The sequence below is a fragment of the Gavia stellata genome, chromosome 21, assembly GCF_030936135.1.
Source record: "Gavia stellata isolate bGavSte3 chromosome 21, bGavSte3.hap2, whole genome shotgun sequence".
Lineage (NCBI taxonomy): Eukaryota > Metazoa > Chordata > Aves > Gaviiformes > Gaviidae > Gavia > Gavia stellata.
The window spans coordinates 1,654,612-1,715,559 of NC_082614.1; the positions used below are offsets into that span (position 1 = coordinate 1,654,612).

The following is a 60,948-nucleotide window of genomic DNA, read 5'->3' on the forward strand; positions in this document are numbered from 1 at the left end:
GCACTAGACCTAACCGCTTTAATGATGTTTTTGTATTTGTACAGCATATGCTGAGTATTTATGTACCCCTTCGCCTAGAGCACAGAATAGCATCCATTGAGGACTCTGTTTTTCTTGTATTAATAGTCAGAAAACGCAGGGCAATGGTTAGGCAGAAGGTGTCGCGCACAGACGTACCGCAGAAAACAAAACTGGGTTCAGCTTGTGCAGTCCGGAGTCCTACTGTGCAAACAAGCTGTATTTTCACGTACTAGCAAGAGGAACTGCACGATCGCTTAAGCACCGAAAGCCTCAAAAACATAAAAAATTAGTTCTGCGCAGCAGATACTTACAGGCTTTAGCTTCATAAATAACCTGCAAAGGAGACTAATTAACAAAAAGCACCTCCTACCACCTGCTACGCTACTTAAATATGTAATGGTTCCTTTTTGCGATTCTGTCCAAGGTAATCCCTGCGTTCTGCTGAGGGTTTGAATATTGCAAAGATGTTCCCGCAGCACGCGAGGCTCCTGGGCTGAGCCCACCGACGGAGGCAGGGCCATCCCGGAACGCAGGCAGCGCGGGCAAGTGTCTGGGGCGGCCGCACGGTCGTGGCTGCAAGTGCTGCCGGGGTGGGGGGATGCAGGGTCTGGAGGTCGGTGACGGTTGCGTGGGTGAGAGCTGGCTGCTTCTCCACGCGTGTGACTTCAGGGGGACCGAGCTGTCACCCCAGCCCGGCAGCTCCGTGCAGAAGGCACGCTCTTCTCCTTGGATCCCTCGTAAGAGGGAGTAACACAGGAAACCCCGATTAAAGGCTGGCCTCTGCCGGTTGCATCCAGGCAGCCATGGGCATGCTGTGTCAAAAGAGCAACTAGTTTAGACTCCCCCCGGCAGAGTATCGCTTGTGCTTTCACGAGATATTTGGGATGCTGGAGAAACAGCAGCTTAGCTCAACCAGGGGCAGCTTTTAGGTGGTGCTTTTAGGCACAGTTAAATGCCTGACATCCATCAGAAGAGAGCCGCTCTGGTCCTGGGGCCTTTCCCGCTGACACAACTTGCAGAGAAAAGCTCCTTTAAGTCTGAATTTCCTGCCTGGACACCGCTCTAGCATCTTTGTGGAAGTGAAAATACAGAAACGAGAGAATTAGAACCTGATACAGGTGTGCAGTTACAGTTGGGGATGGGATCTGGTCCCCCCGTGCAGCTGGAAAGCCAGCACGGAAACAGCAGCGCGCTGGGTCTGGCTCACAGGAATTCTCCGTCCTCAAGGCAAGGCCGTGAGTTTCCTTTTGGCACCGTCCCCTTTCCTGCTGCCCCGCAGTGCTCTGGCCGCTCCACCTACAGCAGTGCGAGTTACAGTCACCTTGATTTAAGCTTTTTGTTAGTAGCTGCTGGGTTTGCTCGGGATTCCACCAGCCCCGTTTCCTTGCAGAAGGTAAATAGGCCGTCATTTTTCCTGTTATTGTTTTCCTTGCAGAAAAAACTGGAGCTGGCTTCGAGCACTGCGAAACTGGAACCCGCCGTGAAGCAAACGCGGGATGCCATCAGCAGTCTCGCGCAGTTCATGCAAGCAGCTGGTTCGAAGGGGGCGGAGACCATGGAGCTAGCAGCAAGAGACTTCTCCTACACCCTGGCAAGGATCTATGCAGGTAGCGGGAAAGACAGAACCGATGGATTTCAGACCAGGAAAGGGCTAGGAATCGGTCCTAGACTGGCCTGGGTTCACACCTTCCGGGTAAAGGGTGGAGTTTTAAAGAAAGCCCGGTCCCCACCGTCTCTCGCACTGAGGCAGCGCAGCCTGGCGAGTGCTGTTGAGAAGTAACCACCACCCGCTTTTCAGGAGCCCTTGCTGGTTTGGCTGGAGCCCGGGAATACTGATGTCTCCCACTCTTCCACAGGAGCTCTTCTAATTGAACATGCAGCTCGGCCTGATGCTTCCTCCACAGACATCTCCGCTGCTCGAAGGTAAGCAACAACCTCCTCCAGCCTTAACCATTTTAGGTGATTTCATGTGCAGTGCAGCAGGCTTTGCTCTGCCTCTCCGAGCGATCTGACCCCCTGCCGCGGCGAGACCCTGACTTTATACCATCATAGATGGAGACAGACAGCATTCTGGGTTGGTTGCTGTCAACCTCATGGCTTTTCCCTGTCACGGGGAATCTCCTGATCTAGCAGTGATGAGAGGGGTCCAAACTGGCCAGACCTCAAGTTGCAACCAGCACTGTCTGCGTAACGGGGCTCGGACAAACCGTTTGCCTCCTCTGTTCAGGTGGTGCAGCCAGGAGCTGTGCCCTGTGGCCACGGCGTTAGAGAACAGCAGATACGAGGCTGAGGAAGCGCTCGCCGACAGCGCGCTGGTGTACGAGGGCAGCCCTGCCTGCGGCAGCAGGCTGTGACTCACCGGAGGCAACGGGGAAGCCCAACCCCCCCGGGGAAAGAGAAGGTGGGTCACAGTCCAAAATAAATCCAAAAATCCTCAGACAGCCATGAGTTACAGGCGTGGTGGGGACATTCCCCCAGGGCCCAGACCAAACCCTTCTGGAGTCACCCCCAACCACAGCACCTGCTCCAGCCTGAAATCCACCGCGTTTGCGCTCAGTTATTTGCTAACGCGGACGCCGCTGCTCAGATTCAGTCGGAGATGCTGAACGTTCTTGCCATGTTTTAGGCAAAGACTAAGTGATTGAATCCAGGTAATCACAGAATCACAGAATCACTACGGTTGGAAAAGACCTGTAAGATCATCAAGTCCAACCTGGGGAAAAAAAAAAAAAAAAAAACAAACCACCAAAACCCACCACACAACAACAACAAGCCACAACCCACCCAACACCACACAGCACCATGTCCATCAAGCTACATGCCACAATGCCACATCCACACGCTCCTTGAATATCTCCAGGGAGGGTGACTCCACCACCTCCCTGGGCAGCCTATTCCAATGTTTCACTACTCTCTCAGTAAAGAACTTTTTCCTAATATCCAGCCTGAACCTCCCCTGGCGCAACTTGAGGCCATTTCCTCTTGTCCTGTCACTTGGGAGAAGAGACCAACACCCACCTCTCTGCAACCCCCTTTCAGGCAGTTGTAGAGAGCGATGAGGTCTCCCCTCAGCCTCCTCTTCTCCAGACTGAACACCCCCAGCTCCCTCAGCCGCTCCTCATCAGACTTGTGCTCCAGACCCCTCACCAGCTCCGTCGCCCTTCTCTGGACACGCTCCAGCACCTCAATGTCTTTCTTGGAGTGAGGGGCCCAAAACTGAACACAGTATTCGAGGTGCGGCCTCACCAGTGCCGAGTACAGAGGCACGATCACCTCCCTACTCCTGCTGCCCACACCATTTCTGATACAGGCCAGGATGCCGTTGGCCTTCTTGGCCACCTGGGCACACTGCTGGCTCATCTTCAGCCGGCTGTCGATCAACACCCCCAGGTCCTTTTCTGCAGGGGAGCTTTCCAGCCACTCATCCCCAAGCCTGTAGCGTTGCATGGGGTTGTTGTGACCCAAGTGCAGGACCCGGCACTCGGCCTTGTTGAACTTCATCCGGTTGGCCTCAGCCCATCGATCCAGCCTGTCCAGATCCCTCTGCAGAGCCTTCCTACCCTCGAGCAGATCAACACTCCCGCCCAGCTTGGTGTCATCTGCAAACTTACTGAGGGAGCACTCTATCCCCTCATCCAGATCATCAATAAAGACATTAAACAAGACCGGTCCCAAAACTGAGCCCTGGGGGACTCCGCTTGTGACCGGCCGCCAGCTGGATTTCACCCCATTCACCACAACTCTCTGGGCTCGGCCATCCAGCCAGTTTTTTACCCAGCGAAGGGTACACCTGTCTAAACCACGAGTCGCCAGCTTCTCCAGGAGAATACTGTGGGGAACAGTGTCAAAGGCTTTGCTGAAGTCCAGGTAGACAACATCCACAGCCTTCCCCTCATCCACTAGGCGGGTCACCTGGTCATAGAAGGAGATCAATGACTTGCAGCAGCAGCTCTTCAGGTACCAGCTGCTGTTGTGTTTAAAGAAAAGCAACCAAAATCAAACTGAAAACTATTTGAAGCTGATTAAATACACAAAACCCACCGGTTTTCCCTGTTCACCTTCTTGCTTTCCAATGCTACCCACGCTCTCCCGCCCCAGCACCTGCCAGGGATGGGTCTTCCTCCAGGGCAGCCTCTCGGGCCCACCGGGCTGCGAGGATGGCACGTCCCTTCACACAAACAGCCTCCACAGGAACGATTGTGCTGGGCTGGGGACCCCCCAGCCCAGCGGCTGATCTTGGCAACTCACTGGGTAAAACAACAGCTTTATAAGCCAAACTAGCCATTTTCCTAGCCAAGGCTGTTGTCAAGCAAGGGCGTCATGGGGCACTGCTTAGTCTGGCTCGTGCTTTTGATTTTTCCTTTTACATTCAGGGCAAGGGAGGTTATCCTCCCCCTCTACTCTGCCCTGTGTGGCTGCAGCTGGAGTACTGTGCCCAGTTCTGGGCTCCCGGGTTCAGGGAGCTGCTGGAGAGGGTGCAGCAAAGGGCTACAAAGATGATTGGGGACTGGAACATCTTTCTCATGAGGAAAGGCTGAGGGACTTGAGTCTTTTTAGTCTGGAGAAGAGAAGACTGAGGGAGGATCTTATCAATGCTTATAAATACTTGAGGGGTGGGTGCCAGGAGGATGGGGCCAGGCTTTTTTCAGTGGTGCCCAGGGACAGGACGAGAGGTAACGGGCACAAACTTGGTCATAGGAAGTTCCACCTAAACAGGAGGAGGAACGTCTTTCCTTTGAGGGTGGCAGAGCATGGAACAGGCTGCCCAGAGAGGTGGTGGAGTCTCCTTCTCTGGAGGTACTCAAAACTCACCCGGACGCATCCCTGTGCAACCCGCTCTGGTGGGGGGTTGGACTAGATCATCTCCAGAGGTCCCTTCCAACCCCTGTCATTCTGTGAGTCTGTGATTCCACCTTGTCTCAAACAAGCTTTGCTTTTCCTTTAAATTAACCTGGAGTAGAGGCTTTACCTTCACGCGTATCGTTGGGCCCCCGTCCCTGCCAAAGCTGCTGACTCGGCTCCACTGTCAGCCGCGACGGGCAAGAAAACCGTTGCGCACCCACTGCATTTCAAACGCAGGAGACAGTAAACTGCTATTTGCACTCCATAAATGGTCAGTGTCAACATCAACACTGCTGTGCAAAGCTCAGGGGAGGGGGCAATTTCAATCACATCGCTCAAATTCCATCAAAACTGTACAAGCTGCTACCAAAATTAAAGAAAAAAATTCATTTTCTTAATTTTTAAGAAAGCTTTTTTTATTCTCAATGGCCTCCAGAAAGTTTATCTGTTCCCTGTGCGTGTGTCCTAATGATGCTGCAATTAATTCTGACGTAAATTCTGACGTAAATTTTAGATTGAAATTCAGTAATAATCCACCAAAGCAAACACCTAAATATTGATTGCGGGCTTCTCTTCACCCTCAGCCCATCAGTCTACCTCTGTTCTATTACCCTGATGGCCAAAATTTTTTTATTAAAAAGTTGCTAATAACAGGAGAAAACCAGTAACAGAACAAAGACAGTTGGAATATATAGCTGCGAAGCACTACAGCAGCTGGGATACCGTGTGGGAAGAGAGGAAGGGAGCCGTTTGCCGAGCACAAGTTGTCCAATGTTTCCCTGAGGCCAAAGCCCGCAGACCCCGGAGGATCCAAGCGAGCCCACGCTGCCGCCAGGGAGGAGCCGGGGAGCAGTCCCGTCCCGGGGGGACGTGGCGAGGAAGGCTCTGTGGGCTCGCTCCGTCCCAGCGCGGGGACCCCGGGGCTGAGCCAAGCGGAGCTTCCCTCAAATCACACAAATAGCGTTTGGCCAGACCCAGCGCCGGAGGGCTTTCCCCTGCAGCGCTTCTCTGGGTCCGTTATGTGTGCATTGGAGTGAATAAATAGTATTTGGGTGTGAAAAAAATCTCCCGCGTCTCTGCAGTTGTTTGGTGTCAAAGGTCTTGCAGGTGTCAAAGCACAGAAACCTGCCGTGGGCGAGAATCGGGAGAACGGGAAAGTGAGAGAACGACACGCGGCTCTGACCTAAACGATGACAAAGTCCATCACCAGATTTGCAGGTGGGAAGGGGGAAGGTTCTGACAGCGCGCGATGAACGCCACAGAAAGCGAAAGTCAGCGTGTTGGAATTGTCTGCAGAGCTGCTGATAAACCATGGGGATCCCCCGTGCTCACTAAGTGCTCGTCTCCAAAGCGCGGGGCTTGGGCAAGCAGCGGTGCCTTCCGCTGCCCGGCTGCGATTTCAATCGCCTCTTTCCTGTGTATTTCACATGGATTTTTGAACAGCAGCATTACTTTTTCCTAATACATGAGTTATAATTTGCCTAAAAATAAACCCCGCAAACTGGGAGCCCTGCAGATGCACCGATACAGAAAACACAAGGGACTGTAACATTGTCACTGTGTAGGAAAATGACAAATTTATTAAGATCTAAATATTCACTCTGAGGCTACAGCAGAATAAATGCTGTTACAAACAAATAAGCGCTAGGGTCTAACACTTTGTACTGCTGCTAAACAGCTCTCTGCTCGCACAGGTTTGTATGTTTTAAAACACTTAATGTTCTTGAAGTAATTAATCAAGACTTCAGATGTCATTTTAATACAAATTCCACCAAAAAAAAAAGTACAATCAAATGCACCACCTGTTGCCACTGCAAGGTAAAAATCATTTAATAACATAACTACGGGAAATCGGTTTAAAAAACGTATTTGTTAAATAGTAAGATAAAACTTTAGCAGCATTTAAAAATTTTGAAAGTCCGAAGAATATGGTAATCTTAAATCCCAAAATGCAACAATCCGAGCTCCAATGCCTGTATTACCTGTGTCAAATGAAGGGATGGGAACTTGTTATTCCTCTGCCCAGGAAATGGCACGTCCACGTGGCGTAGGGACAGCAAGACAGGCAAACGCGTGCACAGACGTGGCGGGATTAAAAGGTTACGTTTCTCTTTCTGCATCCTTGCCCTAGTGCTGGTGGATTCCCTCTTCAACAAACCACGGAGCTGAACTGTTCAAAGAGACACTTCTCGCTGCCTGGGCTGGGTTGGGGCTGCCGCCTCAGCCCTGTCCCGCTCTCCGGCAGCGCGTCCGCCTGCGAAGGCGCTGAGCCGCCCCAGGAGAATCGCCGGCCCGTCCTGTAGAGGAAAAACCCCCGGGAGCAAGCGCAGCGCCTGGCAGCGCAGACTGCATCACTGGGCGGGCGCTGCATGGGCAGAGGCTGCGTCACTCGCCTTCCTCGCAACTCAAAAAAGAGCCTCAATCGCTGCTTTTGCTGTTTAACCAAGAAAGGGAACTGCACGGAACTCGCGAGGCGGTTCGGAGCGATGGAGTCTAGCAGCTCTAAGGACTACGTGAAACCTGATCGGGATCCCGCACCTGAGCAAACGGCAGAGAGCTGGCCTTCCCTCAGCACGGCCTGAGCATCTCCCTCCAGCACAGCCCAGCAAAACGCCGTCTCCTGACTGACTCTCAAAACCTCACGCTGAGTAACTCAGGATGTTAGTGGGACAATGAGAGGCTGCCCATAAAATGCCTGCACACCCCCGTCTGCTAAACGAGCTGTCTCCGCTCAGCTTGCCTGCACGTGCCTATTGCCCTTTGCAGCCTCCTAACAGCTCAAAACCTCTCCCCGTGCGGGCTCCGTCCCACACCGACAGCCCTTCCCGGGTAGTGGAGCAGTTCCCGACACCTCCTTCCCCCTCACCACCAAAGAGCCTTTGGTTTTCCACCCCACATGCTGTTGCCACCACACCTCACCCCTACGGTTAAGCTGTGATCAACTAACTGCTGCCCAGCCTGCGAGATCACTGCTGCTGAACGCCGCCGGTGCCACCACACCGCACTTGTGCCGCCTCCACCGGCGAGGAGAGGCTGGGCTGGCTGCCGTCCTACCGGGGGACGAGAGGGGCCTTCAGTTCTCAAAGATCGTCTTGTTCCTCAGCCACTAATACTATTTGCGAGACTCCCGATAAGCCGTACGAATCGCCTTTGCATAAGGAGATTATTTTACAGCACGTAAGACAGCGCTAAAGCTGCATATTGAGATAGTAGCACCGCTCTCCTTTCAGGCTCTCGTGCTGTTTGAGAGCTGTAACAAAAGAAAAGAGGAAAGGACGTTCGTTAGGAAGAATCGATCACCGGGAAATGAGCTCCTACGCAGCGTCAGCTGTGTGCTCCTCCAGCAGAACTGCCAGGCTGCTGATGCCCCCGACGCGAAGCCCTTCTGCACAACCACGGCTTCACGCTACCTGGAAGGTAAGAAGTTCTCTAACTCCTTCCGACAGAGGCAGAGGAGACCCACGAGGTTTCGCTCAGCGCTTCCGAAGCAGAGAACATCCCACCAGTGCAGCGTCCAGGGCTGGGAGTGCCGGTGCGCACATAACATCTACAGCCACCGCGCGACAGAGTAATGAGTTACTGAAAAAGCACTTAGAAGTAACTCGAGTACGAAAGGAGCTATATAAAAATCAAATTCTGGTGTGTAATTGAAAACCTCCTGTTCCTTTGCATGTTCTTAATAGTGCAAAACATAAACGCTTTTCGTTTTTATTCTTGAAGCTGTAGATACACTACCACCAGCTGTGATCACGGCTCTGCCCCGAATCTGCAGTTTTATTTGATTAAATAAATACCACGAGATTGTAAAGCGATTGTGCACAACGCCTTGTGATTAGAACAGGCCTGTCCCAAAATAACTCACAGTTGCTCAAGGAGCTCTTCAGTCCCCCTGAGAATTCAGGGCAAATCCTCTCTCTCGACTTCAAATATGTAAGAAAAGAAATAACTGAGGGAGCGTGAGCGTACGTGACGGGAGTGCGTGCAGCCAAGCGGCTGAAATGAGCAAGCAGTCCTAGGAAAATGAGAATAATCAAACCCTTGTGCAGGAGACTTTTCCAGGACAAACAGCAGTTGAGTTTTCCACCTTCTGGGAAGAGATTAAAAGATATTAAACCTGAGTGAGTTTGGTTTGTTCCCAAAGAGCCACGGCTCCACCATCCAGCATTGAGAATAAGGCAGAAAGTGTGCAATGAGAACCGAGCTCTGACCTCCCCACCACGCTGCCGCTGCGGCGAGTGCCGGCGCTGGCTCGCTGCAGGGGAAGGGAGGCGTCGAGCTTCCTCTTCCAAACGTCACCGAAGGCAGGGTGAATTCCCTGGCGGCCTGGGCCGCTCCTACATTCGGGCTAACCTCATCGGATCAACGCTTTGAAATACGATGGTCGGTTAAGGGGGAAAAAGAAAACCGAGGTACCGAGGAAGAGGAGACCCTTACAGAGCTCTCCGGCCTCGGAAAACCGTGCCGATTGTACTGACAGTACCTGGCGCTGCACGGGGTTCGTGTCTTTTCCCCCTCCCTGGGACTCTTGCACCAGGAAAACCAAGCGTAACGGTTTTTCTTCTAAGTTTAGGAGCAACAGTTTGTTGTTCCTCGCAAAGACACACAGTGGAAAAGAAAGCGAGAGGAGGCCTGCGGCAGCCTCCTTTTTCAAAGGCCTTGGTGTTTCTGCTGAACCTCAAATATATCCCCTACGAAGGACAGGAAAGAAAAATAAAAAATTAGAAAGTGTGTTAGCAAATGCTCCCATGCAAAAGTCTAAACTTTATTCACTTTTATTTATATATTTAACAATTCTAAAGTATTTACTTCTCGCTTTGACAAAAATGAAAAATATAGGAGCACTTTACTCTCTTTAGGAGAGAAGGGTTATATATACAGCTATGGAGAGATACTGGTTCCTCCTTTACATACAAAGAAAAATAATACTAATAAAAAAGTGCTTCATCGATCAAAAAAAGACTAAGAGCTGCAAGCATTTATTCACACTGTACATCGCAGACCCCAAAAACCCGTATCGTAACCTCTTGGCACCTGTCATCAGGAACTGCAGAATCTTAGACCTATTTTTGACTCTCTCTTTGCACCACAAACCCACACAGCGTTAGTGTGCAGAACTACACCGCGGCCCCGACAGCCAAACCTCTAACCGCCCCCTCCGCGGAAGAGCCAGAGACGGGAGCCCTGTATGATCCTCCTCCTGCTCCCGCTGTCTCGGCTTTACACGGAACAGCAATGCCTACAGTTCTACTCCAGATATTCCTGCACTGGTTTAGGAACAAATACTTCTAGACACAACTCGACTGGAGAACCCATCTCTTCGCTCTTCCCTCCCAATGGTTTGGAAAACGTTTCGAAGCCCGTTCCAGGGGAGATCCCGAGATGCTTCGGTACCAGACCCCCTTCCCATAAGGACGCAGGCTGCCGTGTTAAACCAACCTCCTGGACATTCGTTTCTGTCTTGTGAACCTTCAGCTTACACCGCAGCGGTGTAACGATCCTTGCAAAGGGTGTGGGAAGTTCAAAGTCAAAATTAAGATACCTTGACATTCCCCCATCGGACCTAACAAATAGTCTGAGATGGTTTTCTCTGTGTGATACTCGCTTTGGATTATGCGATTCTGACATTCCAGGGAAGGGAAGCACCCCTTTCCCAAGGTCTCTTAGATTTTGGGCTTTTTGTATCTGAAACTCTCAAATACTCCAGCAGGATTTTTTGTTCTTGAGAACGTCACAAGAGAAGTTGTAACTTTGTCTAGGCGATGCATTGTGAAGCAGGATCTACATTTCCTCCTTGCCGAATTGCACTACGCAGGCTCTATCAAAAGGAAAAGGGGAGGAGTACCTAACACTCATTTAAAAACATATATTCGAGAGATTCACACTTTCATGAGGTGACTTTAAAAGCGACTCAGATTGGGACAGAAGGAAGAGGGGGAATCCAGGATGTACTTTAGGTTTTTTATGTAATCCTCAGGCAGGCTTTTCCTATCTGGAGTATACTGAATACAGACTGAAAAAGGAGGAGACATCCCAGGAGCATTACAAGCACCAGTGCACTCCTCATGGCCCGACCCAGCGAAAACACCAGCGCGTCACAGCCGCTCTTTCGTTGGTTCCGATAGTCTCATTAAAGTGCGAGTCCAAACAACAGCACGACGGCCCGTTTGGATGAACCATGACAAGTGCGCTGCTCCAAAAGTAGCTTCGCATCGAGTAAACCATCCTACGACGGGGCAAGAAGTCGAAGGTCGTCTACTTTCCCCACTCGGTTTTAAATAATGAATTGCATTTACAGAACTTCAGCGAGAGGCGCCAGTGTAAAACCCATCCATCCCAGCTCGGCAGCCTGTTCGATCCCCTTCTCACCTCTGGCAAACAAGCACGCGCTTCCCTTAGCCAGCGCTGTCCAGGTGTTTCCCCTCGGAGCCGCAGCGGCAGGGCTGATGGCAACGGAACACGTCGACCGTGTGTGCAAGCACGGAGCCGCCGAGTATGGAAATCCATGATTGATTCCCCCTTCACGCAGCGAGGATAACTAAGCCCGCTCTAAAAACAGAGAGGGAGAGTGCTCTCTTGGGAAAGAGATTCCTATTTCTTCTAGCAGCAACAGGTTCCCAAACAGCAGTTTCTTGTTTGGAAGTAACAGGAGTGATTGAAAGCACTAGCGCTGACGCTACAGGTATTCACACTTCGCACACTGGCTGGACTGATTCCCCTCTTCTCCTTCCCTCCACAAAATCGTCTGTCTGCAACAGTTCAGCAGTGGGGCAGTTAAATACAAAAGGGAAATCTGGTTCCCTTCCCGCTTCCACAATCTTCCAGCAAACAAACATATTTATATTATTATATATACACACACACACACGCGCGTAGACACATACACACAGATAGGACAGAAAGGAAAGGGGGAATAGCTGGAAAAGGAGAATCCCACAATCCAGCAGTACGTCCTCGAGGTCTGTCCCACCGAGCAGCGTTCCACGCCCCAACCTCCAAAGCGCACGGCTCCCGCATCCTCCCAGCCTCAGCCCACCGAGAATCTGCGTGGCTGTTGGGGAAGAGCGGGCACGGCTGCTCCCCCGCAGCTTCGAGGCCGGGGCTTTAATTCGACGTGGCAGTGATGGGTTTATCCAGTTCGAGATCAAGGCTGGAACTGCTGGGGTGCAAGCTGCTGTAGCACGATTTGCAGACTCTGCTGGGTTCAAAGAGCTGCTGACTGGGAACAGGCACCTTCTGGTTACAGCAACTGGAGCAGAACACGTTTCCACAATTCCTTGAGTCAGGAACAGAGGAGAAATGGAAAAGACAAGATTAGAAGCAGTTTGACAAAGTTACCCGAGTTCTAATATTACACTATTCACTGCGCTGTGACGGGGTCAGCCCTGGAGACTGCAGTTGCTCCTCCCTAAGTACCAGGACGCGTGCAAAGACAACCGTCCAACATCTGCACCTTGTGCTACTCGCTTCTAAAGCTGAAGCGGAGCTTTTAGGGAATGGGACACCAGACAGGAGCACAAAGCAAACCGCAGTACAGAATTACAGCTCATTACGCGTCTCTACAGCGACGGCTCTTCTGTACAACACTGTCTCGTGTCAAACTGGAGGGAACTCCCCCCTCCAGGAAACAGGGGTAAGCTCTCTCCCACGGCTTGCAGCGGAGCTCGGACATGGTGCTGCTCATCATTGTCACTGCTACCTTGGGGCACGCGGCTGAGAGAGGGGCTAAGGGAGAGCAAACAAGGGGCCTTCCTCCGCAAGGATGTGGGGAATGTGGTGTTCTGGCCCCTGCTCACTTCACTGAGCCAGCTCTGTGTTAGAGACAGACTGGATACTGCAGTCCTGGGAGGAGGTATGAGTCTCTGCTCCTTTATTCTTCTAAAAGCGTGTGCTGGTAAAGTACCAGCACAGAGACATTTTCTTCTGTTCCTTTCAAGTGCGCTGCTGGAAAGTTTAAGCACGGGACAGATGAAAAAAATTAAACCCAGTTTCAGTTGACGCAATCCTCCCATTGCCCCAACAGCGCAGTCCCTTGTGCGGCGTTGCCGGCAGTGCCACACTTCTGCGTAAAGTAAACCGAGTCAACAAGGATCATGCAAAGCCACGGGACGGGCAGCCAGGTATTTCATGCTCAGAAAGGGCAGCAACGCTGCGGCAGGGTGAGCAGTCTCATACGCATTCTTGTCAGATGTCAGCTGGCGGGGGCACGCTGGCGCATGCACCTCACAGGAGGCAGGGATAAAATTTAAATCTTGAAGAGAATTACCTTCTCTTCTCGCAGCCCCCCTCAAAACCTGCTGCTGCTCAAGCCAGCCTGGTGAGCACTGCAGTGCCCGGTCCTCCAAACTCATCAATTCTTATAAGGAGTTCAGAACAGCACTCCAGGGACATGAATTTTGCAAGTGTACCTCCACGCCTGACGCCCTTTTCATTAACTCTTTGGCATCAGGATTTTGTGCCGTTATTGTTTCGTGCTAGAAAAGATTTGCTGCTGCCAAGAGACTGACGTTCTGCCTACACCCAGCAGCTTTGATTAATCCTTCCTTGCCAAGAGACAAGATTTCCAGACGCTGGTCGCTGATGGGGAAAGAGTCAGCAGAGAAATCCTATTTCTCACTTCAGTGGGCTAATTTTCTCAGCTCCGCACAGCAGCTCCTGGTCTCAAAGCTGCAACCCCGGCACTAGGCGGCTGGCAACGGCTAGCCCTTCTGCAGTGGTTTTGAAGTCCTCTGAAGGACCCTGTCAGAAATTACTACCAGAAAACCGGGAGGAGTAAAACCAGTCCCGTGAGGTGTGAATACAGAAACATCCTGCAGAAAAGCAGTTCCGACAACCCACACCTCTGCTGCTGAAGGAACGATTATCCAGCAGCAGCTCGCTGTTGACGGATGGGGTCAAAAAAGAACCCGAGGTATTAAAACAAATACCTGTTTGTTGTAGCTCACCAGCTTCCTAACATATGCTTGTGGTTTTTTGTTGGTTTATCCTTCTGTGATAGATAATAGTGTTCTGCAACTGTTCTCCCCCAAGCTTCAGAAAGCTCTGAACAACTCATTCTTTCTATCCCGGTGGTCCTCTGCTTCGCTTGAGAGATTAAAAAGTGATGTTAAAAAACCTGCTGGAAAAGCGAACACGCTCCTTTGGGAATGGGGACTTAAAATCACGCTACCGACACCTCCTCCTCTTATTAAATCGTGGATGTTTGTCCATGTTTTTGGTGATGCTAACCCTCCACCAGCTTTGCATTACCTGTTACTGCCACAGTATTTTCAGTCCTTCTAAAGTAAGTGGCAGGTTTTTGTCAACACGCCACACAGAGATAATGGAATTGTTTGGGAACATGTGGACCTCTCCCAAAAACAAGGCAAAAAGAGAAAATAAAATTGCGTATGGCTAAACTTGGAGGACAGTCTCTTCTCAGTTAGAAGCGAAGCATTCTCTGTTACTCAAACACACGATTTACTGATGGTGAGTGTTAGTGTGATCCACATCCCAGTTTAAGCTACCAAAAGCCACGTCCTAAATGCCTTTCCGTGAAAAAAAGTGGCCTGTTTGTACGGATCTGAACAGCAAACATTGTGCTAGGCACCCACAACTTATTTCTAGTGATTTCTAAGGCAAGTGAAAAACAAAGAGGGGGAATAGGCCGAGTTAGTTTGGAGAAGTCACCAAGAAAAGGCAGACAGACACCAGACAGAGGCTGTTGTAAATGCTCACCAGATCTGATCAACACGTTCAATGTCCCTGCAAGGAGGGGAGAAAGAGCTCAGAGGGGAACGAGCAAAAGAAGCGAAGAGTGGCAGTGAAGGAAGCTGGTATTTTTATCCTGCTCAAGGCCTTACAGCGTATGGGTTCCAACTCATCTGCACTCTCAGGTAAGGTGCTGAGCAGACTGCCACCGATCACCAGCTTTTTGAAAACGTATACTGTGGAAATCCTCGGTTTTCTCGTTGGTTGCCGTTCCCGGTTGGTCTCCAGCATGAACAGCCAGAGCTCACGCGGACAGCCTGGTCAACCCAGGTGAGACATTTGAAAGCTGAAGAAACAAAGACACTAAAGGGAAATTTGCAACCAAACTCGAAACCCTGAGGCAATTTAACTCCTCACGGTGCTGGGGGTGTCCAGTGTGTATGCACGCGCTCGGAGTTCTCCAGAGCCCAGGCCTAGGACAGGGAAATGTAGATGCCAAACGTGAGTCAGCCCAGAACGGGTACGCTCACAACAGATACCGCTAGGAGAAGGACAAAGGAAAACACCATTTTAACTCTCATAAACCCCTTCAGATGTGTACAACTGTATGCTTAGTAATTGTATTTTTCATCTGAAGCCTTAAGACATACAAATTTGCACAAACACGGTGGACGTGAAAAAAAAAAATCAAAGCTGTTTAAAGTCTACTCATTCTTCCCTGGGTTTGTTTATCTTTACAAGACGACTAAATGGAGCAAAATACAAAACGGACACAAACCGAGAAAGATGGTTGTAATTCTCTACGACTTCAAAAAGCAATGAAGCATCAAAATGTGATTAACTGCCATTTGTTTAAATGATGGTTCTTGTAACCGTTTCCTCATGTCCAGAGATCAGGAATAGGGATTTATTTGAAATAGAACTTAGAAATCTGAGATTCTCTGTCTTTAACTAGAGTATGAGCTCATCAAAAGGTCTCTGCCACCTGGTCTTCATTAAGCCCCTGCTGCCTGCATCATCTGCTGTAGCCTCTGCTGGCAGTATGTCTGGCAAAGAATAATCCAGAAAACTTTTCTTTCACAGAGGTGTTCTTTTCAGATTCTCTTACAAGAGCGATTTTAAGAAGAGAGAAGAATGGTTAGAGAAGGAAAGGAGCAGGTTTACAACCAGTAATGGGAAGAAGATAGTTGCGGTATTGAATTACTGAATGCAAAGACAACAAACCGGGTTTTTTTATTATTTACACCCTCTTAAAGAGCTGATCAGCCAGCTGCCTCCAAATCCAGTTTGAGGAAAAAAGGCGGGATCTGTTTAGGCTGGGGTGGAGCAGACAGCATTTCTGATTTTTAAAATATATACTCTGCACAAACTGGAACTGAAGAGGAGAAACTGTTCTGTTCTTCCAAAGCGCTCCGTTCCTTCAGGAGCGTGCACAGCCCTACTCTAAAACTCTTAGTCTGACATTCGTCCTTGAGAAAGGAACCGCGTGTCAGAAGAAAGCCCTTTCCCGGTTTAACGGGAGAGGGAACAACTGAAGCCGTGACCGTGCCTCCCTCCCTTCTACCCGCTGTCGACGCACAGGTTACCTGCAGTGGTGCTTCCTACTGGCAAGCCAGAACGTACTGTCACAGCCGTAGCAGTGTGCAGCGAGGTGGTCTGGAAGCCATCGTGTCACCTGGGAGAAATCGAAAGACAAATTTATCAAGGAGAGGACAATTAATTAGAAACAAACCCATCTCATTTGCGCCCACAAATTCAAAGCAAAGCAACACGAGGGAAGTGCTTGTTCTAGTTCAAGAGCGCAAATTCAGTGTTTGCATCGATCGAAGACGGACGACAGAAACCTTCCGCTTGAGAACACATACACTAAACTCCCCTCAGACAAACAGAAATTAAGTGTTAAGTCCAATTCCTTGGGTTTTTTCTGTGCTTTAAAAGTATCCAGGCAAGAATATTCACCAAGGCTCCCTTCGCTAACCATCCCTTCGGAGAGCAGAGGGCTCATAGGCACAGGTACTGATATTTAAAGTATGAGAGACAAGCGAAATGCAAGGAAAATAGTTCACAAGAAGTGGCACATGACCAAAGGCTGTAGGATAATTTGAATTATGAATATCCCATCCTACCGGAAGAATGAGCGATTTTCAGGGATTTAGTCTGTACCTCTGTGTCCTGTTTATCCACCTGTTCCCAGCTGGCTTCAGAGAAAATCTCTGTGCTGCAGCGAGACAAGCAGTTCTGATCCAGATTGCTTTCCGAGTCGGGTATAGAAGTCTGTTGGCAAACAAACACAGCTGAACAGAACCTCCCCATATTCCTACTTCCATACAAATAAAAACCGGACAGTCGTGGGGAGGAGCGAAAAGGGTACCTCCTGTTAAGAAAGAGCAGGCTGTGTCTGCGCTGGAAGGGCGAATGTCACAACCGGTCACCTACCTACAGGGCACACGTGGCAGCGGAGGCAAGAGCACCTTTTTCAGTGGGACTATAAATGCCACACGGTGAAGCGGTTTGTGCAGGGGGGAATTGCAAGAGAAAAAAAAAAAAAAAAGACAAGCAAAAAAACCCCCAACAGGTCAGTTTTTGACCCTCTGATGACAGGATGATGTAAGGTAGACTGGATTTTAAATCTGTTTTCTGCTGTGTTGGCACAGAGTTCTGGCAAAACAGTTCTGGGTGATTAACCAAAAAAGCTGCTGTGGCTCCAATGTCATGGTCGCATTTCCTTTCCGAGGTTGCTTCACTTTCAAAGCTAATACTAGTAATATATATATCCTTTTGTTGGCAAAAATTCTGGAAAATACAAGCCAAATCACACAGAATTGGAGCCATATATAGTCCATATACAGGGTTTTTTGGGAATAATGCTTCCTTAATATAGTCTAGCCAGGTAGAGTTGTATTTTAACTGAATTAAGACTCAGCCAGCCCTTAAAATACATTAAAAATAGCAAGAAATCTTGAGTTAATGTCTTTCTGTGCCTGAAGAACGGGCACCTCTGGAGCTACAGAAGAAAACCTCTTACTCCCAAGCTAAGGCACAAACAGAAGGTAGAGACCAGATTCTTAAAAACGGTGAACTTTCTAGAGGACAGCACGCTCTCACATCCAGCCCTACAACTGCAGTTTGTGAAGGCCCTTAAAAAACGGGAGGATAATAAATTAAGCCAAATCACCAACTTTCTCCAAGGAATCCAAGCTTTTGTGACAGAAGCCACACCAACCGACAGGACGCTGGGCTGAAAGGAGTGCCCAAAAGGAGCCCTTAGCGCTCTATCTCCAATGCGAACGGCCAAGGCGGCTCCGAGTGTTTTTCACAAATGTACCTGGGACTATCCAGCACCTCTGCCACTTCTAAACATTAAATTAAACAAACAAAAGTTGGAAACCTCTTGCAAATGTGTTTGGTTTTTTTCCCCCCCAATTCTGCAGGCATATAGAACACGTTACGCAGCACACGTAGGAAACGGAAATTTTTGACGGGCGCTACGTCAACCTCAGGAACTGGAGGCCAATGCTCTGCCCGGTGTTCAAACCCACAGGAAGACACAAACTCTGTTTCAGGGATTCTACGTCTCCTCACCTTCCCCTTCATGCCCCTCTCCTCCTCCCACGCCTACCTGCTTCCCCACGTAGTAGCTCTCCCTTCTTCATTTCTTTGATTTAACTAAAAATCCCGGGCCTTTGAAAAGCGACGTTTCGCAGCAATCTGCAGAACTGCTCTGTGCCCAAAGGCCTCTGCAGATGAGGACTCCTGCTTCTTCTCTGAATCAGTGCTACATTCCAGCAACAGTATAAGGCCAGAGACTGTATTTCTTTTGACTTTCTATTATTATTTATTAGTCAAAAGAGGAGACGAAATTAGGTAAAAAACAGGTGGCGGGAAGCAACGTAAAACCCCGCCCAAGACATACAGAAAACTTGCTAGCTATTGAGATCTTGAACTTGGAATCACACTTACTTAATTACTGATTTTAACATTTCTTTTGCACCCACAACTACATAGATCATTTAATCGCTACAGAAATTAGCGTACTGTATTTGAATCACAGCTCAAACTTAAGTCTCTACTTTTACGACTTTAAACACTTCCAAGTAAAAGCACAAACGGTTTAAAAGCGCCCTTAAAATTCTTAATTTGCTGAGACAAAACCCTCATTGACATATGGCTGTCACAAAAGCTCTTAATTTATTCCAGCTCATGAGCCTCGAGCAGGCCGGCCTCCTGAAAAGGGGATGGCTCGAACTTCATGGGTTTGAGCTGACAGAGCAGGCGCTGCTGCATCCTCCTTACCCCAAGCGTGCAAAGCATCAAGAGCTCAGTCCTACGCTCCTGTCCCAATAAATGACACATTCACATACTAAGAAAAATATCTTTGCCCGTATATGAAAACAACAGTAAGCCAAATATGTTTGTTTTTTTTTTTTAATGGGCCAATGAAGGTGTTTAAGTACGTCCAGGCATGTGCGAGTACGCTGTGAAACACCCTTCTTGAAATAAACTTTGCCACGTTTATGGTTGAACTGAAACACAGCGAAAGTACTAGTCACTGTTAATTGCCATTTGCTGTGTACACAGTCAGTCGCTTGCCCTCTTCAGAACGACCTCGAGAGTTTTTATAAAAGCCTGTATGGCCAAAAAAATCACTGCCTGACGAATGAACCGAGAGCTGACAATATGGTGAGATCCAGGACGTGACTAACCAGCCCACTGTTTCCAGCAGTGGCCCAATTACCGTTTCACTTACCACTTCGTCTCCATAATCACCATTGAGACGTAAGGAGCTATTCAGGAACTGGCTCTCCAACCGGCTCTTCAACTCTTGCACTTGCTTCTTCAAGGTCTCCACTTCTTGCTGATGGCCAGTTTCTATCTGGCGCAGGCGCTGCTGGATAACATCAGTGTAGACAGGCATCCCGTCATCGTCCAGGTGACTTCTGGCAGGTTGGTCTGGGCTGCTGGCTGCCTGCTGCTTACCCAGATGACTAAACATCCATTTTTGGTGCAAGTTCTTCAAGTGAAACTGTGCAGAACTACAGCTAGCTGTGGAGACCTGCCGACTGAGAGAGGCTTTGATCCGACCGTCCTCTCCGTTCACACAGTGTCCGTTTGTCGCATGGTATTTCTGGGTGACGCTAAACCCCGCAGGCTTCTCCGTCATCTTGTTCTCGGGCGCCAGCTCTCCATTACACACAATCTCATCTTTACATTCAGCTAAAGGCAAGGCACAAGGGGAAGGCATCGGGATGTGTGTGTTGCTGCTACCAGAAGTCCTATGTACTTTTGTTCCCAGTTTTTGAAGCTCTAGCACGCTCTCCCCCTCTGGCCTATTTTCAATACTTCGAGAAAGTTCGTCAGCACTGTTGTCAATCAGGTGAGGTCTATGGCAAGGACCCGTAGGAACGAGCTCTTGCTTTGCTTCGTTCTCTGTTAGGGTTTCCGTAGAGCTTTCAATGTTGGATGTTCTCGCCTCGTGCGGGGTTGTCAGAGGTAACGGAAGGCTGGCCTGCGCTGTATTGTACAGGCTCTCTGCTTCTCCCTCGAGTTTGCTAATGCCGCCTTCCTCCGTATGCTTTTGAGTGTCTCTATTGACAGAGCCCTCCAAAGGAACAGTCTGTAGTCCTTTCACCTGAGGTAACTTCTGGATAGTGTTACTGAGATCAGCATGCTCATCCTCTTGTCCTTTAAGCTCAGAAGCACCCTGTGACACTGGATGCGGGTTGGATGCCGGATTGTTCGTTACGATACCTTTATCCACCTCAGCCTTTTCACAGAGGTCGCTGACATACCCATGTAGATTTTCAGTTCTCTTCTCCCTGTCCAGAGCAATCTCATCCCCTTTACCTACTGTCTCTAGGCTACCCCTTAAGTGCTCCTCCAGACCAACATCATCTTTAGTAGCCTCTTGCAAAATGTTCTCCATCTGTCCCTCTGCCACACCAGCTGCGACAGAGAGTTCTGCTCCAACCAGAGCCCTGCCTTGTTTACTCAGGCTGTCTCCATCGAACGGATCATCTCCAGGGTTACCGAGGCTGCTCAGCTCCAGAGACCGACGGTGCTCCTGCCACTTTTCGTTGAGGCTGGGGTCGCTGCTACGTCGATTGGTTGTAGGCACGCTGCTGTCACAGGCTGTCGTCAGATTGTCAAATGATCTCGTCTTTGGTAACCTACAAAGGTACAAATAATCAGAATCCAAAGTCAGGGGATTTTATTTTTTTTTTTTAATGCTTAGCCACTATGGTTTAACATCTCCCCCCACAATCAGGACAGTAACAATCTGCTAACTAATGAACTTCTGTGAAGTATTATCTAGGAGCACATTTTGACCATCTGTAGCACAGAGCTGCTTCAGTACTTTCTTTGTTTGCCATCAGGAAAATATGTTCAATCAGACTTCAAACATTTCCAGAATAATCCCTTTACCACAAAGCACAAATGCTTACAGTCTGGTCACACCTCCTAATTAATATGTGCTCAGAATCATTGTACAAAAAAAGCAAAGAAAGAGTTATGCAACACAGAAGAAGAACTCAAATTCAAGACAACCAAATGAAAGCTTATATCCCACAAGGATATAAGGAATCCTGCAAGGCTATGCAATACCCACAGAGCTTAATTCTGTTTGCTAATCCTCCCTCTGTTACGCTATCATCTCTGAAACATAACAGCTTTCAAAACTGAAACAAGGACAGACTGCTTTTGGGTAGGTCAGTCAAACAGTCCCACAAATAAGCCTGTGAAAAATACTTCCCTCCCACCACCAGTATTCTCCTCTTTATATCCCACAATATTCTCTGTTGATCTTACTTTACAGGATGGGATTTCTGGGCTCTAGGCTCACCTGCCCAGAGGCTGATCGTCAGGGCTAGAGCCTGGAACAGGGTACGGGGCACAGGTGTCATCGGCGGGCGTAGAGGGGGAAGAGCACGGCAGGTAAACAGCACTCCAGAGCATTAAATTACGCACATGGCACACTGGGTACAGCACCTGAAAGGGGAGAACACACAACGTTTCAGAAATGGTCAACTGCTCGCTCCCAGACCGCCAAGAGGTGTTCAAATCTGACTGCGGTAGTGTATCGTTCAGGTTTGCAGCTGGGAGGCTTTGCTACATCTCTGGGTAACGCTGAAGGCCAGTGAGCAGCTATGGCATTTGTAATCAGCTACACTTGGATATATAATTATCTTTTCTTTCAGAGAAGGAGGCTGAGGCATAACAATGCTGGCTTTCAGCTTCTCATGAATGAATTACTGCAATGTGCTCTGGGTGAATCTACACCTTAATAATGCTTCTGAGCGATTTCAACTGCTGAAGAATTCAGTGGCCTATTGTCAGCGCAGATTTCCTTGTACTGGGTATTATACCATGCCATACGAGAGCTGAACTAATAACCTCCTTCTACAGGCTCCCATTCAAAGCTCACCCTGCCTTTAATGGAAGCACTCGTATGTTAAAAATTAAGTACATGCAGAAGTACTTTGCTGAAGAGGCAGCCTGCTCTTAAAAGGGATTCCTTGACTGTGGAACACGCGTTCTGTTTCAGTTTAAAAACACCCCGGGTCACTCTATCAATTCCGCTGTTTCCCAGGCAACTTTCCTGTGGAAAAGCAGGCAACAGCAGAGAAACAGTCAGGTTTCGCTGCCACTGAGCAGAAGGAGGGCTGTGGGGTGGCTTGGTTTGGTGGATGCTGCTCTTCAACGACTATGGTTTTATAACAGATGTGGCTACACCACAGAGGCACCTTTTAAACACTGAAGTAAAACCACGAAAAGATGAATACAGGACAGGAAATGACCAAAACTCCCACATACAAACAAATTATCCCAATTAGCTCAGTACACCACAGCGTAGTATTTACTGACAACAGAGGCCAAGTCACCGAGACTGCATCTACACTGCAGGATGTAGCACGTAAGGGCAGCCCGAGGACAGAGCGGCTACCTGTCCACACTGCCTGCTTTAAGAGCGCTCTCTAAGCTCCTCCCGGGCAAACCTGCTGGCATTTTTCAGGGAACACTTAGATGCATCCATAGCTTTAAAAGTCCTCACAAGCCGTTTTTATCTGCAATGTCTCATGCTTTCAGCTATCACGTCCACTCTTATGATGACAACGTCAGGTTGAAAAGTCTTAAAGGGCTCTCTCTGATGTTGCCGGTCGCAATGACAAATGGGATCCGCAGGCAGTCTGAGTGCAGGCTGCACGTCTGGTGTCCAGGGGAGACAGACAGCCATAGAGGGCTGATGTGAATAGAAAATTAATCTTTTTATAACAAACGTAGGGATAAACTCTTTCCTACTAAGCCAGGTTTCAATTTTACTCTAAGGAACAATTAAAAGCCACATCTATCATATGCAGAAACACTGCATAGTCCTTACAGTTCGGTTTATGGTATCTGATACATTTATAAACAAAAAGGGTTTAAATATTTATAAAAGTCTTTGCTGTCCTAATCATGATGACATTGGATGATTGATTGTTTGTTCACATGTCCACCATACTGCATCCCTAAATGCCTTGCACGCCCTTTTATCAAATACACAGAAAGGTAACTGTAAGTCCCCTCCCAGAAGTTTCAGTGAGCTATTACTATGGAAGAGCCAAGCTGAAAATGTGAAAGTATCAGGAGAAACAAAGATATACTAAATAATCTGAGTTATTTTTTCTGTTTAGATTTAATATGAATAGAGACACACTGTCTCGGTTTGTATGCAATTTTACGACACTCCGCTGACACGGCTTAGTTCTCTAGAAAGGTCTATTTGTCAAACATTGAAATGTTTTCCGTTACAAAAAATAAAGCAAAATGTTTAGTTACAGAAAACGCCTTTCCAGCACAGAGAAATTTCTGAGGTTGCATTTGACATTCCTCAAATATCAGCAAACTTAACGCAAGACTTGAAACGTCAGACTGAACAGAGCGTTTGAAGGTAAACACCGATGAGGAGAGCTGAGCACACTTTTCTGGAAATGCCTATCTCTACCCTGTATTCATGGTGACAGTTAAGCCATTATAATGTCCCACTGCTACAGGCTTGGGTATTTTCTTAAGGTACACCCTTCTGAGAACAGTATAGCTGGGAGCCCCTAAAGGGACTCTCCCCGTGTGGCAGGGAATGAAGGATACATACGGATTCTGACTGGGAGGAGTAGAGCAGGTTTTTGAAGGCTTTGTTTGCTGCCCGCAGCAAAGACCAGACAGAACAGGTCCGTTCCTGAGTGTGTTTTTCTCCTCTCTCTTTCGCATTGTTGCACAGGAATGTACCAAAGAGGCAAGAGTAGGTGTGCTGCACCAATTTGACCTGCAGAGACCAAAATAAATGTTGTCATATGGCAGAAGACATCAGCTTAATATGAGAATCAACATTCAGGCTTAAGACGACACAAATCTTTCCTTCACAGGGCAATATACGCCCTTCCTAAAGACTGATATACAAATACACCGAGCATTTTTTGCATACCTCCTTATAAACTAATTGCAAAAGAACTCAAGCATAGCGGAATCTTTTAAAATCATAACTAAAAAAAAAAATAAAGACAAAATATTTGTTCATAATCAAGTATAAAAGTCTTGCTGATTCAAACTCACAGCCCTGTAGGATAGGCAAAGAAGAGAACCGTGATACCTGGTACAAAATATTAATGCAGCACAGAAAGACAAAGAATGGCGGGGAAAAGCGTGAATTTCTGTACGTCGGTATAAGTGCACACAGCACGCACATCCTGATCGTTAGTCATTCCACGCTGTGGTCCCAGACTGACAAAATAGCTTAATATGAACTTAACTTTAAGCATATAAATGGCTTCCATGGGATTATTCAGAGGTTTAAATGAAGGCAAGTGCTTCAATACTCTAATAAATTAAGGGGGTTACTCTAAAAAAGCCAGAATATTCAGGGTATGTTCACCCACAGCTCCTGTAGATCAGCAGTGTGCCGTGAAGCCAGCTAGAATCTTACGTATCTCATTTCACAACTGAGCTAAGCTGGGAGCGTACATATACTCGGTTACATGGCTGAGCTGGCAAGTGGTAATTCAAGTCAGCCACAATCACAGGAATGTGCTTTAAATCTCTTAGCGGATCAGACACTTCATAACAACTTCTGTTCTTCAGATTACTAGTCCTGCAGTCAGTGACTGCTTTCCGGCCTCGAGAACTGATTTTGACCATCCTAGGCAAATTTCTAATAGGAGAGCTGTCCACTTCGAAAGAATATAAACACACCTCGTGTATCCTATATGTTTTCAGCAGAAAAACTGAATGGAAAGGTAAGGGGGAGGTTGTTTTTAGAGGAGGAGCCTTCAGCTCAAAACAAGATCAAAGTAGGGAGAAGCTTTATGGCCAGTAACTACGACTTTTTTCATGCCGTTTGGATGTATTATACCAGAGTTATTGCCACACCTCTTAGGTGAGGCTATTAAATTTGTATCATTTACTTCTTTCGTCTGAACTTTAAAAGAAGTCCTCAGGGGTCCTGCTTCCGTTTTAAGAGTGAACAGACCTCGGGCCCCAGGAAGCATAAAAGTACTTTTGTCTACTGTATCTGGGCAGTTTTCCCCGCTTCCTTTATCAGGCTGCAGCGTATCACAGATAGATGGGAAAATCAGAAACCCCTCGGGGCTCTACAGTATGTTAGTACTGGGTACTGGTTTAGAAGCAGTCTGTAAAACAGCAATCTCTCAAGCCACAACTCACAAGGAATGCTTCGTTAAACTCGAAAGAGCAAGGGAACTGCCTCTGGAGCTGATGGACGCAGTCCAGCCACTGTAAAAACACTGGGCAGCGCTCATTTAGGTCATCCGAATTCTCACCATGGCCACAGCGATCTGCAAACTTGTGGCCAAAATCCAGCCACTCCGTCTCCACTAGCACCTGGAAACCCTGCAGAAATGAAAGTACAGATGAAAAGTTCCTGTTTTTCTCTGGTTCAATTTTCTAAGGCAGGCTGAGACTCACGGGAATCACCTTATTACTGTGTCCTCACTCACTCCCCATCTCCCTTCAGCACTGGTCTCATTACTTATCTTTACTGCTTTACCTAACGCCTCTGTGTTCCGAAATGCTGCGCAATGAAACTAGGACAGATATGAATTCCCAAGCCTACATGAACAGGAAAAGGAATAAGGCAGGTTAAGTCCTCAGTGACTGGCATGGAAGATCCTGATATGAGACCTGTCTTGGTCAGGCAGGGGCGAGTAGGAAATCCACCTTGATCAAAACCCTCTGGATCACAACAACCAACATTTGGACAGGAGAGGAAATCTTAAAGCTCTGCCTTGAAGATGATGGGCAGGTCTGTCTGTCGTAAAAGAAAACAATTCATCCAGGACAGGACATCCCTGCTCAGAGAGAGTGCTTGCCTGTGTGTATACCAAATGTGGCACAGTCACAAGGTTGATTAAAGGTCAAGTTGCATGATTTCTTATGCAAATGAAAAGGGCAAAGAACATTTCAAAACAGTGCTTAGCTGAGCACCTGAATGCGACACCTCATCTTACAGGACCTAAAACCCGTCACAGGTTAGGAAGGTTTTGATTCTTACTGGAAAGAAAAATTGTAGAGCGTGCTTATTAAGTCAATGGCTGCAATTAGAGCAAAAATAATAGCCGATAGCTGAAAAGCTTGACATGTCACAATGCCAAAGACTCATTTTCCTACACATTCTGATCCTTGTATAGACAGCTACAGTTCAGGGTTTCCTCTGATGCGGTGGTGACAAGAAGGAAGGCAAAGGGTGTGTACCGAAGAACTTTGAACAGGAATGACAGCACTCTCAGGAGGGCCCAGGAGGAGGTTCTGTGCCAAGGACAGGGCAGTATGCTTTGACCTGATGGATGCCCACTTCTAGAACCCACGTGAAAAAGGATCCGAGAAGTTTCCGCAATTTCAGCCAAAAGGCATTGCTACAGTTTAAACTTCTGGTCCTCATGTGTCCGAGGCTTTAAGCAGCAGTTTATAGCACAGTGTTCAGACATATGCTTCTGTTCTAGACAACAAAGGCATCTTGCATGTGGGCTGGCAGATGGAATCCAGCCATCACATATCACACAATGCTGAAAAGTGATGGGTGGAAAGAAAATTCAGGCTAAAAAACCCAAGAGAAATAGAACTAAATGACAGAGGACAACAAAAATGTGAAACTGGAAAAACACGCAGTTTGGGAAATCTAGAAAAGAGAAAGGCTTTGTATCAAGAGCTGGCTGAGAAACTGCAACGGTGTAACGGAAACCGCAATACGTAGCACTTTGCACTACATATTCCTAAACTAAATACGGGGAAGCACAGACCATGACGGGGCAGCTACGGCAAAGGGGAAAAATATAATCTGCTCTTGACTTACAGACGATATTTACACCTATATGTAACTGTATCTGCAGACTACTGTTGGTAAACTCCTGCTAGCTTTAGTGCTTTTTCTAGTGGGGAAAAAACTGCAATCATTTGTACACAGACTTCCTCAAAAAAGGACCCAAACGCGGTAACTACCTCATGCACTATCAGATGGCTTACAAACCTCTGTGGTCCTGTAATATGGATCTAGCAGCAGTTTGGCCAGCGCCACTATCTGGGGGGTTCGGTCCCAGCCGTCTGAGCAGTGCACCAAGACTGGTCGCTGGTCTCGGTCCACGGCATGAACGACGAGTAGCGCAGATTTCAGAAGCACAGATAAGTGCTGCAGCCATTTGGTGCTTTCCAGAGCTGATAACCAACTAGAGGAAAACAAGGGAAGACAGTTTTTGCTCTTTTAAAATGCTTTCGGTTTGGATCTTTGAATTTCGCAAGTCAAAGCTCCGACTTTAATCAGCTGTGAATGTCATTCTCGAGTGTTTTTCACGTACGTCTCGTTAACACTTTCCCAGATTTGTAAGAAACAAAGCCATGCAGTCCGCCTGAGGAACAGCCAGTCTCTGGTATGCGCTTTGCGCATAAGACTTGCAAGAAGCTTAAATAACATTTTCCCAGACAAGAGCATAACACATCACCAGCAACGGACAACCTAAGCGCCACTGGTAATCACTACTTCCAGCAGCCTCTGCTGTCTCCCTTCCTCTGAGCTGAGGATTCGGATTCCCCAGCAGTCCCAGTACCACTGGCGTATCTTGGGACTCTGCCATACGCCCCTGACACCGCCGTGCTTCAGTGAAAGGGTGGAACCTGAGGCGCCTTCGAAATCTCCCATATCTCCACTGTTCCCAGGCTTTACAAGGTGGGCTGTAGGTATCTTACGAATCTCTATCCTCTCCAGTTTAGGAAGGGTTGCCCTTCTGGATCTACTCTGAAACCATGAAAGAACTCTTAGCAGCAAATTCAAACCGGGAAAGCGGTAGGGAAAACGGGACTGGTGCAACTACAGCGTCCTACTGAAGACCCAACCTCAGAAGCTCCTGAGGTGATGGGCCATTAGAGGCTAGTTATCCCATAGCATCGGAGGGCTACGATATGTCTCCTGAAATGACACTATAAATGCGTGAAGTACATGGAACACCACTAGAATGTTCTGAAGGAGAGCCAAGCTATAAAGATTAAAGAACCAGGAGTAGCAGGTAAACCTAAGTGCTCGCACTTAGAAGCCCACCTGAAAGTAGTAACATTCTAGTAGCAATACTCAAGGCTACATTATAATCTCAGATCTCATTTTCTAGGTTCACTTCAATGGTAATAAACCAATGACTTCCTCTAGCTCAAATTCCATGGAAATGAAAAAAAAATAGCTTAGCATTATTACACAGGAAAGTCACCACACTGAATTTCAGTTTACAAATCAGCAGCAAAAGAATGCAGTTGCAGAAACACGTAAACAAAGGCAAAAACCACCAAACATCCACTTACTTTCCGGGATCTGGCATTTGCGTGCAGAGCAAACGCAGCGACTGAAAGCTCTTCCGGATAGAATGAATGTTTGCCATCCCCATGAACACTACTTCACAGTTTGGATAATATTCTGTAGAGAAATACCAAGAAAGAGGGAAGAAACTAAAAACTACACAAAGTTTAATTTCCAAAAGAAGCTTTTTCATAAAAACAAACCACTGCTGCTGTGGGCAGATGAAATAATCTGTTTACGAATATTCTGTAAGGAGTACTCGGAGTTCGGTAGGTATTCCAGACATTACAACACAGCATAGCAAAACAGGAAAGAGTTAGCAAAGTGTTTGTGTATTTATTTTCAATGTTTCACTTCACGTTACAAAAAGCAGAGTACAAACCTCTGGGAATAGCGATATTGCCGTGCTCGAGGTTATTAAAAAGACTGAGAAACGTCATAAGAGACTGCAAAGCATAAAGAATATTTAACTGATAATTTATGGATGGTTCCTAAATTTGGTAAACTGAAGTTATATATTCCTTTTCCTAACCACTCAAAAAGGCTGAAAGGTTACTTCATTCACTGCTTTGTTCTGAGTTTTGCTGTTATGAGGAACAAGCATCACACGTGTGAGAAATACTCAAAGCTCAGAAAAACAGAAGATAGTCAGAATGACTGAGCCGGCCTTCAGATGTTGCTATGGGATGTACTCGAGCAAGTCTGCTCTACCGGGAGGCGGTATCTGAACAGACAGGGTCCGCTAGTCGGAGGGAGCACCTAAGAAGATGCAGAAAAATACTAATTCAATAGTCTTTCCTAGATTTCCCTAGTCCTGACGCTTCTGTCTGCAGAAAAAATGACGACATGATAGCTAAAATGACCTTTTCTACACTAGAAAAGAGAAAAAAAATCAATCAGGATGCAGAATATGGGATACTGAGTGCTTGCACAAGAACGTTCAGCAGACTCTTAAAAGAGCAGGTTTTATATAATTTGGTTTCTTAACTGTTAACAGCCCAACAAAATTTTGCACCAACCAGAACATCCTGTTACTGATGGACTACGTAACTCCAGTCAAGAAGCGACTGACAATATCAGACAATTTAAGCATTTTTTTGTATTTTTACTGAATTATGTTATAAATAAAGCATAACCTAACTGAAATTTTAATACAGAGAGAGCGAAGCAAACCTGGAGAAAACTGATCAGAAAAAAAGGAAGCACTTAATGCAGGTCAAATTTATGGAAGGTGACAAGCTGATTGGAAAGTTTCTACAAAGAATTCAAGAGCCAATATATAGGAAGAAAATTAAACTTCTTGTATACTCTGTTTTGAAATTTTACTCTCTGATGATGAGTTATTCAGTAGTTCTGAGGTGTTAAATGGAAAATTCATCTTTTCTGGCTGCATATCAAAATGCAGCTATTGCAGCAAAGACCAGAACAAAAATCTATGGTCAAAATAGCTCTTGTTATCTTATCTGTAGTTTTTCTGCCTGGTATTTTTTTCTAGACTGTCCACCCTTGGAATTTTAACAGGCTCCAATCATATCCAATAGTGACCATAAAATAGTATCTTGTTTATAATACCAACAATTTACAAGTGCCAAAGAACACAGAAAGCGATAATTGCTAATGTATGACAAATGCAAGATGAATCAGGATTTCAGTTGCTTTGGGTTACGATACAAAAGCTGAGAAATGTTTCAGCTTTAGAAAAATTGCTGAAAAGTTGTCTTCTGCACAACCATTCTAGAATATTATTATCCTCTACAGTTAGTGGATTTCTACAGGTTTGTTCAGGGTTTTTTCTAGACATTAGCACACTGGACACCTTTGTCTCGCTCTGGTTTATGTATTTGACTCAGCAGGGGAAAGCTAATCAGCATATTCCACACAGTTCAGCATTTACTGAACACTGTTACCAGCTGGTTTTATGCTCGGAGAAACAGACTTAATTAACAGCTAAACCTGTCCTTTTGAAGGGCTGTGTGATAGCTGCAGTGATCCAGAACTTTCATAGAGATGAACAGTACTTGCATCCACGCAGTCTGTTAAATACGCACTACTGATGGGTACCAGTGAGTGATATTTGAGCAAATCCTTTTGATTAACTTCACACAAAACTGAAGAAACACGGCTTACCTGGGCACTCACAGCCTCCACCTTTGGCTCTGTTCGCCACAGCTGCTGCGTAAGATCGTGCGTCTAAGATCAAAAGCTTCTGAGGCTGTATTGCCAAACTCTCTGCTCCTGAAGCATTAGAGATGGAGGAATCTGGGGAAGAGGATATGCAGCTGATGAGTAATTAAAAGGATACTTCTGACATTGTTTACAACAGTGATTCGCTCAAGTCCCTCGATGCATATGCATTGCACATACAGAAACTGGAGAATGCCTGATTAAATACAAAGGATTGAATCTGTTACAGTACATGTAAGAGATTAAGCTTTTATATAAAGCTCTGCCCTTTGCAGAAAAGGAACAGTGACAAACTTACCAAATTCCACATCAGAGAGGTCTCCTCCATTGGAGAAATCTCTGGAACAATTTCCATTCATCAATCTGTTACTGTTGGATCTCGAATCTGAGGCACAGGCTTTGGCTACAGACTGGACAAGGTGTTCATCGTCTGCATTCCTCCAGCCCCACCAACTGACCTCGGGCTGTCCACAGCGGGAAATAACTGCTCCGTTGCTCTGGTGCCTGAAAAAAAAAAGGGCATAAAAAGAACAGCGGTGCGTAACTTGAAGAATCGGGATGAAAAACACAGAGGGCATGAAAAATTAAATGGTGCACTCCAGTAGTTTAATTCCTGCCGGGAACCTCTCTATTGTTCAGCAGTTATCCTCAACCTGTGATTCAGTGGCAACGTATTCCACGTGCTTCCCTTCAAAATGCTGACTGTGACCACACAGGTAAAAGCCAAAGCTGAGGTCAGTAAGAGAAAACAAAGCATTTTCTTGCTCAATATTGTTGCCTGTTGGCCAGTGAAAGCTGGGGAACATTTTGGAACAGCAGATGAGGCATTAAAGAGGTATTCAATACCTGTTGGATGGTCAGGTCTACTGCTGGAATATCAGAGTAAATAGGAAAGTTCAATTGAACTCATGCTAATTTTAAAGCTAGAAGACAGGAGTAAAACCCCAGATTCACTTTTTGATGAGATCTTTTAAATCAAAACATACCACTAATTAAATCTGAAGAATATTACAATTTTGGTAGGAAACACTGGCAGAATTTGGCACGCCTTCTGTCTGACGATGTCTAATGGTAACCCAAAACCTCACCCTTGCACATCGATGGTATCTATTTCTAGGCATCGCCCGTGAATCACAGGAGGCAGTTCTTGAACGCTGCAGAACCGTATCTAGAAGCCAGCGTATTTTAGGTATTGTTCCACTAGCTAAAAGGAAAAGAGCCTTTCGCATCTCAGGATGCTAAACATCTGCAGCTTTACTCATTCTGAAGTTTGGTATTAGCGCCTGTTGGAAAGGAGCGGCTCTGCCATCCCCTTTTCAGCTGCTTCTCCTCTATGTGTGGGTCTTCCCCATCCCTCCTGACCCTCTTCGGGCAGTGTTTCATCTGCTGCCTCTCAAACACCAATCCGATCCAGCGGAAGAGCACCAAGGAGCTGACGAAGAGCAACAGTCACTCGTACGCAGAAGCACCAGCGTGGTGCCAGGCTGGTCAATAACAAAGTCCACAAGCAAGTAAATTCTGTTACAGACACCTAAGTAGCACTGAAAAAGGCAATATTGTTTATTAACAGAATATTTTTTTTCCAAAATGTGATATAAACTGCAAGCACTCTATATACTAATAAAACTTCAGAGGACTGGCAAATGGAGTACAGAGATTAGTCTTATCAATAAAAAAAATATGTCAGGAAGATAACTGAAGAATGATCTAACTTGAACATAGCTATCTTCTTCTGGGGAGTGACCTTAAAAAACCAACAATTTTTTTTTTTAAATGTCTGAAGTTAGTAGTTATCTTCTTAAATTTGACCTAGCTTCTTGTACTACACATAAAGAACAGATCTGAAATAATTAAAACGTATCCAACCATTGCAAACATACTCTGAAAAAGATTTAAAACCTTTCCCCTATAATCTATTATAAAAAAGAGCACTGAAACATATTATCACTGTAATTTCACTTACTGCCTCCTCCGTGCTGGCACATCCCAGGGCCGCCAACAAAAATGTAATTCCCCATTCGCTAAGTGTTTACATCTGGTATTAACAACGTTCTCCTTGACCTTCACCAGCAGTACCCTGAATTCAGAGGGGCTCAGCCAGGGCAGGAAGGGAAGCCGGGCTGGGGGGATGAAGAGCTGAAGGTGGGGTGGCCAAAGCAGAGAAGAGACCCAACGTCTCTCAGGCCACACAGTGAGCGAATGACGCTGAGGAATGGGACACCTAGAAATGTCCACTCCCTGCCTCGTGTCCCGTCTGAAATATCCGACCACTTATCCACGCACTTCACTATTTAAACGACCTGCAGATATACGTCCCTTTAAGCAAAGGTGCCTCTTTGCTCAGGAGTCCCACCAAACCCCGTGTTTATAAAGTACGCACACGCCAATTACAGTTCCCATACGTTACGGTGCGGCAAGGGATTTGAGAGTCTTCCTGCAAACAAACTGGCCATCTCAGCTTCGTGTCAACCAAGAGTTGCTTAATTCCCCTCTAATAAGGCAACAGAATGGCGAGGGTTAGCTGAATCTTTAAGCAAATTTAAACAGTCGGCTCGGACAGCCCTGAACAGGAAGAAAGCTCACCCACACCTATAAATCTTAACTTTTTTTTTCCCCCCTCTCTAATACGTGTTTACGGAGGTGGGACAAGCTGGTTTATAATTTGGTGTCAGGGCTGTCAAGCGCCCGGCGGGTGCTGAGCAGCACCACCTCCACCTCTGCAGACTCACCGCGGAGCACAGCAGTGGGCGGCAGCGCCTGCCCGGTGCCACTCATTCAAAAGCGACGCTTCCATCGGGTTAAGGCTCCTTGTTGCAAAAAACTTGAAATTATAAAGTAGGTTGCGATACGGTATTTTAAGTATTTGTCATAGCTCTTTTGTAATTGTTTCATGTAAAATTCCTTCCCTGAGAGGAAGCAGCTGACACACTGCACTAACGGAGCCAAAGGAAAAGCGATCTGAACGCCACCACGGCACTTACAGCAGGTGCCAGCCGACTGCACGCAATGGAAAACGTATTTCTGCCGAAACGAAGAGCCTTCCAGAAAGAGCTCTATTGATAGCAAATTAGTTTAGCAAAAAATACATGCCAATCACTGAAAGGCCACCTAGTTCCCCCGCTACACCTGCACAAATAACAAAAGAAAATAAAACAACATTATACATGTAAGAAATCTATTTTGAACACTCAGATAAGCTCATTTATCTTTCCTTATGTTCTCCCAGATTTCATTACTACCTGCCTACGGAATCATTCTCAGGGGTTCATAAACAGTTATATTTTCACCTCCGGGTTCTTGCCTCCCATTTATACCACAAATAATAAAGAATCATTAGGCCAAAAGTGGAGTTCGTTGATAGCTGTGAAGCCCCAACACTCCTAAGCCTGCACAAATATGCGATGTTCAAACGCACCAGCAGAAATCAGCAAACAATTCTATTTAGGGTAATGTTGGAGGTCTGCGGAATCACACTCATTCCAACCGGACTGGCCATGGGAACAAAAAATAGCAAATAGTTTAAGTGTCGTTGCGAGGTCCCTAGAGATAGAGCTGGGGATAAGATGGTGTCACTCAGACCTCAGTAACCAAAAAAAGATTAAAAAAAAATTAAAGCAAACCCTGCCCTGCAAGTTCCCTAACCCTCTAGAGACAAAGAAACATGCAGCCTCCCTACAGAAACTAAACAGTAAATCCCCATTAGATAACTATAAAGCCCTTCATAAAGCATTGTGTAACTGTATGGCGTACAGTACACCTCTGCACATGCTTCACCTTCCTTGCGTTCAAGCAACCTTTTGAGTACAACAATAAATCCGCCAAGTCCTTGCCACTACAAAGACAGGGAGGACTAACGAAGGTTCGAGTAGCTCCCGCCATAGCATTACCTAACCACTCGCATTTGCAACTGAATAAAATCATTGCTGCAATTCACAAATATAATTCAGCAAGTACGGTAGACGGCAATTTTCTGTTTACCTTGGTTTCCTGCGCTGGCAGAAACGCTGCCTGCATGAGTAATCGCCGCCAGCGGCGGGCGAGACAAGGACACCTTCAACACAGCTACTTTCCAAGTAGGTTCTCACCAGTTTAGGACACTGTTCGTATAATGCATGAAGTCCTCTCTAGCGTCTTTCCACAAAATCCAAAAAGGCTTCTCCCTAACATCGATTTTCCGGGACCAAAACAGGTAAGCTACAAAACCCACCTCACAGGTCACATTTATCTACGTAAGCATGTGCCTAGAGTTTAAAAAACTGCAAACACGGAGAACCACTGCAGAAGCTGGGTGTGAAATTTTTCTAGAAATCTGATCACAACATAGAAGCAACCTTCCCGACAGTCCAATCTCAACGGAGTATTTTTGAAGCTTGCCTCTGAACTCAGCCCGCCCGGCTTTTCAGCCTGCGCACACTGTCATAGCTCTTGAACGCTTTACAAGAACAGACAAGGAGGTTTTTGTTGCCAAGCGTCTGTGTCTCTGGTCTCTCTCTGTCCCCGTGTTCAGGATCTGAAACAAGTTATTAGACGAATTTTAAAACATCGTTATTATTTTTTTTCCCCTGAGGTAAAGCAAAAAGAGCCGATTTTTGAAGTGTGATCAATAATGAAACCGATAGTCCCAAAATCATCTTCAACAGATAAAAAATGATGAATGAGCTTTTGTCCTGCACTCCTCCAAAAGTAAGAAAAAAGCTATTTTTATGGCAACATACATAGAGAGAAAACTATACATGGATTTCCAATCATATGGATCATCAACCACTAGCTGATGTGAGTTCTATTAGAGCGCAGGATGATGAACTGGATGTCTTGAAAAATCTATTACTAAATGTCAAGATAAGGGAAAAAAGAAATCAAAAAAAAGAGAAAAACTTCTCTCCCACTGATTTTAAGATTACAAATGAAAAACGATGTGGTACTTTAACACGCATAGTCTCATCAGAACTGCAGGAAATTGAATGCCAGGGATTAAACAATTTCAGTCAACGAGGTCTTTGAACATTTACATCGCTCTCCCGTAAATCCCCCGAACGCAAGCTGTACCCGAGAACGCAAAGGAAGTGATTTCCTCTTCCTGGGTAGTGGTGAAAGAAGGAGGGACGCTTCCCTGGGGTCAGTGTGCAGGTGAGGGGCCCCCCAAATAGGTGACAACTGCATAAAAGGCACAATGTGGCCCGAAATGCAGTGTTCAGAGTTGAATGCAAAACCATATATAAATTACACTATTCTCTTTTATACATACGTATCATATACGTACTTATATGTACTACCATAATAATAAAATACCTTAAGTCTTAAAAAATTAGCACACGCTGGAAAGCATTTTTCCCCCTCCCAGAGCTGAACAGAGGATGGAGCAATTCCTTAACATTCAGAAAGAGACTATGCGAACCCCTTTATCGTTTGGAAGAAAAAGGAGAAAAGATAGGAGGATTTAAAGATAATGGTCTGCTGCCAGAAGCTAATTCGTTCTCCCTTCACAGAACAAGAACTCTTAAGCTAGGTAAATAATGTTTTGTGGCCTACTCTTAACTCTTGTACGCTTGCTCCTCCGACCCAGGCCGTATGAATTTGTTGGCTTCACTGCTCTCTAAATTTAGCTTGCCACTCAGAGAACAGCCTTTCCTTTCTGTCTCTTTAGAAGAAACGGGTGGCTCAGCAGACTCAATGGAATTATCAGCATTCATTCTCTTTTTAATCCTTTTGTCATCTGATTTTTTTGAAGAGATTTTAAACATTTATGGGAGGATAACTACACCAGGAAAGTGGCCATGGTATTAAATGACAGGTTCCAGAATATTTGAAAAAACAGACGCTGAAATATGTTTCTTAGTAAAGAAGCTGCCAAAACCCAGTTATCACAGAAAAGCAATTGTGTTAGGAAGAACTGCTGGACTCAGTCTAAGGAAGAGACTGTCTGATTAAAACTATCTAAAATATGTAGACAGACCTAACATGTACATTCTTTTGTAATTTAAGTTTTATGTATCTCCCTTAAATAATTTTGGTATTTGTCCATGTTTATGCTGCAGTCTGAGTATTAGCCAGATGAGAATTAGAGAAAAACCAAAGGAGTACCTCGCCAGATGCCATTTATCGTTTCTTCAGCTGTGGTGATGTCTTCATCTTACATTTTTTTTCATTTTCATATTAATAAAATAAAATAAAATCTTAACTGAGGTGACAGCCCTAGGAATGACTTGCAAGAGACGCAAATGCTGAGTGCGCCTACAGTATGTGTTTGGAATTAAAAGAGAGAAACCATTATTCCCACTCAGAGTGAGTGTGGAGTAAGTCTGCCTTACCTCATTTATGGCTTGACAAGGGCTAATAGGTGCTGCTGTCTCAAACATTCTTGGAGTTTTGAATAGGTACAAACCAACACATATATAGGTAGCACAAGTAGAGACAAAGACCCCAAGCTATCAGGGCTAACAGGTCGCGCTCTGCTGTCAGTTAAATACAGGTCTGAACGGTTTCTCATGCGAGGCGACCCTCGCCATCCTTGTTACCTAAACCCGTAGGCTGGTTTGTGTTTTGTTCCGAGGTGCTGTTCTCTACACGGCTTCTGGGAGCGGAACAGCGGGCCCTCACCCCAGACAGAGTGCCAGAGGGGATCAGCTGGGGCACCACCCCAGCGGGCAGCGCGGAGGGGACCGTGCCGGGTTTTGTGGCCTCTTCCCAGCCCAGTTCTCCAACTCTGCCCCAGCAGGTCCTGGGCCTTCACACAGCATCCCTCCACGTCACGTTACACATGCAAAAAGACAGCAAGATGCAATCCAGACCTCTCTTTACTTCCAATAAATCATAAAAATATTATTTTAAAATACCTTTAACACTTTTGCTGAAGTCTGTCAGGCTCAGGGAGGGGACATCTGCGGCCCAGAGGAGCCGGAACACATTTCATTACAAGATTCCCAGTCACAACTTATTTCAGCTTTTATTTGCTAGAACACCCCATTTACAGCCCGGTGAAAGCTGCTCCACCTGCAAGAGCCTCACCTGTACACAACAGCAGGGATACGCTTCCAGGACCGAAAGCTTGCCACACTCTCCAGCTCTTTATCCGTGATCCAGGCGGGAACTATGATTTCCTGGGGGTAACTACCACAGAGCCTGCGAGAAAAGTGGTGCAAAGGGTTGAACGTAAGTGATACAGAGCAATTACACACTTCCCAGACAGCACACACAAATAAGCAGTTTAAGCAGCCTGGCAGCTGTTCATCTCAGCAAACTGCCGTTTTGTTAATTCCTGTTTCGTTCTATGTTAATCAGTTCCTCCTTCACATATACAAAAAGCACTGTGAACATCGAGGAGCATAAATGCATTTCAGAATTAGAAGATTCAAGCTGGTGTTTTCTCGGGAAATTTGCACATAGGCGATTTTGAACTCCAGCTGCTGAAATAAACTGGACCATGGAAAAGAAATTCCACGTCTCTCCATGCTGAAGAATTAGCCACTCAATTTCTGGGTCACAAAACGTAGCAGCAAAGCCACCCTGGGCTACTGGAGTCAAGACAGAAAACTTGTGTAAGTGTGGAAAAGGTACACTGGCTGATCAAGCCTCGCCGAAGGCAGGGATCTGAGTGCGCTGGCTTATGTTTGCCTGGCTAACCGGAACTTTCCTCTACTAAACCCTCCTCCTACTCCACAATTTAACCAGCAGCCACAACTGCCAATGAGAACAGTGCGAGCAGTCAGCAGTCACTGCAATATATTGCTGATCCATAAACTAGCCCATGCCCAGTCCATCCCCTTAAAAAGATGCGTTTACTGCACAAGGACAGATGTGAACATGTGTCTAAGACTGTCCTATTCAGAAAAATATATCAACCATCCTGAGAAAACGCTCTTTTCTCAAGAGCTGGCCACAAGAAGGAAAGGAGTAGTCTGTGCGATTCTGCTTCCATATGACATATAATTCTTTTCCTTTTTTTTTCTCCTTTTTTTTTTCCTTTTTTTTCCTTTTTCCTTTTTTTTTCCTTTTTCTTAAGTATTTACTTAAGGGATAGCTATGTTTTCTTCCTTAGATTTTTACAGACCAAGACAGACATTCTTCTTGCAGTGGCACCAACTACCAGCTGCAAGCCATTATCCTGCAAAGATGGAGCAATGAAACATGTTTCATCACAAAGTGTTACTGCTGGCTTTGCTCTGACTTGGATTAGGGATCAGCCAGTACACTCCGTCCTACCAACCGTGAATGGAGGAACACCGTTTTCTGCTCCAGCGGTTAGAGAAGAGGACGTTTGTCCATGCTTTCAGGACCACAGAAAGCGTCTTCTCTTATTTTCAGGATCTACAAGCTTAACTCTTCCAAACCAACTTTTTTTTTTAAATACAAGTCTGTCATAAGTTAGAGAATAAGACACAACAAGAAGGCGTTTTTTAAAAGTTCGATCAAACTCCGCTCTTTGCTCACTTAGGGCTTCCCTTTCTTCCATTAGAATGCTTATTCTCTAAGTCATCCTCCAGCAAGCACATCAAAATCCGCTATTTCTAAGCCTACAAAAATGGCAGCACCTAATAAAATATTAAATAATACTTTAAAAGCACACTTTTTCTACAAAACAACAAAAAATCATGATTCTAATTGTCCCTTATTAGGAACTGCAGAACTTGGAAAAAGTGCCAGTACTCTGCTATAACAAAATTGGTGTTTTGAGACGCCGTTTGGCTGTGAATCAGCAGCCCACATAACTTACTTGTACTTCTCATTGATGTTGGAAATCCTCCAGGCATTGTTCATATCAAAACCCATCCGCTCCACTTCATTTTTAAACCTTGAAGTTACATGTTCTCCTGGGTATCAAAAGCAGAGAGCGAAAATAAATGCGAAATAAGAAGTAAGATTCCTACCTTTCAAAACAGAGAAAAACACCACTGCGCTCATACTTATTAAAAACTGAAAAGAGAATGGAACAGTCCAAAAACACCTTCTACATTTCACAATCCTATTTCGAAAATCCCTGTCAGGAGAACCACAGCTTGTACTGATGGCTCTCCTTGATCAGCTCTCCACAAACGTCCAAGTCCGTCAAGGACTCTTCTCTGAAATGAGCGGCTTCTGTAAATTCATGTAAGAAAGAGGAACGCTGCAGACCGGAACCAAGCACATCAGCAAAAGCAATTTAGATCCATCAGCTGTCTTAGTGGGGAAAAGGCTAGTAGTTCTTCTGTTCTGAAGTTCCAAAGAATTTTCTATCAATGAGAAGAACGGGAAGCTCTGGTCTGACTGATAGGTGAAGGGATATGGAACGTGGTCTGCAACACCTGGGCAATCGCCATTTCGTACGCAGTTTCAGCCACAGGTTTCCTGTAGGACTGCAGGCAAGCCCTGTAATTTAACCTGCGTCTCAGTTTTCCATCCGCAAATTGGACGTTATTCCTCCATGAGTCATGTGGAGATGTGAAGATAAAATGCATAAACGATTGTTTGACACAAATAGCGGTCACAAGATCCTCACAAATTCTTGGATTAATATATTAAAGGAACTGGAATGAGCTCCATTTATTTCCTGAACACTTCTTTAAAACTATCAAACTACAACTGAAAAATACACAATGCCAATAAAGAGTAATTATTCTGATAGATGGCAAGTCTAGAGAATTAGAAGGTACTCCACCAACATTTAGAAGAGAATAACGTACAAAATTTCCAGGTTCACAGAGCTAAGAAATGTGATAAATTTAATGAGCATGTGAGCAACGCTAGATAAAATTATTCTGAAAGTCTGCCCATTGCTTGTCTCTTTAAATTACTGTATCATTAAATCATGAGGCAGCGCATCACCCAACAGGGGGAAAAAAAATCTGTTGAAAAATTAATGCTTTAAGTATACATCTTTCCATTATATATTTCTGAAAACCCTTAAAGTCTTTCAATACCCAAAATACATGTAGATACGTATTTATCTCAAAGATGTAAACGTACATGTCGGAAACAATTTTTTATGTGATGTTACAGAACGATTAGAGATAAATACAGAGAAATAGGTAAATTAAGAATAAAGATAGCAGCCTAAAATTAACCATGAAAGAAAAGCTATAATGTTATTCATTCCTACAGGTCAGATCATACGTTGAAAACGGTACTTTGCAAATCTAGACCTGCTTTACAGCATGGACAATGTGCAAGAGATCTGCATAATGAGATTCTTCTTCTTACGCTTTTCGAAAGGTAAAACGTGAGAATAACACTGTGTGCAAATGGAGACTATTCACTCTTCAAGGTACCTGGCAGTAAAATCTATGGACCTGACTGACCTTCATCACTTATTCCCTATACAACATGTCACTGGTAGGACAGTACCATAAAAAAGAAATAGTTCTGCCTCCCATGCCGTGCATTTTCTGCAGAAGACTTGTCTCGGTATCGCACAGGCACTGTAGTTCTGCTCTACCTTCCCTATTGCCAGATCAGTTAGACTGGAGCTTGCCAACAATTTCCCGTTTCCCACGTGAACTCTGCGTGAGCCTGAATTTATCTTCTAACCACCCACTCAGACAGATCAGCTGCTCGCGTCCCCGTTTTACAAAAGCTGGATGGCTCCACAGAGATGGCAGCTCTGTGAGGAGCCCTTTGATCCTTTGTCAAGTGCAGAGGTGAAACTGGGACAATCCATTCCAGCCAGACAACCACCTCTGTCATGTTCTTCCTTAGCAGTGACTCTTTTTTTAATTAAAAACCACTTTTATTGGAACAGCAGCATGCTCTTGCAGCACTGGGGATGGACTTCATTATCAGCTGCTTTGAGGAACGGTCATTAAAACTTGCAATACATCCTTAGGGATTTTTCTGGATAGCAAGGGAGAACGCTGGAAATATCCCCAATCGTCGATGCAGCACACGGCGAGTGGGTTTTAAGAGACACACATAAAACCACATAAAAATGAAATATTCTGTTTGATTTCTCCCTCTTAATTTTTCAGCTACTGTGCGTGTCATGAAATCATAGATTTTCCTCTGAGAAATGAAACCCTATCCTTAACATTTTGCCTGTTCCTCCTGAATGCTGGTATTTTAAGAGGCATTTTGAGCCACGATGGATAATATTTTCGAAGCATCCCAATCAGCTCTCAAAATCAGAGAAAAAACAAACTATACATTTTGTGGACTTGTGCCTTCTGACTATAAAAGCTGATCTTGTGAGCCACAGTTCATATCTCCCATCACGTACATTGATAACAACTTACATTTTTTCCTCAGAAGCTGATACTTAGATAGATTTTGAAGCAATTTAGTATTTTGGTCCATATCTACTAAATATTGGGCTCCTTGGATGCAAAAAAATAAATTACAATGTCTTGGGATTAACTTCTTCAATTCCATTCCCATAGATTTATTTCAAATATTATTCAACTCTTAGAAGGAGAATATCTACCACCAAAAATAAGCAAGCTACGGGGAAGCAAAAGTTACTACATTAAGGAAAGTTATTTGATAGACACACCTACAAGAGAAAAAAAATGTTGCTAAAAGTTAATAACAAGGTAAAGGCTGCTTATCCTAACGTAGCGTTAGGTTGAAGCCCGTCTGTTTCAGTGAGGAAGAGAAAAGGACTACAAGGAGACGTTGCAAATCATCTACATGTCTATCTCCCAGTTCCTGACTATAGTTCGGAGGGAAAAGACCTGAATTTGAAATTCTGCTCTGAGGATTTTATTGGCCTTTTTTCACAACTGCTAACACAACGTGTGTAAAGCGCAGGAGCACGAACCAAAACCAAGGAGCACCTCCTCCCACTTGCGTGCTACCTGTTGACTGCTCTTCCTCGGGCGCCTTCGCTCAGCCCCAGACCAGCTTCAGTAATAAGGACAGAATCACACTAACATTCCTCAGCCTGAAAATTAGGGACACTTTTCTCAGCTCAGGATTGTGAGCAAAGAGAGCCTCAGATCGGAGAGGGCCTGGAACTCAGATCTCCTTACATGCAAACAAGTGCTATAACCACCAGCATCCCAATTGTTAGCTTTTATTTACTTGTGGGCTTCTACAACTTTCCAGCAAGGATGGTATTTCACTAAAATACGTCGCTGTCTTGCAGCTGTGCATGAACCTCAGGAGCAGCTCAGGGACTTCCTTCTCCTTCAGCTCCTGCTCCTCAACATCCATGTTGAAGACCACTGTTCTAGGCAATTACAAAAAACGTCGGCACAGTCAATACAAAATGGTTCAGATTGAGAGCTGCTGCCATAGTGAACAAAACGTTATCAGTATTATGCATGACTGACTAAATAACATCCACCACAATGATTTCCTCAGGATACTCAGGCACTGCTTTGCATATTGATCCCAAAGCAGCTCTGGTGGGAGCCAATTTCTCCTTTGTTCAGAGAGAACAAAACTCAGACCGTGTGGCAGACGTGCAAGACATTAGAGGACACCTCGCTGTAAGTGAAGGTATACTATACCTACGTAATTACCACATACAGTATCTCCATCAGCTAGTGAAGAAGTGCAAGAACTTACGTACAAAAAAAATTCCATACTGGAATCGTCCAGGTTCAGTTTACAACAGCACAGACTGAATTTGTCCATGAATTCTTTTGAAAGTTCTGGATTTCAGCAAACAGGCAGTTACTAGTCAACGCGTTTGTGATGATCCCCAAAGTGTTTCCACATACCTGGCCGACACAAATCCCCGTGCTGTTCCTTCTCACTAGCATATACCTCCATACACCAAGCGTGATAGGCAAATGAGAACAGGTCTTCTATCTTCGAAGGAGGGCGGATGGCATTGTTCAGTCGCTTAAGCCAATCTTGACACTGCTCAAAAGTAGAAAACTGACACCTGTCCCAGAAACAAACATTTATCTATTAATCTTCAGTAAAAGGTGCCAGACTGTGAGATCTGACTGGCTGACTATGAAAACATTGTGAAAGCAAAAAGTGAGAACAAACATCTTAGGGATAACTTAGTCCTGCTGCTATGTGCATTCTAATGGATAGTAAAATTGAAAACTTGGGATATTAGTAAAGACAGACACACTTAGGAAGTCAAAATAAAACTGTCAGCAGGAAAGCAGTGTTCTGCCCTTGTGAATAAACCAGCGGTGTGCCCTACTAGTCATGAATGAGGGAGATGTTTACGTGTATGTTTACTATAAAACCAAGGACAGTACCACCGAGTTCAGGCTGCAACTTTCACGCAGTCAAAGAGAGGAATGTGTTACAGCGACTTGCTGACTGGCGGCCTCAGACGGACACTCACAAACCCATCGCATACATTATCGTCTATGCATCACATTCCCGTAAACAGGAACACATTTTTCATCGGACATAGGAGAAATATCCATTTGATTAATATACTTTATTTGAGAATAATGAGGACAAACTCCAGCATCTGAAATCTTACCTTATTCCCCTATCTCACAGGCTAAGATTCTCCTTCTGGCCTCGGTGGGAAGCACGAACAGTGTTTCTGAAACTGAGCTTTGCCTAACATTACAGACTAACAACAACTAGCGAGAATATTCCCTGCACAGGAGAAACTAATCTTCAAAGCAGTATATTAAAATTACATTAGCTTGTCTTTTCAAAGAGGATTCCTGGACCCTTTTGCTCTGACAGATTTCTGCAAGATTTTATAGTTATAAAATATTCACCAAGTATTTACATTCAGCTCAGTCTGTGTTCTACTGCAGTCGTGGTTAATGACAGCATCTGTATTCTCGAAGGGCAGGATTTATTACCCCTACCTGCAAATATCTAGAAGTCAGTCAGTGGAAGGAAAAAGACATGTCCAACTCATGAAACGTGTCTAAAAAGCTGCGAGGAACCGCAGCCTGGAGGTGTTTGTTTCCCATCACTGACTATAAAGCAAGCCCAGACTGCTAGCTTAGACTGGATAATCTTCTATCAAATATCCATAGTCAAACAAGATTCAACTCACCTTAAAGACCCCATTTTCCTTCTAAATTCTTTTAGTGTTGCAAATAACAACTACTATCTTCACTTGAGCCCTATTATTCAAAACACAAACTACTTTGTTCGTGAAAAAGAACATGAACATGTTCTAAATCTGGTATCTCAGCCCCATACTTCAGGGTCTTCCAGCGGCCAGTGTCACCAAGTACTGCTTCTCAGAGATGCAATTTTGGAGGGAAATTCATAAGGAAGGGCATAAAACCAAATAATTTGTATTCATTCTACAACTGACGAGAAATAACAAATCAATGTAGAGAGGAAGGGTGACTTTTTTTAAATGTCAAGAGCTACAAGTTAAGAGGAAGTTAAATATTTAATTCAAATTAAACTAAATATTACTTCTAAAGTAAAATCAGTCCTCATCAAAATACAGCATTTCAGGAAGCAGCTGGCCTGTTAAACATTCTGAGTGCTCCGACATGACTGGGGCTCATTTCATTATACAAAAGGTACTGCCAGCAAACATTTAATCAAAAAGAAATGTTCCTTTCTTGTTAATTAAAGTTTAGAGATCAAAATTAATTTCTGCAGCAGAAAAGAAGGAAATAGCTGTAGCTGAGGCTCCGTTGCTCAGAGATCCTGGGGCAGACTCTGAAGTCTGCTGAAGGACAGACATAAATAAATACTCCCTTCTACATGATGTCATCTACTTTACTGGGTTACAGACCAGTGGGTTGCAGACCTGCCTTTACCTTATTCCCTCCCTTTCTTTCCCAATAGGCTGCTATGTCGTAAAGACAGCAACTGCACCCTCAGAGCCGTTAAAAACGCAGGGCGGTTGATGCTATCCAGACCGAAGGTTTCACGTAGAACTGCACAAGCCCATACCTTAACCCTCCAACCCCCAAATCTTGATTAAACACTTCTCCAAGAAGTGTGTGTTTCGGTGGTTTTATCTAGTTCTGTATCTTATAACCAACTGAAGCAAGACGTTATAACTGATTGTAAGGCAGGGAAAACACAGTGAGACTAAAATTAATTTCAGAATAAAACCAAGATCAGCCACTTAGGCTCAGACCAAGGTTTGCTGCTATACTGGATCACAGCAAGCAAATACGCAGACCATCTTGCTCCCACCCTGTACAAAAATGCCCAGCTATCACATGCGAAATCAGACCAAAAAAAATTCTTTTGGGGGAAAGCAAGTCCACTAAGTAAGAAAAAACATTTCCTTAAAACGTCAGAGCTGTCCACAGCATGTGGAAAGCAAAGTTACCCCCCACTCAACATTCAGCCTGTTCATACCTTATAACCTTGCAGTCTTTGCAAGTCAAATGGAGTTGAAATATATCACGGCACTCAACGCTTTCTATAAGCTGCAATGGAACCTGCAATTGAAAAGATTATATCATTTTATTTCAAACAGCACTAACACAGTAATGTCTTTGCATATCTCACAAGGATTTATTATAGGACTAGGTGAAGTCTGAAAAAAGGGAGAGAAAAACAAAAGAATACTAAGTATAACTACTTCAACAGCTCTGAAGTATGGTACCATATATCAGTAGTTTCAGTTCCATTGCTGTATAGTCCAAAAACCTTAAGGGACCAGATGACAACAGCTGAGAAGACTGCAGCACTGGTGACAAACGGGAAGGCAGGAAAAGCAGCAGAAACCCACAAGCTCCTCTCTCATGGAAGCATCTTCCTCTCTTACAGGTCCAACTTTAGGGATCTTGGGAATATAATTTTAGCTGTTGGTGTCACAAATGAACTGCTAAGCAAGATCCCCCTTAACAGACCGCTGCAGTCTAGATGCTTGTTTTATGGAAATATCCCACATTTCCCCTTCGGGGAAAACCATTTGGCCTGTTTAGATCAACGCTCATGATCAAAGCAGCGCTATTTAGAGTAATAATGCTGAATCATTCATTTTTAAAGGTGTAGTTACATGCACTTATGTTTTATGGCACATGAAACTAGCAGAAGCTTGACCAGGCAATATATGTAAGCACATGAAAGTACCTTTAAAGACAAGAAGAAACCACAAGACGAAAAGTATTAGTTTTCATTAATATTTTTGGACCTTTACCCGAGACAGGCAAATGTGCATTATCATCTTAAATAAGTAAAAGTTAGTATTCGACTATCTCACGCGTAACTGTCTAAATCCCAAACACAGAGAATTTAGCAAATACCTATAATAAACATGAAGCGTAAAACTGTTTGAATTGTTTATTAGATTATATTGAACATTACACAAGGCAACAAACCCTCTGCCGTTGAGATCCTTCAAACGCAAAGGCTACCAGAGGAACAGTCAATGACTCCGTTACCTTCTTTGCCATCAGAGGAGTATGATCCAGCAGTTTAAGCTCTGGCTTGGGGCTTACAAGATGTGGCTGTAAGACCCTGCTCTGCCAGTGCCTTTCCCTGTGCCTCTGGGCAAGTCCTTGAAGGTCACCCCCAATCAAGGATCTGGGGTGAGGAATCAAGACAGCTTCTACTCAGGCACCACAAAGCTTAAAAAGCACCTGATTTCAGCCGAAGGAAAAAAGGAAATGGAACTAAAAACAGCAGGCAAGGGACAGAAATATCTCAGAAATATGAACCACAAGAAAACTTACCCTGAGCATGAAGATGCCTAGAGCAAGCTAATGGTAAATGCTGTGCCCAGGAGACAAAACTCTCGCATCTCTCAGGAAGGCAGGCACACAGCTCACAACTGCACCTCAAGTTTCCCTGCCAACTCAAAAGTCAGAGTCCAGAGTCCTCTTCTGAATGCAAAAGCTCAAATAATTGCCCAGAGCTCACAATACAACACACAATCCCTGCCTGAATACAACAGGCAGGGATTGTCTTAATACTCGGTCTTTATCCTTGCCCTTCTCAGACCACAACCAAGAAGCAGTGCTGGACCCTCCTTAGCTGGAAAAAGTACTAACCCTTATCCCCCGTGCCCAGCGAGGCTGGGACGGGTAAGTTGTTCTTTGTTCCTGTTGCTGTCACTGGGCCATTAAAGAACAGAAAATTCGTGCCCAAGGAGACTAGACAAGATGGTGTCTGACTCGACAGCCCAGTAGTTTGGGTATGCCAATAAAGCTGGAACGTGAATTTTGGTCCATGTTTTCAGTATTATCACTGTTTTAACATCTGTGATAGTCTAATATAAGTTACATAACTACCAACATGAAGGGGCACGTGAAATGAGGACTCCCTCCTGCGAGATAAGCCCCTCTTCATTTGCCATCCTTAAGCTCAAACTGACTGCAGAGTCACCTGCAGAGAATAAGGACAGTGAAGATGCTGACAGACTTAGATACCACTGTGACAGCGTATTTAAATGCATTACAAACAAAATCAGACGTACTGTTGCTATAGTTAATCTTTTTATTTTAACTGCTAATTTCTTCCACGCCTTCTCCTACCTGATTCTAGTCTGCAAGGTAGATAAATTGTTGTGATAGTTCTGTCTAATAAATTAAGAGACTGGAACAGACCTCAGACTGGAGAATCTTCCATTCTTTCCTCCCGACTAGACAGCCTCACATACACCCAACAAATGATTTAAATCTACCATTGATTTACACAGCACCAACACAGAAAGTAAGGTACCTTTCCCCAACTAAACGAGTTAGGACTGTAGAAGACTTGGTTTTTTAGTCAAACGCTACTTCGTCTGTTAATACTGGGTTTTTGGGTTTTTTTCCAAGCCCTCTTTTATTGCATTCTTTCCCCATGTCTGTCTTCATTTAAGCAGTTCTTCACCTCGCTCCCTCCTCCTAGCAGTCTGGTTCTGGTTCCTCTTCCTCCTGTCTGCACTCTAATGACATACTAAGTATTCTTCTACTCCTGCATTATTTTTAATTTCCTTCTTTCAAAGTCACTCTTTGTTCTATGCCCTTTCAATTTGCCCTCGGCTCAACAGCCATTCTTTTTCCTCTTGACAGTCACCATGCAGCTCACCATCTATTTCCCTAGAATCTGCCGGTTTTTCTTCAGGGCAACCTTCCTATCAATCTTTTTAATTTTCTTTTCCGGTCATAAAAATCTGTCCTCTGATCCTCTTGCATTTTCAATCTCCTTCCTGTCCATTATTCTTCTCCCGGTAAAACTCTGTAAAATTATCTGCCTTCATTCCCCATTCTTGCCCACTGATAACTTTCCACTTTCATTGTTACGTTTTTCAGGCTGATGCATGCAGCAAGCCAGACACCCGGTGCCGTTAGCTTCCTCTTGAAAGAGCCATCAATTCTATTTGCAGGCACTTCCCCATATAATAATGGCTATCGAAATAAAGCAGTGGAGAAGCAATCATTTTTGCTTTTGTAAGAATAAACTTGCATTGTTATCCAAGGCCAATCATACCGCGTTACAGAGAGTACCAGAGCATCGGGCTCTTGCAGTATCCGTCTCTTGACTGTCTCTTCTTTAAAATTATCTCATTTCCAACAATAGCAACATTCTACAACTCAAACTTTTTCTACTTGAAAATTTTTTTAATCATTATTATTATTTTAATGACTGGAACTGCCTGTTACCTAACAGCAGTACAAGATATATTCAGAGAAATAGACCTCTGTGGTCAGGAAAAGCACAAGTTATGTTTCCGCTGCTGAAACAAGCCACCCCACGGCTCAGTCCCTGAGCACGCAGCGGACCACGGCCAGGCTGCTATAAGGCAGCCCCTTCACGAGTGACTACGCTGTATACTCCACCCTGTATAGCATTCGGCCCGAGTCTCTCCAGGATACCGTGTGGCACCCAGGGGCCATGAGCTGTAATTAGTGCTTTCTTCTTATTTTCCCAGTTCAGAGCCTGAAATAAAGTCAGGGTTATGTTACAGACTGGTTACTTTAAACAGCGTGAGGCCAAGGCTACGTGCTGTATGTCCTGAAGGATGGTACAATATGGCATATGGAGGAACTGCGGATGCAAGGTCAGCTCAGAAGGACTTTAAGGACTCTCCTCGGTGGAGGGAGTCGAATCCCCCCCAGGTGCCATCTTCTTCATATAACCTACAAGGAGTACCTGAAGCAAATTTTGCTTGTCATTACAACTAATGACACTTAGGTTTTGTCTTGAAGGCAATCCTTTAGTCCCCTCTCTGCTCTCACAATTAACATGCACTTGATGTGAACAACTGGAGCATCAGCACCCAAGAACGAAACAAGGACTACGCTACTGTTCAGCACAGATGAACCACAACTGTGCTACGTATGTAAGGAAAATACCAAACCAACCATTCTTCCACTGAAGGCCAAGCTCATACTAAAACACACTTCATCCCAGAGACTGAAAGCCTCCCTCATCTTGCCAGCACGACTTTTTTTACTGTGTCCAAAATGCATGTAGCCTCTTTCAAATAGTACAAGTCCACGGTTTCAAACTACACTAAAATTTTAATTCTCCTATGAATGCAATTAGCTTACAGGGAGAAAAATTATTAGACAGAAACACTCACCAGCTGCAAAGTTTGAAATGTTCTTAAGGAAAGCCAGTCAACAGAGATCAGCCTGGGAACCAAAATTCCCATGTGCACTGGGAAATCACTGTTGAGTCTGCATTTTTATCCCACGGATAAATGTAAGTCAACACTTTTGTATGTCGTAATCCCTCCAATTTATGCATGGTCTACTGGATCTGTTGTTTCTGCATTTAAAACACCTTGTTCCTATTACTACTGTGATCTAGGAAATTATGAATGGAAAAGATTTACGTATACAGCTGTTTTCTGCACTGCTGCAATGTGAGCATTATCAACTTTTAAACGTATTTATTTTCAAGCACAGGTGCAGCAAGTGATCCAGCAGCATTGTGCTACTTACTGAGGTTTCACCAGCGCCATTCTGACAGCCAGTCTATTGAATTGTAAACAAAAAGAGAACAGTGAGGTAAAAAACCCAAAGACCAGGAATCCATTTTTAACTGGATTCCACTTCCTTCATGCAGTTGCCTTCACTAAGGGGCACGCAGTTGACATGCAATGCTGCTTTCTCTGGAGGACCACTTCTGCCATGAGAATATCCCACCTACTTCAAGAGGAGCTGTCTGCATAGACGAGCTGCACATTCCGACGCGGGGAATCAATTAGTTTTACAAGTACTATAATATAGAGATTTGCTAAAAATCCTCTTTCTTACAGAGAAGTACTTCTCTCTGCTGAGGTGACAAGGTCGTTAGTGTGGCTGGACTTCGTCAGCACAGTGATTCTTATGAAAATCATTCAAAACAATAGAAAACCCCAACTCCTAACATTAGTAAACATTTATACATTTTTAATACTGTCTTCTTACAGGTATTTTTTGAACAGCTCTAGCGAGATAAAAACATGAGATAAACCCAATCAAAAATTACTCAGCAAAGATTTAATTTAGAAAATCACCGTCTGATCAATAATTTTGATCAACAATAACCAAAGTGATTATTGTTCTAAAATTTAACAATTTAAATCTGTTTCCTAAATATTGCAAGTATGTTTTATCCTTAAAGATATTCCAAATCCTGTCCGCCTTGGATTCCAGCAGAGTTCATACTGCGTTATTAGTTATGGTCATATATGGTTACAGAGGAATAATCTATATTTTGCTCTACCTCATACACTACCTAATTGAATCTTCCCGGTTAGTGATGACATATGAAGCAGGACTAACAACCCTGGAGACATCAGACAGAGTGAGAGGGCAGAATACGGGCTATGAAAGTCAGGGAAACAAAATTAACATGGTAATACTGACAAACTTTTATAGACTTTCCTGAACACAAACAAAGATTATTATTTACGAAAACAGCAATTCTTGTTACTGCTCAAAAATATTAAATTGAAAATTCTTAAAAATTATTACACCCAACTATCCTAAGGACAGATACGACAGTAAGTGCAGCACATGCATTAGCAGCTTCTCTAGTAAAGTAACTCTAATTTCCTGGCATTCCTCAGGACAACCTCTTGACTTCTACAGCTACTCTCGTTTCTCCTCTCTCAGCTCCTTGTTTTTAAATATTCAGTCCTTTGCTTTGTCAATTCTAGCTGCCAATTTCATACAACATTCAGACTCTGAATTAAAAAAAAGAACAGTAATACAATATAGATTTATTGTAGCAGGCCCCTTGGCTTCATTTTGAAGTCTCAAGTTATACTTCAGGATTGACTACAGAATAAGAGAAGTAAAAAGTAAAGTTATGCTACCTCTGCATATGCACATACTGATATCATCTCCTTTGTATGGTCAGCAGTGGAAGATAATAGCCCTTAAAATTCCAGTTAAACTTTTCTCATCATAGATTTTTTTTGTCCACCGTTTTGAGTAATTGCCATGTTCAGAAATAACACCTTTATTTGCTGAAAACCCCTACATCATGATGAATTTTAGCACGTTAATACTGCCCACAGATGTCCACCAGCCTAGCAGACGGGCCTGTTCAGCCTGCTGCATTGACAATTCACGAACTAAAATAGCACTTAAAGTGATTAAATGATAACTACGACACAGGCGCATTTCTAAGTCTGTGGATAGCATAGCTATATGATTAGAGACGACAAAAAACAGTAAAGACTGAATTTCAGTTAGTAAACAACATTTTTACAGAGTTAATAATTCAGTTTTGGCACAAAACAATAAAAAAGCCAATTTAAATTTAAGGTTCACATGGCATCAAAAATTAAATTGGTTACGCGCACAGGAGATCTCACTCATGTTCCAGACCACTGTGTCACATGTGTCTCAGTCATGTATGTCTTGTCAATTCTTGTATTTTGCTTCCCTTGCTTTTCTCAGCTTTGGAATAACATGCAGTTTTGGTGTTTTACGCTTAACTCACCACTGCATAGTTCAGGATTTGTGGCTGACACGTGGCAATTGTGAACAACTAGCCAGGGTCAGGACTTGTCTTGAAATAAGGAGATTGGTAAAAACCCCATCATCAGGAAAAAAAAAAAAAAAAAGCTTGGATTCTTTGGATTTTATTTTACTGGGTTTATTACAGATATCACAAAATCATTTCTGTGCTGTGTATAATGTCCTATCACACTCTGTACCATTCACAAACAGTATTACAACTAGTAAGACTAGTATATGTCAGCGTTCTGCTACTGCAAAGGACTACACAATGCCCATTCAATTTGTCTATGATCATGAGTAGCTGGATACATAACAGTTTTTAAAAATGGATACTTAGACTAAAGCTCTTTAAAGAAACACGTAGGCATCTGCAGATGAGGTCCAATTCACAGATCTCATATTTCAATGACTGTACTCGTACTATTCAACTTCAGCCATGTAACTTCAGTAGCTGGACCTACTTCCACCTTTCAAAGCTCCAAGCAAGGCACAAATCTAGCTCAGGTGTTCCAAACGGCCCTTTGGAAGACTTTGTATTTCTCTATTGAGTACATACAGAGCTTAGGGAGAACAAATAGCTGACATAGCCAGCTGTAAAGAGAACGTAGAGTTGAGTTATGTGAAGTTTCTTTACAAAGCCTGATTTTCAGAGGTGCCGAGTCATCTTTTGATGCCTAAATGCATATCTGTTCTCCGTGAAAAATGCGGTTTGAACATCATAAAGAGATTTTTCATTACCACTAACCTTAAGAGGCAGGATGACTGTGCTTTTATCCTAAATTCTCTTATTTGGACTGAGTTCAGAATACCTGTGTTACCATAGTAGCGTGAATAACACTTACATTCACAACAGACTCCTTGAATTTGATGTGAAGCCTGTAATTAGAAAGTGCAATGATGGCATCCTCTGCTCGTCCTACATACTCCGTACTCTCACCATGAAGTTCAATGAACGGGACCTTCAGAATGGGAAGAAAAATCATTCGGAAACCATTTACCAAAAACGTGCAACTCCTGTAAGCATACACTCAAGCACAGAACATTATAAAATCAAAACTAAATACTGCAGAGAATTGAGCCTAGCTATTACTGCTAAGAAGGAAAATCCTGGATAAGGTTGGTTCAGAGGTTAATTGTAGCCTTTTTTAAAAATGATTCCTCATTTTCTCTTAATTTCCCTGAGTAGTAAGTGCTTGGTCACGGAAAACAATGAATTTTTATGAAAGATCTGAGCAAAATATCCTCACATTTTGGCAAGCAGTCTGACCAACCCCTTGATTTATGCTCTCGCTCCTTACTTAATGGAGAGTGGCATTTCCATAACGTTATTAAATTCATCCTAAAGTAGGCAAAACATGTAAGATGAATAATCTTCTACACTGTTGGTCCCCAGTATTTACTAAGCAAACTCAGGTAACCAGCTTAGACTGGATACCTAAATGCTACGTAGCTGAAGTCAGTCAGACAAATCGTACTTTTTGCTCCATACTTCTCACTGCAAATATGAAAATGCACGACATGCTGTTTTATAAAGTTAGAAAACCTGCAGTTGTATTATGTTGCATATAAAAATTGCAACTGTTTAATTAAAAATGTGACTTAAGCCAAATTTAACTGAGCTGGGTGAAAAGTGTAAATGCTCACCTTGAAAATAATCTGGTTTTACACCAACTTAGCTTAAATCAATTAAAAATATTTTCTACTAAAATGAAAAAACCTACCTCTTCAGTTGATATAAGAGTGTCTATATGGATAAATTATCTCAACTAATTCGATTTCAAAAGGAACTTTGGAAAATTAAGAAACTGAAAAATAGCCATTTTGTGCAACGTAAGACTTTTAGCTTCTGAGTAAGAAGTAGTAATAGTAGTATTTAACTAGCTTAGCATTATTATTTAAAAAAAAAAAAGAGTTCTACACTATGGAATAAAACCTAGCACTTGAAATTACTACACAAGTAATGGCTATATTTTTCAGACATTCTAAGGAAACTCTTGTAATATAACGCACAAGCTCTCTGTCCTATCAACAGTACGTGGGTATTTAAAAAGACAATGTGTTTCTCCTAATACTGTGCTGAATTGCAAATGAAGATCCTACGGGAGAGGCCAAAGAATGCACAGGTCAAGTAGAGATATTGTGATCTTAACTGGCAAGGAGCAGCATGGTGATTACCTGAAGGTTCTCATCCTCTCGGATCAGCTGCTTCCTGGGAAAAATCTGATTAGCCTGGATGCATTCAAGGCTGTGCTGAGTCTCTTCATCCTGAGAAACAAAGCATTACAGTTAACTTCAGCACTGTCACTCGCTGCCTTCTTCAGCACATAGAAACCACCAATGAAAAGCTCAAACAGGATGAACTGTTTAGAGAATTCAGGTATCAGTAACTTACTAAAGTTACTAAACTTTCAAAGACAAGTATTCAAACAACTAAATACGGTATTAGAAACAGGTTTCCTTCCTGCAGCCTGATTAATAAAGTCATAAAAAAAAAAACCTGTATTAGGAAAAAAGCATTAGCCTAGCCTAGTCTAGCACTACACTTAAAATTCGAACAACCCCACAAGTAAACATGAATTCTCTAATGTTTTTCAGTTTTTAGCCTATTCTGCTCTGTAACAGACCTTACAAACCCCTTTTGCTTACCATGACACGGCCTGGATAGGAGGAGAAATCCTCGTCTTTACTCACAATACTTTGAGGCTCTTCTTCACTTATTAAAATCTAAAAAACCAGAAAAGTAAAACAATCAAGTTAAATTCATTTTCTTTTGGCAAATAAATGTAAATTAAATTTTAAAGACTGAGAATTCAGCTGTTAGAAAACTGCAAGCAAACAATAATCATGAAAAGATGAAAGCCATACACACTAGCTCTCCTGAGAGACAAAATTGTTTCAAAACGTGTCAGGCTCCTTCTGCTCATTCTGAAAAAAATCATCTCTGAATGTACTGCTGGGAAAATACCCGTCCAAGTGCAGCAATTAGACCACTGTTTATATAATTTAAATAAAAACATGTTCATCCTTCTAGATCACCCTGAATTTTCTCCCAAGTCATTTGCAGACGGTGATTCACAAATACATAGGTTGTAGAACCAAAGCTATCGTTGTGATAATTTAGTCTGATCTGTTACAGATCCTCTTGAAGTAATCTTGTTTCAACTATGGCATATGGATTAGAATTCATATACAGGTAAAATTCCTCATTTTATAGTTACGACTCATTTTCTACATCCATGGACGTATCAAAATATCGATTTTCTTGCACCGACCCTTCCAAGAGCTCCAGATCACTATACGCTAGCGACTTGCTCTCTTCACTATCTAACAATCCCACGATCTTTTATCATCTGCAAATTTTCTGGAAATATCAAAGAGCATACAGTCTTGATGTTTATGCAATTGACCCTATTAGGAACTTAATGATGGAAGTGAATACACAAGTTACAATTTGGTTTTGAGATTTACCTTATCTTCAATTTTTTAAATTCAGGTAGGTTCTTCCCTTTTAAAAAAAATTGACTCATTCAGGTATTTTATGGGTTTTGCAGTCTACAGCACTTAAAAAGACACAACTGAAAATATATCAGTCAAGTTCAGTCAGTTCTCAGTTCATATGTCACCTTACTTATAAATATATTTCAAATTATCGGCGTTGCGGTTGACAGAGAAAAGCACTTTGAATCCACCAGCTCACAAGCACACCGCCACCGCAGGAAGCGCTAACTGCATCCTCTACATTGTACAGAATATTTACAAAGGGAAAAGGAGCAGCAGACGCACATCTTCTGAAACTAAAACATCCCACTGTCGCAAAATGATCAACGAGAAGAAAGCGTTGCACTGTCCCCAAAACCTCGGTTAAATAGGAACATCACGATAAACAAAATGCCTTTATGTCCCCAGAGTAGGGGAGAAACAGCATACAAAAGCTTGCAAGTTGGATCAAAATTGCACAGCTTGCAGAAGGACGTGTATATGTGTGTTTATATATATGAAAGGAGGAAATTATGAGCAGACTCAAGCTGGAACTGCCACTAATTCACTAAAAATTAATGCAAAAAGTAGATATAAAATCCCAACTTTAAACAAACATGAAAAACAAAAGCTAGAAGACTTGATGGAAGTCTGAATCTATCAACTATGGAAACTGATACGGAAAAATAAAAAACCAGCACAGACATTTCCACGCCTGCAAGAACCATGGAGAGTAGGAACATTCTTTTAAGTCATCAGAAACTAAGGAAACCTAGAAATGCTATCTACCAACGGCAAGATGAAGACAGTATTATTGTTAATATTGATTTTAAAAAGGCAGAATTATTTAACATTTTTGTTTCAAAAGAAACAGGAGAAGAAAGATGGTTCATATGTAACCCATGCTGTAACTGATGAGAATAATCAAGGAATCACAATGATTAAAGCTAAAAAGGCCATAAATTCATCAGGTTTGATCTTTAATATATCAGAAGCCATAAAATTCCAGCCTCTGTGTTCAAAACAAGAGCTCGTGCTTGACTCCAGCATGACTTGGTATTTTATGTACGCTCTGTTTTACGTACTTGGTATTCTACGTACACTTATCTTCTAAAACCACGCCTGCTCTTGACTTGGAGATACCAAGAAAGGAGTGGTTCAGCAGTTCTCTCAAACGCATCTGGTTTCAGCTTCTAACCTTCGGTTCTCACTGTGGTTTTCAGATTACGTCATGCACCATTCTCCTCAATCTACAAGATTTAAAGAAATGAGCTTCCTGCTCAATCAAGTTTAAAATGACGGCTGGCTAAGCAACAGGCTCAGTTGTCCACTCAGCCTCTGTCCTACACCTCAGCCATCAAGAAAGGCACACACTGGATTAGCTTTGCAGTATATCCTGATACAATGAAGACCAACGATTCAAGGTTTAAAAACGGTAAGCTTTACACCAATCGCCTTCTCCACCCTTAGAATCACGATAAGCTGTCAGGTCTACAGGCAGCCAGAAGAGCGATGGAGAGTTAGGGCATATTGACACCAACGCTTTTGCGGAGGACATCTGGGTTAGCGTTCCCGCAGGCTGCTGGAGGCAGGCTGTTGGCACGACTGCCTTCTGCAACCAACTGCCTCTTCACCAGCGCCAACTCTGCTCTTCCAGAATAGCGGCCACCGTTACAGTCGTTAAGACCAAACATTTCCAGATCCATTCATCGAGACGATTTACATACAACTTGACCAAAGCTTTAAACATGAATAGTAAAGCCTTCGCACTATAAAAAAATACTTCGCTGTCTCAGAAAATTCCTTCAAGCACAATTATCAAAGAAACATAGACCTAATTAAAAAGATGAGCTTTATTACAAATCTAAAGCACGCTTAGTATTGCTGATGAAAAGTTTTAATACGTTAGGCACTGTGCTGTAACAAAATTATTCTTTTATACTTCAGATTGATTAAATCTATTCATTTTTAAAGTTTACTATATAACCATCCACATGATAATAAAACCAGTATTAGCTTGGAGAATTAGCTCTTTTAAAAATTTCTTACAGCTGTGCCCCTAAAAATCCAGCCTGAACCATTAGTGGAGACTATCCAAATTACTGCAGAACAAGTTTCTTATGCTGATCGCTGCATTGAGCCGCAGAACAGCTTCTATTATACTACTGCGACTTTTTACATGAAGGTGAAAATCTTCCCTTCTTAAGGTGAATTTTGGGAAAGCTGTGTGAAAAAAAATATGGTGGATTCAGTTTTAATCAGGATTATCAGACATACACTGTGATGTTGCCAAGATAAATGGTACAAGAACTTAAGACTGGTTCTAAAACAAATAGTTTGCACACTCATGCTGCTTCTAGGTATTAGTGAAACGCTTCATCAGCTGAACTGCCACAACATAAAAGTATTTCTAAAAATTGTTGGCAAAAATAACAAGAAACATTGAATTGTTAGAATGAAGTTCACTGATCTGATGGGCAGTGAATATACCGAAAGAAAGAATTCACTTCCCATCATGTCAACAAGCTGATCCCACTCCCTTCACGATCTCAGGATGACTGGATGGAGCACAAGGGGAAGGAAATACACCACTGGGACCAGGGACGGGGACCACGCACTATTCTCGGTAGCAGCCCATACTGAGGTTGTGTGAAATAACTCTGAAACCACACTTTCAAACTCATTTTCTTTCTAAACCAAAGCTTTCTAATCCATTTCCATCCGAACATTTAGCAAACTCTCCCAGGTTAGTCATGTGAATAGAAAAAGGGATGACAGTGGTCGTGACACCTAGTAAGGGGATTTCTGACCCTCGCTTTACGAACCCTGCCTTAGCGGCGAGAACGAGGACATTCTTCATATTGTGAACCCCAACAAGCCCCTCTGTCGAATTTTACCTGTGATCGTTAACACACCACGCTACTCTGAAGGACAGCTTGATACAAAGTGAGACTGGCACGAACTGCCTGAAGAAACCTATTCTCAAGTTGACCCATACCATCTATTTTTAAGAGCGAAGAATGGAATCCGAATTCTAGTTGTGTTTAACTGCAGCTGGCAAATAATCAGCTCTTCCAGGACAGTAAAAACACTTCCCAGAAATGAAATGGAAATGTTCAAACACAGTTTAGATAATAACTGACCAAGGAAACATCTTCATAAAAAGCACCCTCAAATTCAGGCTCCCACTTATAAATAGGATCACATATAAATAGTAGATAGCTCATAAATAGTGTAGTGAAAGTTGTTTTCATTGTCAGAAGTAACTTTTTTTTTCAGGATTGAGGCCAAAAAAGGTTATGTCATCAATTTACTGTGCTGCCCTTTCAACCGTAGTTTCACATATACTAAATTATGCCAAAAACGAGGTTAGTCTTGTTAATTCTCCATCCTTATTTCTGCTCGAAAGGATAGATGGTTAGTAAAGGTTGTAACCTCAGACTCTGTTCAGCCAGTATGGGAATGTCTTAATTACCTTTCGTTTCAGATGTGCCTTCTGGTCTAAATTATGTACATAATTAAGACTAGCAATAACCATCTGTTTGCCAGTGAGTCTAAACAATAAACAAAAAAGATTATCTAAATAAAGGATCATTTAAATTCACATATATTTAAACGTAGTTGGATTTATAGAAAGGAAGAAGAAAAACTGAAGGGGAAAAAAAAGGAAAAGGAAGCACCCAAGTGTTTCACTGCCTTCCCCTCCGTCCCCTGTCCAGATCCTGAATTCCGTTTATTTTAGTATCAAAATCAAATTGAGTTGACCCTCAGTCTCAAAACATAGCTATTTACATGCCGGGTTACAGTTGCCCTGTCCAAGTTTTAGATGGGAATCCAAAGGTTTTGTCAAAGAAGCATTCGAAGATTTGAGCATGAACTATTCAAGAATGCAATCTGGCTTTAGCAAAAGATGCTTCTGTTACAAAGTGAAAACACTTCTTCCCTTTTCGCAGGTGGAAGGAAATTACTCTGAGATAAGGATAAACAGTTTCCCATGTTTCAATCCCTGACAGCAAGGTTTCCCCTCTTTCCTGGCACTGCACGCAGAAGTAACTGAATAGCTTTCTTAAGTATTTACTGCGGAAGTAGCTAACAATATGGACATTTACACGTTACTCAGGAATAGGCGCAGGATAGACAAAGAATCATGTTTGAAGATTGTGTACAACTAAGAGTCAGAAGTCTTTTTTTTTATAATTAAAGTTTGCAAATTGCAACTCAGTAAAATATTGATTTTTCTCTAACGCCTTGGAAAATGCTTTATGTAATTGAAAGTAATCAATGATAACCACAGAATCCACCTTCAACAGTTAGCTCGTCTTACCAAAATAATACAATTAGCTTACCAAAGAATGAGAGAGAATAAAACAGTCCTCTTTGTCCCAGAAAGTTTCAAACGATACTCTTCCGATACTTCACATTGGCAACTGCAAATAGAAAGACAGTACTTGAAAACACGAACCTTCAATTGAACAAAATCGCTTCTTAAACAGCTAGCAACTTATACAAGAAACTCAACTGTTATGTTAGTTTGTCTCAATTAAAAAGTAAAAAGTACTAATTACTATGCGAGTCGTAACTACTGAGATCTTAACATGCCCAAAGAGGGAATTCAACGACTGGATTCTGACAGGTTCACGTGTGCCGGTTAAGGCCTCTCTTCTGGTAAGGAATAGTTCAGAAACGGTGGCCACAAAGCAATTCCCATTCCTTTTAAACTTCTTTGGTACGCAGAAGTGGAAAAAAAAAATCACTTAGAAGACAAGCTAGAGGAGAGCTCTTTTATAGAAGATCCAACCGGTTTTGTACCAAGCTTCAAAAGCGTGTTTTAATTTTGTGCCAAAAATAGCTTTTTTGCCACCCAAGAAAGCAGATGAAGACCCCTAAATACCGGTTATTGCCTAAGTACCTTTGGGCAAAGCTGCGAAAAAGCCAAGGTGAACAGCAATGCTCTTATGATGCCATTCCTCCCAAGCCCTCTCTCTTTGACTTTCCAAGAGCCGTACAACTATTTCCTAAAAAAATAAATTTAAGTATCGTGTCGCAAACATACATTTGTCAAAAAAAACGATACGGATCAAACATCTGGTTTGCCTCACTCGTATGCAGTCACTTCGGTAGGTATTCGCAGACGCCGTCTATAGCTTCCCAACGACTGCTCCAACAGCTTGAGTCACGTGAGACACGAAGTTCTCT

General features: G+C 43.9%; 2 protein-coding genes across 2 annotated transcripts in view; one reads left to right on the forward strand and one right to left on the reverse strand.

The window, feature by feature from the left end:
• The window catches only part of LOC104264732 (acyl-CoA dehydrogenase family member 11), a 22,112-nt gene extending 16,221 nt beyond the window's left edge, over positions 1–5,891 (forward strand). Inside the window, exons 12-15 of the mRNA XM_059827566.1 lie at positions 1,457–1,628; positions 1,878–1,944; positions 2,249–2,422; positions 5,505–5,891. Of these exons, the coding sequence (XP_059683549.1) occupies positions 1,457–1,628; positions 1,878–1,944; positions 2,249–2,375 (366 nt within the window). The 3' untranslated portion in view covers positions 2,376–2,422; positions 5,505–5,891. The remainder of the gene's footprint in view (positions 1–1,456; positions 1,629–1,877; positions 1,945–2,248; positions 2,423–5,504) is intronic.
• Positions 5,892–8,987: 3,096 nt separating this feature from the next.
• Positions 8,988–60,167, reverse strand: MTMR3 (myotubularin related protein 3; the record flags this gene model as incomplete). The annotated part of the gene is made up of 21 exons (XM_059827786.1): positions 8,988–12,136; positions 14,578–14,604; positions 16,137–16,225; positions 16,714–16,824; positions 19,298–20,717; positions 21,392–21,537; positions 23,681–23,851; positions 25,246–25,431; positions 27,065–27,260; positions 28,381–28,492; positions 30,503–30,634; positions 30,858–31,063; positions 37,565–37,678; positions 39,270–39,366; positions 43,192–43,358; positions 45,740–45,822; positions 50,263–50,295; positions 53,118–53,234; positions 54,451–54,540; positions 54,922–54,999; positions 60,099–60,167. Coding segments are annotated over 21 exons (3,816 nt in total), but the record flags the coding sequence as incomplete, so codon positions are not given.
• Positions 60,168–60,948: the final 781 nt, after the last annotated feature.